We start from the raw sequence: 72,089 nt of genomic DNA, 5'->3' as shown, positions 1-72,089 counted from the left end.
ATACGGTTGGTTTCAAATGGGTTTTATGGCCCCTAGGATTACAATTGTAAAAGTTACTCTGCACATGAAGGACCGTGTAACTGTTCCAAAGGAAAAGGGCCAATATTTGAGTTATGACTTATGAGGTTTTTATCCAGCAGCAGTGAAATATTCTTTTATTTTGTTGCTTCTCTCTCTATGTGGAAGCTTTGTTCAGACTGTGCAAGAGGGTTTACAATGAACTTACAGGTGTAGTAGTGATTTGGTAACAAGTCACTTGGGAGACACAAGTTTTAGATTCCAAATATTCCTATCCAGGTATATTTAACTACATATCAAAAAGATTAATGCATTCCCTGCTGTAGTAATGACAGGATTGATGCCGGATAAATGCAGGCATGATGGAGGACTATGATGGCTAGGTTGCTTGTCCGTTGTTTCCCTCCCTCTCTCCCTGATTCTCTCTCTTTCTCCCTGTAGAGTGATGGGCGGAGGAAAAGACATTCTCCTTTATATGCGTGATATATTTTTAGCTCTCTTCCCACATCACAAGACTGAGAGCGCTGCTCCTCAATCAAAACCAAATAACCTATCCCATATCTTCTCTCTCGCTCTCTTTCTGTCTCTCTCTAGTGATTTCCTGCTGCTAGACTCTTCTGAGTCAGCACAATGGAAGTGGAGGTCTTTAGGTTTCAGCATTGGAAGGAAAAGTCTGTGTTGAACTTGTGGGAAACTGCTGTCATGATTCTTAATAAGGAACATGCAAAGTTCAACATTCTGCTATTGGTAGTGTGTGAAGGGTGTGCATCAGTGTTATTATAGCATCAGTTTAGTAGGTATATTAGTATATTATATGCATTTGTTTTTATTTGTATTAATTTTCAGTATCGGTACTGGGTTTGATAGTTTTATTTTAGTTATTATTTATTTAATTATTTATCTATTTTTGCAAATGTTTAGTTTTACTTTTTATTTAGTCTCAGTTCTACTTTTAGTATTTTTGGTAGGGGTGGTATTTTTAGCGGTATAATGATATAAGTTCAGAACAGGTATTTTGTTTATGTTTGCAACAGGTGTTGTGCAATACAGCAATAAATAAAAAATAAAAAAATAATTTACATGAAATTTTCAATTAGTGTTCAGTAAGAATAGCCAAAAATTTTACTTCAAAAATGCATCTCTTATTTTACCCTGCACATAAACAAAAATACCAAATCTAACAGCATTTAATGTAAGTTATATTTTAGTTATTTTTTCAAGTAGTAGTTTTAGTTTAGTTTTTTCACAAAGTCTCATTATTTATTTTTATGTTGGTTTACAACAATGTTTTTTAACACCTAATTTCCATCTTATTTCACAATAATAACCTTAGTTTGTGTGTGTGTGTGTGTGTGTGTGTGTGTGTGTGTATGTCTTTGCTCATAAGTGCATGTCCACAAGACACATCTTGTGTCATCTTATCTCCTTCCTGTGCAGGATGTAGCTTGGTAGCCAATATGTCCATGTGGCAGAGGAGTGTGCTGACAGATAGCAGGAGATATAAACCAGAGCCACGCAGAGTCGGACAGAGACTGAGGTGTGTTGCACAGCTGCACCATCAGGTGGAGGGAGGCCCCTCTCAGACCAGACCCTGGTCAAATACCAAGACAGGTAACTTGAATGAGTTTGTGTGAATGTGAAAGAGGAGCGGGGGTTTGTGTGGCATTGAGTGTGTGTGTGCATGTGTGTATGCGTACTCTCTTTAGTGTGTGACTGCTGTTCTATAGTCTATGTTTGTGTGAGAGGAAGAGAGACAAAGCAGTGTGTGTGAGAGAGAGAGTGAGAGAGAGAGAGAGAGAGAGAGAAGATTTACTAAAATTAAAGCGGCATTAAGAAATATATGACTTTTATCGACTTCTATTGTTGAATAAGGAATTGCAAAACATCTACATCTGCCACAGCTTACGGTGGCCTGTAGTTGACATAAATAATAAAGTCACATTCTCACAGTAGAGACGAGAAAGCTTGATAAGAACAACAGAAATGTCTAGTGAAGAGGTAATATATCATCAAAATCAACCTTCAGTCAGTTGTTAACTTAAGTTTACTTTGGATGTTGTCTTCCTTATGCTCTGGCAATGTAAATGTGTTTTACCATTTTACCAATAAAGCACCTTTTGAAGTGAACTGAATTGAGAGAGAGAAAGAAAGAGAGAGAAACTGAGACTGCTGTTCTCCTTAAGAATCTCAAGGGCATCAATCAGCAGCAGAGAGGCTCAGTGAGTCTGGATCACAGATCCTGCTCCCACTCATCTAGACTTGACTCCAAAATTAGCCCAGGACACCGCAGCATCCTCCCAGCTGGCTGAAACTGAAAGCCAGCTCACACCAACGTGATATGAAAACTGTAGGTGGTGTTGAAAATGTGTAAATTTGAACTTGTAAATTATCAGAGGATGCCCCATTGACTACAGACTTGTGATTGCATTTTTTATCCTGACCTCATTAAAGTTTCACAGTCGGTGTCGCTATTTCACATAAAAACTCTTATGAGTATTAGAGTTGCATTAGTACCTGACCCTGTTTATGAAGCATGTTACTTTGTGTGAGGACTTGCCCTTGTAACTTAAAATACCAGTTAATGCCTAACCTGTTCCACACCACTTTATCTTAGATTTGTGATAGGCAACAGACCCTGTTTTTGACAGAAGCCCGCTATAGAGCCATTTGAAAACAAAAAACACACGTTATGCATTGTTGTCCCTCATAAACATTTATCCTTCCAGCCTGATCTCAACAGTGACCCCAGGCACGTTTCATCGAGCAACTTAACCAGAGAAACACTGGGGGAAAAAAAAAAAAACCCATCTCACTCAAATTTCAATTGTATGCTGTTTCATCCAAACAATATTTTCCTTGGTGCAGTGGGATGGCCCCTGGAACAACATTAAGACGAGGTAACGCTAAACCTCTCCACTGAAACTAATCAATATTAATGAAATTCCTTTAGGCCGGGAGGCTGCCAGTTTCCCCTGGGCAGGACGGCCCACATTGGCAGCCCAATGTAAGGTGGAAACACTGGTGCACTTTATCACTTCACCCAGAGAGAACTTCTGACTCTGGAACGTTTACCCCAAGATGCCCGAATGTACTGGGCAGACCTGGGTCAAATAGCATGTGCAAATAACTCTTAGTGTTTTGCTTCAGTTTAGAAAATTACAGGAAAGAATTTGAAGTGAATTTAGTACACTTTTCTGAGTTTGACAAATGATGTGACTCTATCTAACCTCTCCTGCAGCAGTAAACGTCACCTATTTTTAATTCCAAGTAGGTTAATCTGAGTTGAACTAACACAAATCATAACGTAATCTGTTGAACTGGCAAATCTTGACTCCTGAATTGACTTTTAATCGACTTTCCCACCTCTCAGTCTGGCGATGAGCTCATGCTTGCAAGTGACATGATGGAGCGGCATTGGTTTCATCCCGGCGGTTTGCAGAAAAACCCTGCACATCTGTGGATGGCTCGAACATTATGTCATATTAACACAACTATAATTATACAACCCCTGTCATTTACACAGGGATGGGTTACTGTAAACTCAGTGCGTGGATGGTTTTGGTGTTCTCATTGCTGGACCGGCTGAATATTTTCTCCTGATGAACTGTTCATATTGTGGTCGGTGACTCAACGACTTTTTGGTGGTTTACCGCACAAGATGGAAGAGTCTGGGAGAGGAATATGCAAGTCAGAGTTAGGAATGAAAAAGACTGGGGTGCAGAGTTAACAACTTTTTAATAACCTTAAAAGATGTAAACAATGTGAACGCATACCAACATTTTTTTGAAGACACGTCATATTATCCCCAACTAGCAAAAAAGATGCCTGGCCTCTCCAGAACAAAAATACTTGCAGCATACCTGGTTGTTAGGTGAGGCCTGTTTGTGCAATTTGTTGTCAGGGTAACATGAAAGGTGAAACGCAGAGGTGGAATTTCTTCTTAGATAATGTAATATTCAAATTTAGCGAGGAGGATCATGCTCTAAAATAATATGAATGCATAAAAATCACAAGTTTGTGTTCTTTTGTGCATTTCATATTTTATTATTAACTATCTCAGTATGAGTAATGTAATGTTCAAGTTTAATGCTTTAAAATTATATACATACATACATATATACATACATACAAGAATACAGGTTTGTTGTTATGGTATTTTATTCTCACAAGTTTGTTCTCATGGTATTTTATGGTTCTTGTGATATTTTATTGTTTCTAGTTTGAAATTGGCTGTTCCAGTTTCCATGAGTCCCTTCTTGGCTGCTGTGGCATTGTGTGCGCGGCGAGCTGAACATACTGTAGTGAGTTCATCTGTACATAGCTCAGCCACTCCCAAAATCTCTTAAAATCATTGCGGGCGAGCTTAATTTCATGCCTTGCTGAAGCATATGTGTTGTAGCACAAAATATGGCCCTATCTATGTTCAGTTTCACAGTTTTTTTAAAAAACATAATTAAGGTTTTTCTGTTTAAATAAGGGAGTAACATACAATATCACCAGTACTTGAAATTAGCTTTTGCCCGTTAAACCACCAGGATGCTCCTGTAGTCTGAACCTCAGTGATTCTCCCACAGAACTTGAATGGACAGAATGTTTTTTCCCATTCAAATCAACTTTCCTGGATGGTCGGAGCGGCGGCCATTTTTATGTGTACTGTTGGACTAGCTTCCGTATAAACGATTATGTCAAGTCTCTGAGGAGAGAGGTATTGCAGCAAGAACCAAAGCAGCTTCTCTCTGTCTTGCTGCCATTGATTGCTTTCTTTCTTTCTTTCTTTATTAGGATCTCCATTAGCACCAGCATAAGCATTGGCTATTCTTCCTGGGGTCTACCCCACATACAGTCATACACACTTATACACACTATAACCACATAAACACAACAAACAAAACAGCTCATCTCATTGAATTAACAATCAAGTACATACGGAAGAGAAACAATACTGTCATCCAAACTTCAAGCCAAACACAAAAATTATAAATCAATCACAATTCCTCAAGAATAATAGCAAACTTGTAAATCCTTGTCTGAATGACCTTCTTAAATTATATATTTATCCATTCTGTGCTTTCACACATGTAATTCCAAGAAAATAGGGTATTAAAATACATTTCTCATTCTCTGCCAAGGGGATTTCTACTTTCACCCAGGTATACATTTTATTTCCTACACGATTTTTTCCTAGTTTACTCGCACACAATTCAATTATGCTTCCTGAGGTAACTAACATGCTAATGTTGACTAGAAGAGCTACAGTAGAGAGAGAAGTACAGTCTGTGATAAAGCTACGTTAGCCTCGTCGCTAACGTTACCTTTCAGTTGAGTTTTGACAGTTGGCTAAACACTTGTGCAACAGGCTCATCTGCACACTTCTCAAGCAAGTGTGACAGACTTTACAGCCTTAATGCCCAGACTTGCATTGTCACCATAGCAACTGAATCTTAAAATTCCATAATCACCATTTTATGCTGTACTAGCCAAATTATCATGACAAACAAAGGACCGTTATTTTCATTCAAATTCTGTGGTCTCTCCTCTTGTGTGAACCTCTCTGTCTCGTCTGGTCAAACTCTGTTTTGGTCTGGGTGGCCTGTGGGTTAGAGAGGCCAGTCCATAACCAAAATGTCTCTTGTCTGCTTCTGGCTGCCCTTGTGTCCTGACCCCTTGGCTGAAGTCCATATTTTTATGTGTGTGTCAGAGGGATACGCAGAGAAACAAACTTCTGTTTAAGATGTTGATCGAAACACCTGAATATGTCAGTTTGCTAGTAAGCACAAACAGTTCAGGAGCAAGGAGGAGTCTTTCGTTTAATTTGAATTTTTACTTTTCAAGTTTGGATACTAATGCATTCTTAGCTGTCAGTGTTGTGTGAACGATACTGTATGGAGAAAGCCAACAACACAAATAACCGCAGAAGACAGGCCGGACCCACCTCCTCCTGTCTCCCTGATAGAATTATGACCCTGCCTGCGCTATACTTAGACGCTCAGACGATTGTATCTCCACTCCGTCTGCTTCATGAAGTCCAGGCTGAGTTGTTTAGGGAGAGAAAGGCTTTTCTCACTCCGCTAAAGATGTCTGGAAAGGATGAAAGAAACACAGGAAGAGAGAGAGAGACAGAGAAAGAGAAAGAGAGAGAAAGGGAGAGTTGGCAGTCCTACCTCCTATGGTTGCCATGTTTGTCCTATGGTGGCCACCGCCGTCGTGCCTTTCATGCAGTCGCTATGGTATCTGCTGAAACACGTAACTACTTCTATTGGGGGTAGAAAGGGGTATGTAAAGAAAAAAAAAAGTTTTTGTGGGAATGTGCATTTCAGATGTGTGTCATTTGGGGAAAAAAAAAAAAACATGAGTTACAAAAAAGTTGAGACACAGGGTGGTCAAGAAGAAAAAGAAAAACAAAGAAAGCTTAAGGGAGAGGATAAGTGAGACAAAGCGAGCATTAGTGAGAGAGAGCGTTCATATAAACAGAGAGAGAGACAGAGAGAGAAAGAGGATTACAATTTAAAGTAAAGTTATTTAGTTTCCTTGGGACCAGAATTATTTTGCTGAGACCAATCAAACATAGAAAAGGGAAGTACAACAGAAACAAACAACAACACACTTGAATTTAAGTTACATTTGTGAATACTGTTCCCTTCGCCTTGCCTATTGATTTGTTTACTTACATAAAATGTATCTCTCTGCCTTGGCCTGAAAGTCCCAAAATAAGAGCGTTGAATAGGACTGGGTTTCCCAAAAGCGCCTTTGTCCCATCGTAGGTGCATGGATAGGGATGATCTTAGTGTTAAAGTGAAATTTTAGGTACTGTAGATAACAGTGGTTCTCAACTCAGGGTCTGGGGACCACCAGGGGTCCTTGAGGGGGTTCCAGGGGTCCCCAGCAAATTGATGAATTGTTAACTTCACCATTATTTCATTTACAAGAAGTTAACACAATTATAGAACGTAGAAGAATGACTGTTTTGATCATAGTTTCACAGTTTTCTCTCTACTTACAATACAGATAGTCATGGAATTCTGGACAAAATCATATCTAACAATAAAAAATATTCTCAGACTTGGGTCAGAGAAGCAAAACACATCAAATGGGGGTCCGTGGCCCTAATGTGGACTAAATTATGGGTCCTTGATATGAAAAAGGTTGAGAATGACTGCTGTAGATAACAGTGGTTCTCAACTCAGGGTCTGGGGACCACCAGGGGTCCTTGAGGGGGTTCCAGGGGGTCCCCAGCAAATTGATGAATTGTTAAACTGCAGCTTTATTTCATTTACAAGAACTTAACACGTAACATCTAGAGCAGGGGTACTCAAATACAAATCTTAAAGGTCCACAAAGAAAATTTTCAATTAGACAAAGGTCCGTTTATTAAGGTCAGTCAAGCTTTTAACTAATTATAATTAAATTAATAATATAAAATTAAATATAAAATATATATAATATAAAATGTAATTATATAAAATATATAAAATAAAATTAAATAAAAGATAAAATTACATGTAAAATTAAATTAAATTAAAGCTACAAATCACCATTTCCCCATTATCCCCATCCCCCAAACCCGGTTCACACACCCAGCCACCAAAGGTGAATCAAACCACCCTAAGAATCAAAGTCCAAATAAGTCCAGAACTATTGTACATTGTGTCAAACACTGTTGCTTAATGAGAGAAGTGGCACCTTTGGTCTGCTGCCAAGACTTTGAACTTTGGCACAAAAGGTGTGATGGCCAGGCAGAGACACTGATGCAAGTGTTCATTGGTGAGTCGGCTGCGGTACTCGTTCTTCACCATGTTCATTGTTGAGAATGCAGACTCACTGCTGTAGGCTGGCCACCTTTGAACACGCCATTTTAGATTGATTCACGTTCCAAATCTAGGCTAGTAGCTAACAGCTGACGACACGAGCTGCGCTGTCAACTTCATTACACCGGTCTTTGTTCTCTTCTCTTGTAAAAAATAAAGTTTGAAAAAAAAAGTGCGGCTCTACAGTATGACGTCGCGTCCGCGACTCACCGCTGTCATGGAGATGACGGGACGCTGAATGTGATTGGACCAAACCAAAGCAGAGTAGACGTCCTCACACAGACAGTGGAGCAGTCAGAGCGCTGCTTGCAGTGGAGAAAGCGGAGAATTTTGACTCGTTGCGTTGCGGCGAAGTCTCGCAGATAATACAAATAATACATATGAAAAGTATAATTTGCTCAGAGTCCGGAGACAGTTGTGGTTCGGTCCGGATCCGGACCGGAGTCCGGACTTTGAGGATGACTGATCTAGAGAGTGTAGAAGAATGACTATTTTGATGATAGTTCAACTGTTATCTCTCTACTTACAATACAGACAGTCCACAGAGTCATGGGATGCTGGACAAAATCATATCTAACAATAAAAATATTCTCAGTTTTGGGTCCAAGAGACAAAATTTCATCAAATGGAGGTCTGTGGCTCTAATGTGGACTAAATTGGGGGTCCTTCATATGAAAAAGGTTGAGAATCACTGCTATAGAACATCCTCAGCATGTCCATAGAAGTTCAGAAGCCGTCAACCATCAATATTTCTGAGATAAATGCATGTGGAGAGGGGGAGGCAGCTGGAAAACCTGTGTGCAGGTAAACACGGTTAATGGAAACACCTCAGACTTTGAAATCCTAGTAAGTGTAAAAAGCTGTTGCAGAGGCTTAATGTTTTGAACTGAATGTAAACTGGAAACTTGAAAATGTTGTCTGTCATCTCCATGTTTACCTTCCCCTCAGGAAACTTCAGGAACAGCTCCGCCTGCCCTCCATACTGTAATTATAATCTGAAAGGTACGAGAAACCCTTCATCAGCACTCCTACAACTCCATTATCCTGGATAAATCAGCAAACCACATCTTACTGAACGCTTTGCATGAATCTTCATTTTTTAGATCTTTATAGCACTGTGGCATGAACTGCAAGATGGGAAACTGAGACCTGGCAAGTAGGGATATAGTCCTTTTTAACTTAATTTCCTTTTTTAAAAACATGTTATTTATATATACAGTATATTCTCATTTAAAACCTAGCATGATCACTTTGCAAAATATGACATCTATTTGATGTTTTCCAGAAGTGACTTGTTGTATTTACAGTTTTTATTGAATTATAGTTTTAGTTTATATTCACAATTTCTGTTTTGAAACCAGGTCTCCCTTCAATTTCAGCAAACATATAAATTATAGAGACAGAGACCATTAGGACTTTAATTAAATTCAGTATGACTGTGTAATCAGAATATTTGATCAAAAATCATGTCAGCTAAACAAACAAAAAATTACCCAAACCCTAACATTTTAACAGAGGAATACTTTTTTTTGTTTTCAGAACACAATTGATGGAGTTTATGTCGGAGTTTATCCATTTCTTTGCCCTGTCATCGTTTTTTTATTCCATTTCCCCCTCATTCAGAGCCAAGATCTGTTGAGAGCAAACATGCCTCTCAAACCTAAGCCATCTGTTTGGTTTTTATATCCACTTTTATTTAAACAGACTTGAGAAGGTAGAGATGTGTTGCATATGTCTGTAAACTCATACATACTGTAGCTACTTCTGCTCTCTGACTGGATCTCAGCCATTGGCTTTGGCGCTTCGCTCTCGGAGTAAACAAAATCCCACTGGGGAGATTCCTCTAGTGCATTTGATTTCCAATATGGTAAAATATGTATCTCAAGCAGCGCCAGACTGAAGCAATATTGAGTGTAAAATAAGAGTAATGGTTTTCTGACAGACCGACCTTGTTGTATGTAACATTCATTGCAATACCAGCTTTTCCTATTCGTTCCCTATTCATGCATCTTTAGCATGGGGGCCCCTGACACAGTCTTATAAAATGCAGATTATATCTTGTGGACACAAATTGGATTATGTGACAATAGCACAAATTGGACACGCCATTTTCGCCCTTGAAAAGCTTACCTAATGGTTAAGGTTAGGCAGATAAAACAACTTGATTACTTGATAACTTGATTGGTTAAGGTTTGGTTTAGGTTTAGGAAACTAAAACTTTGGCTGAAGCTAGGCGTGTTCACTCATCACACATTTTTTTCAAAATTGCCACGTTTTTTTTTACATTTAGATAAATGCGAAGCGACCATAAGGTGCACAAAAGGCAGCTGGTGCTGAAAAAGCGCTGCATCCTGCGTTTTTTGGGCAGAGCGGAGTGCATTCAAAAGTTGAAAAACCTCTTTGTTTTGTTTTGTTTTCCGCTTTTTTGTTTTGTTTTTTTCTCGGAAAAGTGCTGGATGACGTGAACCAATTTTTTCTCAGCCAACCAATCACGATGAAGGAGAGGCTGTTTCCCATAACAACAACAAAGATGAAGAAAGTGCCGGTGGAGAAATTGGTCGTTGTAATAAGTGAATTTCCGTTACCGCAACACCGATCATAAAGAGGCAGCGCGGGTTTATGCTGGATGTGTATTGGGAATATCTGGTAAGCCTTTGGTTTTTGCTCAACACTGTATTGTCTGAAGTGCTAACTAGCTAGTTAGTGAGCTAGCCAGCTGCTCAGCTAATGTCAGATGACGTTAATTGTGATCCGCTTTTTATCTGTGCTCCAGTCAGCACTTTTTCAACACAAAAAAAACGCTATCTATAAACACAGCCTTAGGCAACTAAAAAAATGGGTTAAAGTTAGGTTTTGGTCATGGTTAAAGAAGCACTTTCACTCAAAATAATAAACTTCATTTACAGTTGAAAACTTCTTGGCATCAGTTGGGAATTGAGCCCAGGTTGTTGGAGTTGAAGGCAGATGGATGCCATCCGCCATCGTACATTTCAATGTCAAACAATTACCCGTTTCTACTTTCTACTCATGCCTCCTTTCCGTGATCCTTTCATGATGTGAAAACGTATTTCTCGAAACTTTTCATGCATGGAGCACGTATTTGCATTTTAAGACATCATGCTCATTTCACAAAAAGACGAGGCCCACAGCCCCAGAGGGAAGGGAACGTGAAGTGTTAGTACCATATTCTACCCACCAAACTATACAGCACCACATTATGTTTTTCCTCACAAGTCTTCATTGCTTGTCTGAGGGCTGAGACAGACCGAGGTCAGCCTGTGGGTGTCTCAAGATCGGGGACTGTCTCTTTCTAAATCCCTTTTTAATGAGAATCAAAGCGAAGCTCAATCAAAGCTTCAACCCTTCATAAGGCCAACCAAAACATTATGAGGATCAAGTGGCTTTCAGTGAGGTACACATAAATACTTGCAAACAAACCACATGCATATACACACACAATTGTGCACACACACGGAGATGAAGACACAACACACATGCACACACACACACACACACACACACACACACTGACTGCATTCCTTCACCCTAACCTTAAAAGGGCATTAAGTTATCTATACCTTTATTGATCTCTATTGGCGACCAGTAGGAATTGACACAACATTGATCAAACTTATAACATTTTACACAGGACTCTAACACAGCCTCTAGCACCCCCCCCCCACCCACCCCCCCACCCCAGTCCTTGCATCCCCTTGAACTACAGTAGCCTGTAATAGACACAAACTACAAAGTTATATTTTTTGGAATTGGGAGCGTCTTGAATTCCAGTGGGTTGAGCGTTTTTATTCCAAAACAGAGTACGGGCCAGAAACTGAGTTTTGAAAGCCAGAAATCTCATAATTGTTGAGTCAGCGGTATTGATCAACAATCTTATCAACAGCCACAAATATTTTACACTCATTTTGTGCTATGGGGCAGTAAATAACTAACTTATTACCCGGTCTAACCCTCACCACTATACCCTAACCCTAACCTGCCTAACATTAACCCTAAACCCAAACCCTAACCCTAAACTAACCTTAACCATAACATTAAATCTTACCTTATACTACACCTAAACCTAATCCAAATTCTACTCCTAACCCTAAATCCAAGTCTTAACCCTAAACTAGCCCCTTAAGAAAGTAAAGGCCAGCCAAGTTTACTCACTTTGGAGGATTCTCCTCTTCATCTCTCTATCATTGTTATGACATTTAGTTCTCATAAGTTTAGAAATAACAAGAACACACAGACACACACACACAAACACTTCATGGCGCGTGACATTCACCATTGTTATGAGTTTTACTGTCTTGCCGTGCGTAACATACACAGCAACGCTTGAGTAATGGATGAAGTCATCAAAGATCAGTTACAACAGAGTCATTAGAATGGAACTTGGTTGCAAAACTGTCAGCCCTCTAATATACCAAATTTCCAACTTTATTATAATGCCAAACAGAAAATTATCTCCAGGCTCTTTCATCATCTTCAAACAGAGCTTCATATTAGACCTTGTGAGAACCTTTACTGTAATAAATTACTGTTTTGCGTGTTGGGTACGGTTCCTTTATGGGGTTTTTTTTGTGTCGTGAGTTATGGTACATGTTTTCAATTTATATCTATAGAGGAATGGCTAGAATGCTGCTCTGCTGTACGTATGCACAGTCCCTAACCCGTGGTATCAACCGGCACTCATCCAACAAGACGCCACAAATCACGGCTGTCGCAGGGAAACAGGTTGATACCGTATGGGCCCACAAAACAGGAATGTAGGCTACATGGAGTGGAGAGAAGCAGGGAAGGAGGTGGAGGGGATAAAAGAGAGGAAAGAGAGAGAGATCGGATAACGTCGTCATGAAACGCCCAGCGGGTAAAGCAAGTGTAATTTCTGCAGGAACGTTCGTCAATTTTTTTATTTGCAAACAGGTTTTTCCCACAGAGGATTCGGTCCTTATAAAGTGCGATCGTTGCTACTGGCAAGAAGGATGCAAAGAATGAAAGAGAGGGAGGGAAGAAGGGAGGATGAAGAGATAAAGGAAGTGGGAAAGGGAGAGAAAGTGAGACGGCGCTGGCGAGAAAGATACAAAGAAATATGGAGCATGAGAAATGGCCCAGTTTTGGAGCTTAGCGTGAGCAGCAGATCCCACATGACGGTTTGCTACATCAGCAGAAAACACTGTCACACGTCCAGATCGAGTGCTGGAGCAGCAATCAGCCTCAAAAATCACTGAAGGGGAATGCAGAAAGGGAAAGAGCCTGATATTTCCAGATATCACACTAGCTGTACCTTTTATTTTCATCTTGAGGCTTTTGAAGTGGAGATGGATTGAAATGGAGCTAAAGCCGGCACAATCAACTTAAATCAGATAAATCTGACTTGATTCAATAAAGCATAAGTAAAGTTTTTTGCTCAGGAAGTTTTCAGCTATTTTTGGTACTGTATCAACTCTTGGTAAGATCAGTTGGTAAGACTGTCTGGTCTTACCAGCTGATGTCTGTGTTTTGTCTGCAAACCAAATTTGCCTTGCAGGACATTTAAGACTAGAAATGAATGAATTTGGATTCTTTGGCTGCAGACCTGGGTCAAATAGTATTTACACATACTTTTCAAGATTTGTTTTTTTCCCCAAGTCAATTTAGTCAATTTAGTGTACTTTCCTGTTATTGACAAGTTACCCGATAACACAGGAATGTAAGCAACACAGAGTGGAGCGAAAGAGGGCAGAGGAGCGAAGGGGGGATAAATCAGAGACAGAGCAAGTGATACAGCATTCAGTTCTCCACGCAGATTAAGACAAATGCTAAGATTTATGTGCAAATTGGTTGCTGGGTTGAAGGAGACTGCGCAGCGAGTGTTGAGAGATGTGATGGACAGTGCACTAGTTGTTAAGTGGCGATGCTGCGGGCCGCCGAGCAAAACAAGCTCTGTTACTGAGCAACATGAAGTGTTTACATCTAAAGCGGACCAAATGTTTATGGCGGATATGAGAGAAGCTGCAAAGTTAGAATGGAGAGAATGCTTTCTGTGCAGCTAAGTGTCTCTCTCTGTATCTCTCTTTATCACTATTGTTATCACAGATTTGTGTATGATCACTGTTAAGTGCTGTGTGTAAAGTGCATCCATACCAGGATTTGGGTCAATTCAATTTCACTTCACATAATGTACCATAAACTGAAAATGCAATGCTAGAGGTGCCATTTACAATACTTTACTTCTTTCCATTTCTTGAAATCTGAGGAAAATTGAACTTCCAGAATTGAAAATGAATTTATCAGAACCCTGATAAATCATTTTTAAAAGATTGAGCTGACATTTAAACATCCAGTGAAATGTGAAAAGTGACAGACTGTCAGCTTCAAAATCCCTTCATGGCTTGTCAAACTACTGTAAGCTGAATTTGGGACTGGCAGCACAATACAAGTGTCATGCATGTGGAAAACATTAGCAAATGCGTGTAAAGTTGATTGCTCAAAGCCCTTCAGAGGATTAACTAACTGTTCACCACGCTGACAAACCACATCACTGGTCCAGACACTAATACTTTGTTTACTTCTCTCTCTTTCTCTCTGTCTCTCGACCTCGTTTTCTCACTCCCTCTGTCTCTTTCTCTGATTCTCTCAACCCTTCACTCTCTCTTTCTGCCCCTCTTCTCACTCAATATCTGGACGCATTCACTGCGGTTGTTGAATGAGCTATTATTAAAGGCGCAAAGACATTTAATGAGGTACGAGGTGGCCCCTCGCCTTCTGCTTCTGATTACAACAAACCCCTTGAATCTGTGCCAGGCATCACAACTGCATGGCAATATAAGCCTGACGCTCTCTCCCGGTAATCGCTGCACACTTCCACTATTTCAGAAGAAACACCCGCCGCATTTCACAGCAACAGTTTGAGAGGCCAGAAAACGTGATGAAAATCAACACATTTACGGTGCCATAAAGCATCACTGCAAAGGTCTGAGAACGTTTCAGCACCATGAGTCTCAGTTGAATGAATAGAGACAGACGTTTGCGCATTACCTCATACCCTGCATTTGAGAGTACAACTGTTTCAAGGTTGCTGCAGATCCAAAAACAAAGAGCGTACTTATTCTCATGGGCCATAAAGTGGTATAAGAGAGGCAACGCTATGAAAACATGAGACTGGTTTTGCGGCGCGACAACTTTAAGCTCAGATTTAAGGCCGCTGTGAAGTGGATGTCTGTAGATTTAGGTTGCGAGAGGCACAAACTCCCAGCCTGGTGGCCTGACAGTTTGTTATGGAGAAACTGCCTTGTCAGGACTGGGATGTAAAATTCACAACAAATTTAATCCCTCACTTTTTTTTTCCACAGGAGAACCAGATGAAGTGCAGCTCTATAAATTTTTTAGTGAGAAATACCACAGGGAAGACCAGTGAAGAATAATGAAGGATCCTGTTTCATGTTAATGCACTTCTCATTTTATTTAAATCTTAAAAAACAGCAAATAAGAAGATCCAGAACAAAAAAAAAAATGTGTTGGTAAAACAATAAGTTAAACACAAAGAAGAGGATCCCGGTGAGAGAACATTGAAATCATTAAAAGAACACAGGGTATGCAAAGGCATGTGAGTGACATGTTATATATGTTAAAGCAATCATGATGAAACAAATATGTACAATACTTAAGAAACTAGAAGAACCAATGTGGTAGCAATATAATTTCACATAATTTACAAAGAGGACTAGTGTAGTTGGCATACCAGCAGCTATACATTTACATCACTGCGGATATCTGAGAAAAAAACATGGATATCAGCACTGCAAAATTCAGTTTGGATTCTCATTTCCAAATTAAAAAAGTAGTATCGTAAAAAGAATCTCTAAAATTAAGAATAAGATCACTTTTCTCCACCCATTTCACTTCACTATTCACAACAAACCAAGATAGATGGCCACATATTTCAGTAATAATGATAATTTCCTTTTTTTTTTTTTTTCGCTCGCAGCAAGAACATTTCTGTCATTTCCAAAAGAAAATTAATGCCCTCCCTCATTCCTCTTTCTTTCCCCCCTCCATCCTCCCTCCCTCCCTCTCTGCTCCCCCTGTCTCTCATAGGAAATGCAGAAGTATGTTTCATTTGGTTCGCGGACTTGGCTGTGACCAGATATTTTAACTCATAGTAGAAAGGGAATAAAACTATGCACACTTTCAAACTCTTGTCTTTTTTCCCTGCTCCAAAGAAGAAGTGTAATGTATCTGTGTAATGCGTCCAAAAACACTAAACAAAATGAATATTACTCCCACATGTTGCAGGCTCTAGATTCCCAGTTTACGAGTTTCCAACCGTGGCCTCGTCTCCTGTCCCGAATCCACATGGCCTTTTTTAAAAGCTGCCATGGGAGGCAGAGAGCGTATTGGTGTCAACCCGGGACGTCTGTCAACAGACCCAGTAAACTCTGGCTCTCTTGCCTTTATGAACTGGAAATCTCCACCGCGAGAAGGAGTGCAAGTTGAAATTCCTCTCTCAGTCAGGTGCATGACCCAAAAGTACTGAGGTAAGAACTTTCTGAAAATGAGAGTATCACGCCCGTTCAAACTATGCACCCCAAAAAAAAAACTGCATCCCAGCTGGTAGGAATAACAACACGCAGCAGTTTAATAAGTCACCCGCTTGTTTCTAAAGCACATTTAGGGGAGACGTCCTGTGATGATTGCATGCATTCACTCCATTACGCTAAGTTTCTCATCATTAAAGTCTCATTTCTTGTGTTTCCTTGTGTGTGAAAGGCTGTTGTGGTCACATTGCAGAGAAATCATCGGACTGCTTCTCAGCAAGTGACGGTTACAAAGTTTCGCACACACAACTAACAAGTAGTGTTTTTGTTTGCATTTCAGATGCTTGATTCTTGCATTTTAGTTGCATATTGAAGCACTTATCGTGAAATATAGTTTGGTGAAATTATGCACCCAAACTATCATTCCAGACACTCAAAATTATATCTGTAAGAGGCCGGTTTATAATGAATTATTGCTTATTTATCATCATGACTGAAAAATGAGCTTGTAAGAATGATAATCACACAGAGAGATGTTCCCCAGTTTAGTGAAATATAAAAAAAAATGGCAGTAAGTCGGATATGTGTAAATAAAAGCAAAAGTCCACCAGCAACAGGAATAGCATTATGTGTAATTGCAACACACTTAAAAAATATGACACTGAAACCTCTCAATCCATTGACCAAAACCGATATATATCACAATACCTTAAATGTAAAAGGTAAAACGAAAGACTGACATGTTGCAATGTGCTGTACTGCATGGGAAACTGTGGTTTAATGATAGTCTGAAGGCATCAGTGAATAGGAAGAAAACCATTGACTCCTCTGCATCGTTCATCACACCACCAAAGCGCAAAAAACCATACCATTCACCCCAAAAACGTCTTACAATAATGTATATTACACCCCAGTGTCCTGTAGTTTTTCTAAGGAATATAGTGAATGTTATTTCTACCCATAGTCATATTCCAAAATGATGTGGAACATTCAGTATTCTGTTTAAAATAAACCCATATCCTGATTGTTGGAAAATCAAAACATAGATAGCTGGAATATACTGATATTGCCTGGATACAATGGCATGTAAACATCCCATTTACTGTTGATTTTCATTATCTGTGTATGTTCTGTTTTATGGTAATATTTGGAATATTCTGGTGATATATTTGTCATGGAGATATGCATATGAACACCTATGAACCTGGTTATTTTTGCTAGTATCCAGAATATTCTGTGCATGTAAACACACTGATTGAGAGATTGAGAGAGCGGGTTGGGGGTAAGATGTCAATTTTTTTTTGTTTTAGTTTTTTTTATGGGCTGGAGCTGCTCAGACCAGAGCCATATTCTGTCAACATATTTTAATATACGCTCAAAATACATAACATGTTTATGCTCAGCTGGCCTCATTTATCAAGCTTGTCAGTGTAGAAATACTGACCTGGGATCGCTAAAACCCAAATCTCATATGACCCTCCCAAAAGGCAAAACTGATCCAAGATCGGCATTCCTGCTCTACAGCTCCTGATAAATGTGGACTGGGATATTCAATAACCCCATCCCCCATAATTTTCGCTCTCCCCTGTTAAATTACAGTATGGCCGGCCCCCTCTCTCCATCTCAGACCAGCTCCACCTTGGAGTTGGGGTAAACGGCGACGACGTCGTAGCCCTCCGGCGGCTGGACGCGGGCCTTGGCGTGGGTCTCACAGTACAGGTTGTCCTCGATGAAGAAGTAGCCTCTCTGCTTGAGGTTGACGCCGCAGTCGTCGCACATGAAGCACTCGGGGTGGTAGAGCTTGTCCCTGGCCTTCACAATGGTGCCGCTGGAGGGAGGGAAGGAGGGAGGGAGAGATTATAATAGCTGTAGAGGCTTTGCAGATGTGTCGCAAATCTCCTGGCAAAGGCTAAATATATAAAAACAGGGCAAGAAAAAGAGAGATACTTGAAATGTTGAGATTGAGAATGAGTTTGTTGGGGTTTCAATTCAGTAATATTATAAGTAAAAGTGGATAGTCTGATAAGGTAGATTTGCTTCCAAATGTATTACACACAGTTAACTGTCTTGTCTTAGCCCTTGCCCCTCCTAGTCGGCTAGTGTGCAATCAGATGCGTTACAGGACAGTGGTAGCTACCAGATAACATCATCTAAACACAAAATTGGTCAGATGGTCAGTGGTGAAATGATCATTTCCCAGTCAAAAACAACACAGAAATTAACCATATCTTTCAAATTCTGTTGCGATAGCCAAGTTCTGCGTTTAAAAACACAACCATTTGTTCACAGCTATTTGTTTCCCAAAAGCTGTGAACTTTCACTGTGGCTGCTAGAGAGAGGGTGCGTTACTTGGGTGCTTTATAATTATATTTACATGGTGATCAGATTGGGTAACTACAGATCATAGATTTGTTTAACACTCACTTCTAATTGGCCAACGAATACATTCTGAAGTCTGTTATTTCTGAATGTTTCACATTTAATCCTCACTCCACAGTTAAGATGTCTGACCCATTTTGTTGACTTCTAATCAAATGAACGAGTGACAGCTTGTGCCAGAACTTGATTCACCCTGTCTGTGATAAATGACTCTTACTTAATGCCCAGCCCAATGGGGCGGAACAACACTTCCTCGCATTTAGTGTAATCAGACAGTGCAAGAAAGATAGTGCACAATATCACTCTACATACATACAAAAAAGGTATTCGATCACTAAATGTATTCAGACAGGGTGGCATGCAGGTTGGAGTCCAGCAGCACAATATGTATGTTGTTCTACCATGAGATAGCAGTACTGAGGAGGATGGAAATGCAGGATGAATGACGCAAATGAAATGATGCAGCAAAATGCAAAGTGCAGACTGCCTTAAATGGCTTCAAGGCAAGCCTCAGTGGAGGTGCTGTTCTCGCCGAGGAGAGAAGACTTAAAAAGGAGCTAACTGTTCATTTGCTTATCTGACTAACTAACAGTCTGTCTATCCAGCTAACCATTATCTGTGCATGTCAAACAATTATAGGACTTTATAGCAGCTGTAACCAAACAAGCATCTGAATATAACCTGTCACAGTGTTTCTATCAGGCACTGTTGTCTAAGAACACATCCTTATTTAGAGCAATGGCTTTCGTGAGTAGTGGCAGGTGGAGGGAGGGTTACACACATTTACAGTCTCACACCTGGGAGCTGCATAGTGCAACTACAATATTTGTACTGTTGGCTACTGACCAGCTCCACCGGTGCACTTGGAGGTTCAGTGCTTCAATGGCTGTTTCTTGCTATACACAGACTATGCAGCTGTGTTCGGCCCCATTGTACTGCCGTTTTTGTGTTTGTTTTTCTTTCTTCCTTCCTCAAAATTAAAATGACTACTCTTGGTAACTGTTGGTAACCCAGTGGCCTCATGTTGATCTAAAACACATCCATTTTAAGCTCACAGTAAAATATAATGCATTTATTGTTGGCTAGACAGATCAAGAGCTGCTTTTCTTTAGTGCAATGGATAGGGAAGTAGAAAGCCCTTTGCCTTACAAGCAAACACATTCATCATCAGATTCTCATGTATGCTGATGTACTGACTTTGCCGATTGCTGAACTCAACTGTTGCGGACATTCAGATTGGGGCAATACAACTTTTACATAGGACCCCCAAAAAAGTAGAAACGGCCCTGAGTGCTTCACCCAACAAGATTTTCCTTTCTGGACGGGAGATTCAGACCGGCAGCCTTCCAGTCACAATCCTGCTTCTTTTTTTCCACCACATTCACCGTCTAACCACACTTCTTGCAGGTTAAACTATTGACACAACAGTGCTTCGTATACTTGTGCGAACTCCTGTTTTAAACGCTCCCAGAACATAAGAGCCTTATTGTGCCTTGCGAGCTCCTACAAAGCTCTCTTGTTAACGGGTAAACGAAGCGGATGACATCACTATTTACCTGCAGCTGCTTTTATGGAGTGGGGATTACCGGTGCCTGTGATTTCCTTGGTAAAAAGGTGTGTGTGTGTGCGCGCATGTCTATGTGTCTGTGTGTGTGTGTGTGTGTGTGTGTGTGGGATAGGGTGTGGAAAAGGGCTTAGTTTAATCATTAAAACTGATAAATGGGGATAGCTTTTCCTCAGTTCTGTAGAAAGGCCTGTTGGTGCAGGTCAACCTGTTTCTTAGGGCCAGAGAAGAACCTTGATTCACCTCTTAAGAGTTCAAATTATATACTTCATGGCCAGAGGTGGAGTGGTAAACCATCATCTCCAGATGGCGATTAAAATATTTTTAACAACAACCGACCTGAGTATAAAACACTGGCATTTTCAGAATTTATCTTCATTCTTTTATTCTAAATAGACCCCATTAACTTAATTATGTAGACCATTAAGTTACATGTGGGTGATTTTACTATACCTTGTATTAAGAGTTTAACTTAACAAGTATCAACCTTGGTTTGAATTCATTCAACATGATGTGCTGAATAGAAAAGGAACATTTTTATGTTGTTGATGATCATAAACAGGGACCAATTTAGACAATTTAGGGATGGGATGATATACTTATCTCACGATACGATTCGATACACAATAGGGTTTACAATTCGATACAACCGCAATACGATAAAAGTTAAAAGTCAGGATCTGTACAATACTTACACAATGCCATTACAGCAGCGTGTGCACTGGGGAAGCTTCTGAAGTCCGGACATGGGACTGGGAATGGGGCTGCCCAGTTTGGGGATTGGAGATCTGACTGGTGACTTCAGATTTCTCATTCTCTCCGTTGGGGAAACACCTAGGAATGAGAAAGTATAACCACAGAATAAACACACAGGAGCTATGGAAACTACACCATAAAATAACCATTCAGAGGCCAGACCTGGAAGAAAAACACACATGCATGTATAACGTGTTCATAAATCCCCAGAATTCCTGGTGCTGGTAACCCTAGGAAAGGGTTGTGTGTGTGTGTGTGTCTGTGTGTGTGTGTGTGTATGAAAGGTCAGCTGAGTTCCAGGTAGTGGGTATCTGGTAACTCGGGGAAAAAGCTGTGTGTGTGTGTGTGTGTGTGTGTGTGTGTGTGTGTGTGTGTGCGCGCAGTAAAGGCCCTCTCTGAGTTCCAGGTAGTGAGACTGAGAGGGCAGCGGGCTGTCAGGTCTGTTGTGTGATACGAAGATAGATTAATATTTCCCACACTGCACCGGGGGTCAGTTTCTGTTCCCCACGGAGCCATTTCTCACCCGCTCTCTCGCCCTCTTCACAGGTGTGTGTTACCCTGCTGGCCCTAAGGGCACGGCTGGGGCACAGGTACACCATGGCCAGTGAGGTACACCCACAATACAAGTCTTTCAATATATCTATTCAAATGTGTTTTAATAGTGACTGCATATATTTACATTCTTTTATGTTTCTATCTGTGCGGCTGCACAGATAGAAACATAAAAGCATTTTTAAACATCAATATATCATTATCAAATTAACTGTGATACCTTGGTATAATTAATATAAACAAATGACAGCGTGGTTGAGACAATTTGTAGCCGCCATCTCACACTAGTGGTATTGTTAGTGCTAATGTTTCTTAAAATTAAGGAATTTCCCCTAACCCCTGTTTAGTTTTCTCTTTTGCTTTCGGATTTCACAAAATCTGATACAGTGGCACACAATGTAAAATGCAGTAGTGTTTAAGGATAATAAATACTAAAGTCTGGAAATTAAAATGCAGATGATTTATTGATGTGGAAATGTGACACGGAGCACCTTTAACTGTTGTTTCAGCCACTGAACGCAAGACAAATTACCATGTTAACTCATAAGAAAGTACTCCCTCTCCTCTACATTCGTCTTCGACTTTCACTCTTCCTCTCCATCACTGTCTCTCAACGTCTTTTTCTCTCTCTTCTCTTCCTTCTCACCCCTCCCTTCTTTCCCTCTCTGACCCCTCTGTGTGTCTCTCTCTCCTTCCAGTGTGCTTCATTCAAGAGTCAGAGCAGAGTCTGTTGTGTTCATTTCCTAGTAGAAACTCATCAGTTAGCGAGGCCAGACACCCAGGCCGGGAAAATAGAATCGAATTAGCCATCTCACCGATATGCTACAATCGCATCCTATCTGTGAAACGCACTGTGGCAAACCAGGGGGACGAGTTGAGGGCCGACAACATCCATCCTGCTGGCTAAAACTATCAGATGCATCTTCTTTGTTGCTGTAACTGTAAATGTTTTGGTAAAATGCAAAGGAGAGTAGCAGTTTCATGCCGACTGTCCCACTTGAACAAACAATGAATCCCTTTATGGGCCAAGAGAAACTGCACTACAATAAAACTTTATGTAGCTACATGATAAAAATAATCCCATCTTTTGGAAGACAACAACTCCCAAGAATAGATTGCAACTTGCATCTTGTTTCAGTATATAGTGCTCTTTTCTTTTGCTACCTTTTCACCAAGACTGTTTTTAATTACTAAAAAACACTATACACTGAAACAGGTTATTATGGTTGTCTATTCTCAGGAGTTGCCGCCTTCCCATGGATGCCATTTTTTATTAAGGGCTATCAACTCCTACCGCCAAGCGTTTAGTTATGCCTGACTGGAATGCATGAAAGCGGTCCTGGTTTATTCTGGAGATTTGGAGCCGTTCCAGTGGTTCCTGTGCACCAGGCCGAATCAGCGGAGCGCGGCCGTGAACTGTATGACTTCCCTCCACTGATGATGTGCCAGAGGAGGCTTTTTAGCCCAGCATGCCACCTATCACTGCCGCTAACCGCAAGCCCATTACCTAGCATCTGGCACCTGACTCAAAGCACTTTCCGTCCCTCGCTAACATTTAGCCTCTAATGCTCCGCGGTGAGTTTAAGAGTTGACATGAGCTGGATGAGTTTTTTTTTTCTGGGATTAATGTCTCTATTACCTAATGATGCACTCTAATGGAAAACCTTTTATGTGTGGGGCTCTCGGGACGTTCTCACAAAGGCGGAGGTTGACTAATAAAAGTCTTACAGACCACAGACATGGACGGCTAAGGAGAGCAGAATGAATGAGTGCTTGTTTAGTCTCGCTTCTATATTTTGAAATAGCCAAGCTACTAAGTTCCTGTATATTCTGTGTCCAACTGCTCACAGACACCGTATTTTATTTGACAGACACTGACAAGTTGGCCCATTCCAACACAAATCTTGCACAAGGCAACATTTAATATACAGCGTATGTCCAACACTGTGACTAATATCAACCAGACACACTGTTGAACAGTCGCACAGACTTCTTACCCTCCATCCAAACTCAAAGATGTCAAGTGGAGTGCGAAGCCTCAGCGAATTTAAAGCAAAGTAGATAAGTGTAATAAAAGCAAGTGTAATAAAAGCATTGTCGATATCTGTGGTAGAATACTGTTACATTTTTGAGTTTATCCAATGGGATTTTGAAAGGGTTTCAAAAAGTCGTAGAATTTTCTCAACCCACAGAAGACCATATAATCCTCCATCTGAAGTAAAAACATGAATATCACCAAAGGTTTTCACATGACAATAATGATAAGTAAAGCAAATTTATATATCACTATTAGGCTACATCTTCCTCAGGTCAAAATGATCATCTTAAATGTGTCTGAAAGATGCATGTATAATCTGTGGGGCCACACGTGCAATAAGAAAGGCAAACATTTTATCATGAGTGACGCAGTGAGGAAAAATAGGGTGGAAAGCAGTGTTGCAATCAGTCGAAGGGTTAAATCCCTCCTCTCTGGAATCACATGTTTACCCCCACTGGACTAGAAGCAAATCCAGCTGGAGCTTTTTTGTCCTGTGTTTCTCTGTCTCCCTCTCTACTGTCCCACTGTCTGAATAAAACAAATAAAAGGTGACTGGATTGCCCAATCTCCGTTTTTTTTTTAATTAAAAAAAGAATGATAACCTCATAATTCGTTCCTAGAAACTAACTGTAATCCATCATACAAAACATACAAAACACAGCAATCACATTATGTTGCTTTTCAAAAGGGTTTTCTTGTTGGATTACTCATTCCTCAGAAACATGTTTGAAGGGGAAAATACATCTTGGGTGTTAATTTGTACATATACTATAGGCAGAAATATAATTTTACCTAACTAAGTCGTGGTTAATCATGGCTGTAGACAATTATAGTATTCCTTAACTACTAACTAACCCTAACCCTAAACTACTATTCAAATCAAAGTATATCATTTGGGATAAACTGTCCACTTAAGTTCACATATTTGGATTTTAGAGGCAAAGTAACAGTAAAATTAACAGATTATTTTACAGAGTTTTAGCATTCCAGTGGATTAGGTTCCTCATTACAAACCAGGAGGTAATGAGCAATCTGAAACGGATTACATTTTGAGAGAAACCTTTCCATTTCTGTATACCAGTGCTAGGGGGATGATGTGTACTTTAACATATGATGGATGGAGGTCTTTGTTGAGAAAGGACACAGCCTGCTTCCCTCCTGAGCCGCCGACACGGCTCTTTCTCTGTACTAAAACAGGAGTTTGCAGCCGTCATTCATCAATGTTATGACGACAGCTGTCTGGTGGATAAAATACCCCCAGCCAGCGAAGGGAAGGTCACTTTTCTAGAAATAAACAAAGCAAGGCACAGCCAGTCCGTAAAAAAGTATCATATTTTTCCAAAAATTTTTTTTATAAACAAACAACTTCAGAGTTTGGGGCTCGGAGGGGGAATGTAGGGGATTTCAGAGGTCACTGGCATTGTGTTTATTTCTCTTTCCAACTGAAGAAAAAACCCATAATTCCTCACCATGCTGTCTTCTCTCACTTTCTGTTTATCTAACTTCTTTCCTGTCTGTCTTCGTCCTCTGTTACAATTTGTAAGCTTTGAATTATAAGGTCATCTTGAGATATTGGAGATTTCATTTTGAATTTTTGTTTTTGAGTTCTTTATCATGTTGTCAGGGCAAAAACAAACAGAAAGTGAAAATATTTGCGAAACGAAGTTATGAAAAAAACAACTACTCAGCTTTAGCCATATGTGATGAGCTTTTTGTGCAAAACTATACTATAAAGTTACTATACAAATAGTATACAACTATACAAACTAAAGTTTAATAACTAATTTTGGCCAAAATGTAACCTGAAATCTCTCCAAAGTTACAGTTTTCTTTCATCTCTCCCTCTTGGGTGATGTTGCTTCAAAGACCCAAACTCAACACCAACATGTAACAGTCACTCCACCCCTCTTCCATCCACAGCACTATCCAATCAGGACGGAGCCTGAGGAATTCTGGGTAAACTGACACTCTTGTTTGCTTTACCTTTAAAGCCCCTGAAAGTCAACATGGCCACAACAGGGGCTTTCGCCTTCAAAAGGAGACCAACTTGGCCTGTTCAAGTGATTTAAGGGCTGACAGCAAGGCATACATGAAACAGCCAAATGATTTGACTTTAACTTGTGTGTAACTAATGTGTTCGTTTGTCAATTTGCCTTGTTTATTGAGCTATTAAAAATCAAATCATTACTGAGAATGAAGGTAAAAGGACTTCAGCAACAGATTTTACACAGATCAAATGTCACCGCTAACCACCATCAGAAAGACAGGTAGCTTTAAAAAAGATCCCAGTGTAAACCCCAGGTGTCTCCCCATTTTCATCGGGGGCTTAGCCTGTCAGTCAACCTGTCAATCACCCGGGCTTTTCCCCAGCTCCGAAAAACCACTGACAGCAGACAAATAGAGTTCCCTTTTAATCTCTTAAAGCCATCGACAGTCTCTCTCTCCCTCCCCCCCCCCTTTCTCTGTCATTATCTTCTACAGTATCTCGCCCTCCCTCTTTCTCTCTCTCTCTCTTTAAGTATCTCTCTTTCTCATTCCTTTAAAAAGTGTGCTTAAAGAGTGATAAGTGCTAAATTAAAGGAACAGCGTGGGCTGGCCCTGCTCCAAGCCACACTGTAGTAGCAGTCAGTGTTGCGCCTTGTGCTGTGGATTATCTTGTCTGTTCTCACATCAAAGGCAGACAGCAGAGACGTGATAACACTACCGGAAGTTATGGCTCTCCCCTTGGAAGAGTGACAAAGAAGAAAATTAGTGGCCAATCAGTTGAAAATCAGTGATTGATTTTAAACGATGGCAAACGAGTATCATTATTGAGACTGATTTCATTAACATTGCTTGATTTTTGGCAAAAGAGCATCAACAAAAAAAAAACAGATTATTTTTCCAACATCTTTGGGATTAGACCGATGTCTCAGTTTGCCGATTTATCAATTGGATAATAATCAGTCTGTGTCATCCACCTCCGATATGATGGATATGATGCAGTTTCTTTGATCACATATTTATAGTATTGATTGATCAATACTACTTAAACTTCAATTGATTCTAATTCGAATGATTGATCAGACCACACTCCGCAAGTATGTGTGAATATATCTGCCAAAAATAACATTCGAGGAAAAACACTGACTGCTTGTTTTTGGGGATTTTTTTTTTGGCATGAAAATGTTAAAATTCAAAGAAATTGAATACATATAAATATAATTTTACCTAACTAAGTCGTGGTTAATCATGGCTGTAGACAGTTATAGTATTCCTTAACTACTAACTAACCCTAACCCTAATCTACTATTCAAATCAAAGTATATCATTTGGGATAAACTGTCCACTTAATTTCACATATTTGGATTTTAGAGACAAAGTAACAGTAAAATTAACAGATTATTTTACCGAGTTTTAGCATTCCAGTGGATTAGGTTCCTCATTACAAACCAGGGGGTAATGAGCAATCTGAAATGGATTACATTTTGAGAGAAACCTTTCCATTTCTGTATACCAGTGCTAGGGGGATGATGTGTACTTTAACATATGATAGATGGAGGTCTTTGTTGAGAAAGGACACAGCCTGCTTCCCTCCTGAGCCGCCGACACGGCTCTTTCTCTGTACTAAAACAGGAGTTTGCAGCCGTCATTCATCATATTGAATACCAGCAGCCTCAATCTAAAAATATCAATATCAGTATCAGCCTTCAAAAACCCATATTGCTCAAACCCTAGTGCATAACATAGTCAATTTAGAGAAGCTATCACTAAATCTTGGGAGGGGGTTTCTCTAATTAAGGTGAGAAATAAGGGATCACACAACTGCATGACAATATCTAGGAAAGTATTAATCCTTGACTATGCTAGGAAGAAGTCATAAGTCCACTTCTCTAACCTCTAGCCTTTTGCCGCCCTGACATAACAACACTTCTCTTATAATTATGCCTTTCACAACTTTTCCCCTATTTTAGTGGTAAGCATGAGACCTGAACAGAAGGGTTTTAGTTCCAGGGATTAGTCCTGCTGCCCTGGTCTGCCACTGTCAGCATCACATGACTCCTCCTCTAAAGTTCAGAGAGAGAGAATGACTGCTTCTTGGAATGCTGAGCGGTCAGAAAGAAGGCAGGAAAACCATATTTCTCACTTTATTGTCCTTTGTGGAGTTGTTTTTGCAGTAAATTCTGCTTGCCAAAACTTCCCTCCCTTGTTCATCCTTGCTTGAGCTATTTAAGGCACGTCATCTTTCATTCTCTTCTTCTCCCTGTCTCTTGTTTTTGCTCTCTCTCTCTCTCTCTCTCTCTCTCTCTCTCTCTCTCCCCTCTACCCCTCGCTGTCTCTGTCTTTCTATAAAAGGAAAACTATGCCAGTTAGACAGCGGACTTCAAAACAGTCAGAGAAAGGCTGTGTGAGCAACATGGTCCTGTGGCTGCAGGGAACCACAAGCTTCATTTGTACAGGGGGAAATATTTACCTTGAATATACAATATCTAACATACATATACAAACAACTTCTGTGTAGAATACAAATAGATCATTGACCAGATGCATGCAGGCCTATCTGGGTACTTCCAGGTTATAGCTAACTATCTCTCTTTATGCCTGTTAGCATGCAAAGTTATAAATTCCTGTCATTTTACAGTCTGTTGACAGTGAAGGCAGCCAAGTATGTGAAACTCAACATAGCTGACATCATCACAGGCTAACAAAAACACAAAACAGATGTTTAGATTTGGTTCACCGACTAAACTAAAAATAAATGATTTGCATGGGAATGTAGCATGTTTTTGCTGCTTAGTTCCACCTCTCAATTTGTCAAATATACAGACAAGTGAAACGTCCCCCACGGATGATGCAGGCACCTCTTGGGCCAATCAGGAACGAGACGCATCATCCCTCCAAGTTTCATCAAAATCAGACTGATGGGGCACTACTTGTGGCCTTTCAAAGTAAAAAAATTTGAGCTTTAATTATAGCGCCCCCACCTGGCCAATCAGTGATTTTTTTTTTAAAACACCGGAACACAGGTGAAAATGCATCACCCTCCAAATTTTGTGAAAATCGCACCAGCAGTGTCTGAGATAAAATGTTTGAGTTAAAAATGTTAACCTTAATTTATCGAATATTGCGATATTTCACAAATATCTTGGTAACATTGATACTATAATTGTACATTGCGATATTGTGATATTCAATTTTCGATATCGCCCATGCCTAATAGCGCCCCCATTAGACCAATCAGTGTAATTTTTTAAACACTGGAACATAGTGCAAAGAAGCAACATCCAATATTATAGCCTAATTATAGAGTAAACCTGCCGCACTTCTAGTTACATTATAGTCTTGGCCTCCACAAAATTTCCAGCTCCAATATATCTGCGCTAGACAGGGGAAAAATCCATCTCCCCCTCCTTCACACGCGCACACACACACACACACACATAAAAACCCCTACCTCCATCCTCAGCCTCCAGTATTCCCTGGAGGTATTTGAAGGAGCCAGACTGTTTGGGTTCGGAGACGGGCTCCTCATAGTCCTGCAGCATCTTGTAGACGTCTGACTGTGTGTCGAAACCGTTACCGGTGCCGTTCCGGCCCACAGGGGAGTGCATGGGAGGCTCCGGGCTGAGGGAGACGAGACAGGGAAAATATTAATGCAATGCAACCTGATTAATGTCATATTAACTGGATGATGGGTGATGAAAAAGGCCTGATCTCCTTTAGTATTCTAGAAACGATGAAAAAGCTCTTCATTAAGGATCTCAGGTTCTGGTTTAAGTCATTGCTGCCCCGATTGGAGGAGTCTTAAAATTGATTCTAAAACTTAAAGGGAACCAGTGTAAAGATGCAAAAATTGGGGTGATGTGTTTTTCCTATTTTATCTGTATGTTTTTACTAGGTGGAGAAACCTGATAGGGACTTTTGACCAAGACAGGAATGAAGGGAGTTGCAGTAGTCTAAACAAGAGATAAAAGTGACAACTTTTTTGCCAGATCTCCAAAGGAAATAAAAAAAAAATACTTGAAGGAAAAGAAAAAGTACGTCTGAACTACTCCCTTTTTATTTTGTTTAGAGAGAGAGTGTGCAGTTCACTCCCCATAAAATTTCTTTTCTTTTTTTAAGCACAGCTGAGAAAGACACAGAGAGGGAAACACAGGAATAAAAGGTAGCAGCATTTACCTGCTACTTTCAAACTCTAGTGTGTGTGTGTGTGTGTGTGTGTGTGTGTGTGTGTGTGTGTGTGTGTGTGTGCAAACCCCAGTAGTGGAGGAAAAGCAGTTTTTCATTGTAGTCCAAATATTTCCTACATCTCGGTGAAGCTCAGCAGAGCTACTGACAGATGTGTTCAGATCCTGTCATGCTAAACTGCATGTTGTCTCCTGAGTCTGAAGGAAGTGCTTTACCTCGGTCTGAGTATGCATGTGTTTATGAGAGAGAAAGCACGGGATAATGAGAGAGAGATTGTGTGTGTGTGTGTGTGAGAGAGAGAGAGAGAGAGAGAAAGGGAGAGAGACATAGTTTTTTTTTGCATGCATATGTGTGTGTTTAAGACAGAGAAAGTGTAAGAGGGAGCAGAAGTTTGAGTGTAATCATGTGTCTATACATGTGTGTACGTGCATATGTGTGTGTGTGTGTGTGTGTGTGTGTGTGTGTGTGGGCCTCGCCAGGATTAACAGTGTGGTCCAGGGGAACTGTGGGAGTGCTGCAGAGGTTGCACCCTGGGACACTGCACACACACATTTATCACCCTCCCGAGGCGCCGCACAATAACAAATGGCTTTTCCAGTCCACGTGGCCATCTGTGCAGGTGCCACCAGAGACGATAGTGTGTGTGTGTGTGTGTGTGTGTATGTATGCACATTTACACGTGCATTCCACCCCCTATGTGTCTTGTGTGTCTCCCACATGTGTCTGTGTTTCTGTATGTTTATATGTTTATGTCACAGACTACCAGTGCCGCAGGAGGACAAAGAAAAACGGAAAGATTCACACCTATTCCTGTCATTATGGTAATTCAAAACTGATATATATCTGCGTCTATCAAATCATTCCTGGCCAAGAAAGTTTGTACACACAAGGAAGGTCTCATTAAACATAATGCAACACAAATTTATAAAAGTAAAAAAATAGAAATTCAGGAAATAGATCTCTTTTCTGTACAATATGCACATGGTCTCTATAGCTTTATTTTATTGTCATAAGTTATGTAACAGCTGTAGACTGTATACCCGCACTCTTATCGTCACTCGTGTGTCTGTGTGTGTGTGTGTGTGTGTGTGTGTGTGTGTGTGTGTGTGTGTGTGTGTGTGTGAGTCTACACCTCACCTGTGTGTGGCGCTGAGGCTGAGGCCGCCCATCTTGCTTGGCAGAGATCTGTCTCCGTTGCTGCCGTTCTGGGCATACAGTCCCGCCGGGTTGTTGTACTGAGCGTGCCCGGTGACGTTCCCGTTCCCGTTCCCGTATCCGTAGCTGTGGCCGTTGTTGGGTCTGGAGTTGTTGGAGTGGCCGTTATTCAGGTGGGTGGGCTGGGGAGCCTGCGGGGGCAGCTGGGGCTCGGGGGTGTACGACGGTTTACGGCTGTAACCGCCATATCCGCTGGTGATGGGGCGGAAATTCTGTAAAACAGAGAGAGAAACAGGGACACATTAGAAGAACAGGAAGAAGTAAAAGAGAAAGAGCAGCAGAAATATTAGGAGAATATCCGCTGGTTGAGCTATAAAAATTCTGTAAAAAGAGAGAAAGGATGACACATTGGAAAAAGAATAGGAAGAGAGAGTAGTAGAGACATTTGGAGAAGAATCTCTAACGTTGTTGTTTAGGAAGAAGGAAAAAAGGGTGAGGACCCATTATGGGACGTGCTGGAAATGAGACAGAGAGAAAGGAGAGCGGGGATTAGGAAATAAGCTCCGTGCTGCTCCGGCTCGAAAAGCCACAATTCTTGAGAGGCGACAAGAGAGGTTGTTCCCAAATGAGGCTTTGCAGCACTGAGGTTTGAGGAAAAAAAAAAGTTTTTTTTCCGCTCCATTTCTGCTTTTTTCCCCTTTTATCTGTCAAATAGTACGGCTTGTTAAGAAGAAGCCTGCGTTTGATTTCCTACAGATGTTTCTATCATAGCTAATACAACTGGCTAATTGTAAATATTAAAAAAATATGCTCCTTTCCTGCTGCTTCCTCTATCTATTGAATAGTTTATAGTAGCAGGACACAAGTAGAACTACTGTAAAAGACTGAATTATATATGTGGATGTATTTATTCTGGCTGACTTTTTAGATGCTTGCCACATTGTTTTTCTCCACACCCAAGTGGAATTGTTCAGAAAATCCTTCAGTAGTAATGTAGGACAGATGCACAGACACCTACACTTACCCCACTGTATACTCAGTGACAGTGAGCGACTGTGTTTATGCTGAGGTCAGTGCACTTCTCATGCATTTGCACAAACTCCACAGCGACATAATTGAGCCTTTCAGTGTTTACCGCTGCAGATACAGAGCAATCAGCACATACTTCACTGATAAAGCTCCCTGCCAGCCTGGCTCGTCCGTCTCATCGGCTCAGCTGTACAGATAACGCTGCGTTGCGAGTCTCGCGATGATGTCACCACCTCTGATAGTGTTTTAGTGCCTTGAGTATCGTTCTAGAGATAGCCAGCGGTTTTGAATGGCTACAGCGCGGCTGCACATCATCATAGCTTTGCACTGTAAACATTTCAGCTGAAATGAGGTGACTTGTTTACAAGTTAGGCAACACACCAGGACGGGAATGGAGACACGAGTCATTCCCCAGAGAGTCAGATTGTTGTAACTATGAGCCACTGGTATGAGTGTGTGTGTGTGTGTGTGTGTGTGTGTGCTTTGGGTTAGTTTAAAGTGCCTTGGCCACAGGAGGTGGAGGTTTGCAGTCTCTCCAGACAGGACCCCTGTCATTTCAACAGATGGGACTGCTGGATGTCATCCTGCCCTCGCTCTTCTCCTGGACCACACACACACACACACACACACACACACACACACACACACACACACACACACACACAAACACAAACAAACATATACACACACACACACACACACACACACACACACTCATGTACACACAGGCCATCTCTAATCACCACTTTTCCTAGTACTGGAGACCTCCCCTATACCAACAAGCCCACATCCTGAACTTGGGAAAGAGATCTCCTGTCGCTGCCGTGCCTCCCGCTGTCAAGACAGATGACTTTAAAGAAATTTAAAACCCCCTGTCCTCTAACTCTCCCCAAAACCTCGAACAATAAAGATTGATGAATCCACAAACCCGCTAAACAAAATGCTAGCATCTAGGCATTCATGGTTAAAGCTAGGGAAAGCGGGTAGAGGAGTCAGCACTCGATCCAGCTTCTCCCTCGCAGCCAAACCCCGGTCGGGCAGGATGTCAGAAACACCCGACTGTCCAACAACCCAGACGCTAAAGCCTGGTTTTCACTACAGGGCCAAGCGGGCCAAGCCAGAGCCGACTTGTTACCTTTAGCCCTATTTGCACGGGACTAGTATTATGTGGGGACCGTAAATGTGTTCAAAACCCTCCTCATTTTTCATTTTTCATGACAGGAGGAACTTACAAATTGTGTTTCATGAAGAAAAAAGAAGAAGAAATCACACAACAAAAATAAATTACGGCTGAAATATCCATGAGTTGCATTGACGAGATTAGTATTATCAGGGGACCTCTGTCTTCACCGAAATACAGTTGGAAATTTGGACTGGAATTTTCGCTTTACAAATTACAGACATGATGATTTCCAGTTATTACTACTCCTCCCTCCTTCCTCCAAAAGAACATTTCTGTGATTCTTGATGCATCTTAATTTCAACAGAGATGGTTTGCCAGCTGGTGCTATAGAAAGTAAATGAAAAGCCCTTGTGAGCCAGAGTTTTAGACAGGTTGAGTTGGCCCACTTGGCCCCGCTGTGGAAAACTGGCTTAAAGATCCTCCCCCTCAAACCCTCAAAACCCCTCCTCTATTAGCCTCACTTACCTCTCCCACTCTCTCTCTCTCTCTCTCTCTCTCTCTCTCTCACATTTCTTTTCTTTTCTTCCCCCATTTCATCTTACACCCTGAAACCTGAGAGCATATCCCAGAACCCCTCATTTACAATAATTAGGAAGGGAGGGGTCAAGATCTTTAGACCAACTCACTGCCCTTACCCCCACACACACACTCACACACACACACACACACACACACACACACACACACACACACACAGTCCTTCAGGCCCCTATTGACAAGTGGAGGTCTAGCAGAGTGACACTCATTTCTCTCTCTCACCTCTCATCCTTTCCTGACAGACACCCTGGATCTACATTTTGCTTCGCTGCATGGCTAGGAATTTAAAGTATGCAACATTTTCATATAATTAAATGTCAGTTTTGCTACTCTCTATCACTGATTGATATAACAAAATGATGATTCAGCTGATAGTTCCAGTTCATGAAAGCTTTTACATTTGCTGATCTAAACACTGTCAACCTTCATCAACAGATGATCAAAGGAAAAAACGCCTCACAGTACTGGACACACTGTTTGATTGACAGGTGATCTGTGGGAAGTGCAGTGCAGAAACACCACAGCAATGAGCACTTAGCAACAAAGATGTCGCCAAAAAAAACAAATAACAAAAAAACATGGATCTTGGGGATTACCACTTTAAGGGTGTTTGGTTCCAAGTTTCTCTTTTACTCATCAACTGTTACATTTAATTTCCACCTTCAGTTTCGACTTTGCTGTAAAACTTCACTGAAGAGCGAAGTACTATACAGGAATTTACCTAGCCTTACTGAGAAATCATCATTCATTTCTCATATACAGACACAGTCAAGGTCTGCAGATATCCATCAGTAATTGTATCACCATCAGCCTTTGCTTGTTCATGTCTGGGCACTGAGGATAAAGGAAGCAAGTGGAGGAAAACCCCTGAGAGTGTATTGTGTTACACAGTGTTCCTGCGGAGACATGACAGTAAAGACGTAACATTTATGACTCTTAATCTGTATAAACATGACATGTGGAAGGAGGCCAGACAATCACACGCTAACGCATAAGTTAATGTATTTAAAGAAAGAAAAGGGGGAAAAATCATTCCCAAGTACTTGTATTGAGTGGATGGGAGAGTTCCCCTGAAGGAGACATTAAAGGAAAAATCCTAGTGCCGATTTCTTTGTTTGGTGGTGTATTTTTCTTATTTCCTCAGATAACTGGCCAAATATAGACTACGAGGTGTCATGTCAAGGTATTCCCAGCAGTTTGGTAGCAGAAAAATCTTCAGCTATTTAAAACATCAACAGTAAACATCAGGTTTTGGTGTCAGTCCCTCAGAATTAAAGAGCAAGGACCCACCATGTTGTGCCAGTGTTCAAAAATCACCGTAGAAGAGGCAGAAATATCAATTTCTCCACTGACAGCAGACACATTCTCTGGGAATTTTCTAAAGGTATTCTGGGAAATGTAGGATATCTCTAACTGAAGTAGAGGTAGGCGAGGCAGGTTGAGGGAAAGTGGGTACACAAAAAAGTACAATACACTTCATCACAAAATAACTCCTGGAATACATTGAACATCACAGATTGAACAGTGTAAAGATGGCATTTTCCTTGAAGTACTGCACTTGAATACTTCTAATTCACCGTAGCACTCACGTCTGGTATGGTGTGACTGCTTCTGTTTCAGTTGAGCCGCCCCAGCTTCTCTCTTTGTCTTCCTTTCTCATAACACACTCTTATCTGGCCTCGCATGTCTGTTGCAAACAGATATTTGCTTTGAGTGGATGGCAGATTTATAAGGCAGCACATCTGGTACTCGCCTTATAAAAATGCCAGTTTGGTAACATTCAGAACCCGTAAGTGCTTTCAGGTTGCTCTTAAGGTATGATGGCTAAGCTTCTTTTTATTAGAAAAATCAGCTGTGAGCCAACTGTCTCATTAAAATGATTTATTCTATCTTTTCACGTCTGGACTGCATATAGGTTTAATGGAGACTGCATCTCAAGGTGATGGTCACGTTCTGCGTCTGCTGGGCTAAGTAATATCTTATCACCCGATAAATCACCTGGTAACCTTATCTTGTTTTCCCAACGTAGTCAAAACAGTTTAAAGTTGAAAAAGTCCATCTGTGTGATGATCTATTTCCAAATCTCTCTCTCTCCTGAGAATGGCTACTCTTTCAGTTTCTCTCAGACCTCCAGTCTGTTCTTCCTGGCTCTGAGGACGAGAAGCTTCGAGAGGAAGAAAGACAGAAAAAGAAAGAGAAAAAGAACTCAAAGCAGTAACTATTTATGAGAACCAGCGCTGTCTGCCGCTGTATGCTCGTAAATTCAGAGCGCCATCAGATTTCACTGACCTGTTTTACAGTGGTAGCCAAGCATGGCTCATGGTTCTGGGTGACTGGACATGTATGCGTGTATGGGTTAGTGTGTGTGTGTGTGTGTGTGTGCTTGTGTGAAAGAAAGAAAGAAAGAAACAAAGATAGTGTGCTGATGTGTGTTTGCATGCACGTGTACCCATATGCGTCCATATGTGTAGGCATCCAACCATGTATAAACTGTTATTCATGTCTCTCTGTGTATGTTTAACTAGGGTGCATTTAGCCAAGAGTCATGGGGTTCCTCCATTCATCAACCTGACTAAAAGCGATCCTGATTAATAAAGGCTGGGATGGGGGAGGACTGCAGCTTCACCACTGGTACCTCAACCCACAACCACAGTTTGGTTGGGGAAGGGAAGACGGGAGAAGGGGGGGAGGGGAGGAAGAGGAGAAGAAAAAGGTGGAGAGGGGGCTTAATTGAAATCATATGCCTGTCTTTAACTGACTGAGACCTTAGCCTGCCTCCCTCGCTGGACACACACACAAATCCACCAGACACACACACACACACCACCTTCTTCTTGTCTGCCTCCTGCATGGTAATCCCCCTGGACCTTCGAAATTAAGCTTTTCACATGGCGCTCTGCACCACTAACCAAACACAAACCAGCCTTTTATAGCTCCCTGGGCCTTGCCCCGGGTGCCTCGCTGGGAGGACAGACAGACAGGCTCTGGAGAGGAGACAGGGATAGTTTGGGAGGACAGAAAGACGGGGAAATAGTACAGTATTTAAGACAGTTTGGGACTGGAGTGGCTCTAGCCTTGGGCGCCGGGAAGGTGCAGGTAGCTGTGGCATCCTGCCGAACCCTACTTCTAACCCTACTTTATGAAAATGTTCAAAATGTACAAAATATTAGCACTGCTAGCACTCTTTCCATGAAAAATGATCTGTTGGATGTTGGATACAGGTCAAAACTCTGATCTTCAATCAATTTCACCTATTGAATCAAGCTGTTCAGTGGCCAATTTGACTTCGCATATCCTGATTTTGCCAAGTCATCAGTAGACTTCAACATTTTTGTGTGGAGCCAAAAATAGCATTACAATAACATTATATTTCAGCATTATAGGCAAAGTATCAGGAGAGATAAATTTGTTAAAAAATGTAAGGAATAATGTTAGCTAGCTTGCTCATTACTTTATATAGCTAAAAAAAATACCAAGACAGCAAAGGATAGGCTATGTGTATGCGGTTAGCTTAATATGTTAGCTAGCGCATTAGCTTGTCTAGGAATTCAAAGAAAAGTAGGCGAACAGACTAGCTAACACAGTATAGCAACTAAGCTAACTGAGTCCTAGTTGATTTAGATACTTGGTAGGGAAAATGCCAACTCAGTGATGATGTTAAAACTACAGAAACGCTGACTGTCCGAAGAGGTTTTTGGTTTCAGCACATCAAAAATACTTAGGCCTAGTGGAGGCCACCAGCAATTAGGCAAAATCCGGACATTCCTATCATTCATGAATAGGAGATGTGGAGGTGACAGATTAAAGAAGTATTTTTAATCCTATGTGACTGGAGAACGAAGGTTATTCTAATATTTTGTACTCACAGTGAGACTGGAGGACTGCAGACTTGTTGGACCAAGCCGTCCCAGTACAGAGCGCTCTCAGTGACCCCCTCCACCCCCTCGACACGCTGACAGCCAGGGAGCGAGGGGAGGGGAGCAGGGAGGGCCCCGTTAGGAAAACCCAAATACAGATTTCGACATTTCTGAGGATTACTGCCTGATTAGTGCACACAAACAACCAAATAAGTGGTGGTCACAAGTTTATGATCTAAAGGGCCTGGGGTGTGTGAATGAATGCAGAAGTGTGGAAAAGACTTTCCAACAACGCTCCATGGGTCTGAGATTTCCTGGTAGGGGATTAAATACTAGTGGACCCAGTAAACATATTTTGGCAACCTATACAAGAGTGCACTAAGCCCTGTAATGCCCCCATATTGTTAAAACGTATTGTGGTTCTTTATTGTGTACATTCAAATCCATTATTAAAGCTCTATTGAGTGTTTTTCCACAAAAAAAACTATTACTTAACACATGCTGCGCTACATCTAAGACAAATTAAGTTTATAGCTCTTGAATTCTATCCTTGATGCTATTTGTGCCGCATTTTCAACGCATTACACTTGTTTTTTTTAAAAGGCAGATGATTCCCCCTGACAGATATTGGGAAGCGAGCGCCTTGTTCCATTCATAAAACAGATCCTGTATCATGCACGCGTTTTCTTAAGCAAAACGATTTCCAAGCAGTGAAAGAATTACAGTCTGTAAGTCATGCAAGGACTCTATCTGTCAGCTCCTATTAATGTTAGCTGGGAGAATTCGCCTCCTGCTGCCAGTTCCTGGGCCGAGACTGAAAGGCTTGGGAATGAAGCCTTGGTGACGTGAGATCCAGACCTCTGGGCTTCCGCATTGTGGAGCCTCATTCTTTCCACAGGGCCATAGTGCTTGGCCACAATAGCTATCACTTTAATAATAGGGCAGCAGCAATGAATGGCATTCTGATACTGCTTGCCAAAAAATAATATTTGACTTGAACATTGACCCATAGGCAATTCACATCTACTTGAAGCTGCCACTGTGCACTTTCAGGAAGGAATTTTGAAAGCCTGAAATGTCAATAGTTCATGGTGTTGCTTTACTACTGCATAAGCTGTTCCAAGAGTAAAACTGACAGCTGAATGCCTGAAATGTAGATGCGAAATCAGACCCACGTTTACAAAACAGAGAACCATTTTCTTATCATTGGTTCCCTCTCGAAAAAAGGTAAGGTTTTGGATATGCGATGAGATTTGGAATGCATCAAATAATCTTTTAAAACAATGGGTTTGCACTTACATATGTTGAAACAGTATTTATTCTGAGATGGACAAAATGTTTTTGGCACTTTGGGTCATGAGATACTGAGGGTTTTGTCCGCCTTCCAATGAATATTGCTTAAACACATCCTTACTGTCAAGCACATCCCATTCTTTTAAATGAGATGTGAAAGCTGCTTAAAGCATTTGATCACTATTCAAGTCATTTTCATTCCCAGAACTGCACAGTGCAGCTTCAGACGAAACTCGGTTGTGAAAGCGATGCATGCACTTCATCATAATCTCATCACAGCCATCCATTTGTATCAAATTAGTTCTGTTTCAGTGAGTCACGTATAAATCCGGTAGTCTCTAGACAGACTTCCCAGGACGTGAGCACAGTTCCTTGGAAATACATCACACCTTCCTTCTGAATTCCCCACACTGAACATAAAGAGAACGCTCCAAAAGATGTGGCAAAAGCAGCACCATATAATGAGTCAAACGCTCATATCCAAAAATATAGTCTGTCCTCATCGGGTTTTACGAGAATCTCCCATGTTCCCAAGGTGAAAGGAAACACCTCACAGCTTCCATGTGTCACTTCCTGCTCAGTAGCTCATTCCCACATGTGAGACTGGAATTTCCAAGAGAGCCTGTTGGTAGAGAACAAGGAGTCCAAGGAAATGTCCAATACAGAATGTCACGTATAATGCCCTCATGGAGTTCATGGGGGGAAAAGTGTTCAGGAGTTCTTTATTTAGCGTCGATGTGGTAGGTAGCATCTGTGCAAGGAAAAGTGCTTTCTAGCTGCTCCCTTTACAGTATTCTTGGTAACGGGACTCGATTTGCAGTGTGCACATCAGACCCAGATGAATGCCTGAGTCGGCCGCAACAAGTTGGGTCATTTGCCTCAATAGGTGGACGTTTTATCCACAGGTCGAAGTGCCTTGGTCTGCTTCTGTAAGTTTCAGTTCTCACCCTGATAGCCAAAGACTGATTCAGCGTTTATCTTTGTCCTAATGTTTAACCAAAGCACATTTCAGATAGCGCTAGGTAAGTTGCGGATCACAGAAAACTCAGCTAAATTGATTGTCAAATACTTCCCAATGATTGTGACACCGCAGTGGAATGTTTTACTATTCACTGTATTGAACTTTGCGGCAAACCCCACCCGTCTGGTACACAAAAAAGAAGGCAGAACCAAGACGCTGACAACTACTTAAAAACTGTGACAGTGCATGCCTGCTTTGCAACACACTGCCTCAGATATTGTCATTATTCTTCTTATCATTCCAACCAGCTATTTGCCTCAGATAATTGCTACTTACAAAGTCCCAACTGGCTATTCATTTGGATATGTGCAACTGCGGGCAAACACAGTATCACATAGTTCAGTGTGGATTCAGTTCAGCCAGTGTGAGAGAAGCCCCAGTGTGTTTGTGTGTGTGTTGTTTCCAAAGCGTCTGAAGAACAATTGGTATTGTTACGTGTCGGTGTACCCCTTCAAGCCATATCCGAATACAGCGGGAGAGAAAGAAAGAGAGAGCCTTGGTCTTTTATGCGACCCCAGGGAACGGATGTTTCCTCTTCTCATGCTAAAAAGAATCCACCTGAGCGTGAAGCTAAAGTGGCCCTGACTTGGCAGTTTCCAGCTGTCCAGGTTCAGTTTATTAAAGGAGACACCGGGGAACTTTTAGACTTCAGTGAAGGAGACTGGATAAGATGTTGCAGAGAGGAAGGACTGGATAAGATGTTAGAGAGAGATAGAGAGAGAGAGAGAGAGAGAGAGAGAGAGAGAGGGGCAAATGAGAGAACAGCATGAGCGAGACAGATTGGCTATTCTCATATTACCCACACGCAAAGCCCTCCTATCATGCATCTCTGTGTTTGTATAAACAGTTGAAGCTGATGGTTCCTCTCACTCAGGTTTGGTATTTCCTCATGTTAATCAAAACAAGACCTGGTGCAGAGACAGTGAGATGCAAACAGGGTCTACTGAAGACTGCAGCAGGGGTGTTCTGCCGGACTTTGCTGGACTTGAGAGAAGTCTTTTCAGCTCATGCATCACTGTGTGGATTTATACCTTATATAGTCATATTTACATCATTATTATGTCTAAAGATCATCCATAAACCACTGCAATTGGGATTATGATCATAAATTCAAGTTGGTTCATTTGTCATCTCTGACAGTACATAGACTTCAATAAAATGCTGGCAGCACTTTATCTGAATTCTGGTTTATAATGCATTCATAACACCAAAACAAGGGCTTCATTATCTGAATTCTGGTTTATAATGCATTCATAACACCAAAACAAAGGCTTTGTTATCTGAATTTTGGTTTATAACACATTAATAACACCAAAACAAGAACTTAATAACAGCTGCATGGCACATTCATGAATACCGACTCAATCTTTGTGTCAGCTTTCCTTAGGTCTTCATGTGATCCATTTGTGACATAGCAGTGGCAAAATGTATCAATTTAATGATTGTGAAATTTTCAGAATAAAAGTCCCCCGGGAAGTTGCTATTTTCTTCAGTGCCAGAAAGAGAAAACATCTGGTTAGAATTCTGATCCAAGGACCAAAAACACCACTGATGTATTACACTAAAGCTTCTCTCACAGCGCATCAATTCATTCGAAGCTCTTTTGCTTTTGTGTCTGCCACTGAAAACAATACGTCTCTTTCCTGTATGGTGTCAAACTCCCATTGACGAGCGAACAGATAGGTTTCACTCCAGCCCTTTGTGTGTCCGTCCAGCCCTTTTAGATAAGGATACTCTGCCATAGTGAAGGCACAGAGACACGGAGATCAGGCCTGACTGCACAGCTACCAGCAAACAATACTTGACAAATGGACATCTCTCACATGTCTGAGCCACAATATGCTCATTGTCTGTCTGTTTCAGTCACACAGTCTCACAGCATATGCACACACACATACACACACACCTCCTATTCTGTCCATGTTCAGAAACCTGTGTGCCTGCCAACACTGGGAAACTTGGAAAAGATCATCTGCTGGGGTTCATCTTGCCTTGAATATCCGTTTGGCAGCTCATACAATTGGAGAACAATCAAGACATTATTTCAAAACCGCTCCGGCGAACAGTGGGACGCATTATCTCATTTATAATCATGTGAATGATAGTGTAGTTGCAAATTATGGATCGAATGTTTTGGTCGTTTCCATGGACGCTGTTTATGATATAAACAGAAGAAGCCATGGACCTCACACCTCACAGGGAACTGCAATGCTGAGTCATGTCCCCAAATGTGAAATATTCTCTCTTTTGGCCATTGTAACAACAGATCCTGATCTCAAGCAGAAAGTAGATGGTGCCAGTCTACATCAAGTCTAGCATAAATCATACCAGAGAATCGCATTGCTGAGTCACCTCACCTGTAACATGCTGTAAATCCTTTTTCAGAGGCTTTTCCACCTCAAGAAAGAAATATTTCAATTTTTGGGGAGGATTTGTTTTGCCATGAACATGATCAAATTTAAATATATTTAAATTATATATATATTTATCAAATATTGTTATCGGCCCTCAAAAACCCATATCCGCCAAACCCTAGTCAATGGACATGTAGGCCAATGTCAAACCTGTGACCTTTAAGAAATAGGACCAACCATAGAGATATAACACTAGTGTTATATCTCTATGGGACCAGCAATGTGCCATGGAGGGCCAACAGTCTGCAACCAAACACTACACCAGCTGATTTCAGAGTGAAATCACTTGGTGTAGCCTTTGATTGGAACGAAAACTCTGGACCACAGAACTTGAATGGATAGAACTGTCATTCCATTGTCTGTCATTGTAATCTGGCTAGTACAGAATAAAATGGTGATTATGGAATTTTAAGCGTTAGTTGCTATGGTGACAGTCTGGGCATTAAGGCTGTAAAGTCTGTCACACTTGCTTGAGGACTGTGCAAATGTGTTGTGCTGTGGCTGTAGCCTGAAAGCAGAATAAAATAATTCTGAGCATTTGGATCTGTGTGCCAAGGTCTGTTGCCAAGGTGCTTAGCAAACTGTCAAAACTTAGAAAGCTGCCATTAGCGACAAGGTTAACGTAATATTATCAACTTCAGTATTAGCATATTAGCTCTCCTCTCACCTCAGTGACTTGCTGTAAGTCAGTTTATACAGAAGCTAGCCCAACGATACTCATAAAAATGATTTGAATGGGAATGACCGTTCTACCTATTTAAGTTCTGTGCTCTCCATGGCTCGTGGTTTGACACACCTGTGCTAAGCCATCCCGCTAGTGTATCTGAATCCTCTACGAAGGGTCCTTTACCAAGGAGGAGTTTCCCAGCCAAACACGCAGACAGCTTCGAATTTTTTAAATATTTTTGAATCCAAGCCTGACCCAAATCCGAACATTAAAACTGTATTTTGGCAGGATGAGACATTCAGCCTCACCAGGCCCCGAGCACATCCGGTCCAGTAGCACCCTAGCTGGTTCACGTTCAGGCGTGAATTTAAATCTCGAGAGCGTGTGTCTTCTTGATTTTACAAAGTAAACAACATAATTCAGAGTAAACAGTGGTTACCTGTGAGTCAGGCTCCATGTAGGGACTTGTCTTGCCATCTTCACTAACTGTTGGCGACCACACTCTGTCTCCTGATCCTGACCTGAAAGACAATACCCATGACAGAGATAGAGAGAGAGAGGGAGAGAGAGAGGGAGGGAGAGAGGGTCAAATAAGTCTCTTGTGTCATCGATCACCCAAGCATTAAAGCCCTAAGTAATTTCTGTCGAGCTCTATCACTTTTTGTTTGCGAACAGGTTTCTTTCCACAGAAGGTATTTATCAAGTGTAATTATTGCTGGATTTGAATGTTTGAACATAAAGTAAAAGGAGTTAAAATAAAGACGCTATTTACTTTAATCCTCTTAAAATTACTGTAAGCTTGGAAAGATGACGACTTCAGTTTCACATGAAATCCCACTAACCGCTAGTGGTGTACAATCCTGGAATGAAACTGTCCCACATGCGCCAAAACACTCACATATCTGCAGTTTGCACATCATATACTGTAGTGGCAGCTTTTTAAAAATGTCTCTGAGTGTGTGTGTATGTGTGTGTGTGTGTGTGTGTGTGTGTGTGTGTGTGTTAGTGTGTGTGTGTGTGTGCATGTATGTGTGTGTGACCATGTGGATTTGGACATTTGGCAGGCTTTAACATAAGGAATGGGATAGAGCCACGTTCCACACCCCCATCCCCATATGAAGACAAAGTCATCATCACATCATAAATAACTCTACCGTATGAACTATCCAGTCCTTGGAAAAACTCAAATACAGTTTGGTCTTTTTAAAAAGTAGCGATAAATGAATTACTGGTATCTGAAGCTTTTCCCCCTCCTCTTCAGATTACCAGTAATTGACTCCAGTTGCTTTTGCTTCAAAAAAAACATCATGACCTAATGACCTACGGTAACAATGAAATACAGTACTGCTCAGTTGCCCTTCTGAATGGGCTTACGTATAAAACGGGGTCAGCAGAATTTATTTCCTCCGTTTCAGAGGCAGGGAATTAAATGCTTTGGTGAAAAGGGCCTGCAATGTAATCCTCAGGCTGGTCAGAGATTTTGATTCATTCCCAGTGGCATTAAATGGTGTGTTGAAGTTCACTCTGTATGTCCAAGTAGTGGCAGTTTGCATCTGTCATATAAAACGATCCAGGGTGAATTCTTTGGTGCAGTGAGTTGGTGGCTTCTGGTTGCCATGGCGTTTGCCGTTAAGTGGGAAAGCATCCAACTTCGGAAAGGGCAACACCATGACATCACACTGAGTAACTAAAGGGCAGTGTGTGTGTGTGTGTGTGTGTGTGTGTGCGCTTCCCTCCCCTCTCCTCCACTCATTCATTCGCACCTCCATCCACCAAGACGCAAAAACCATTAACCGCAACGGGGCGGCAACAAAGAACGCAGTGTGTGTGTGTGTCTATCTCTCTGGGCCTTGTGTGTGTGTGTGTGTGTGTGTGTGTGTGTGTGTGTCTGTGTGTGTGTGTCAACTCCACTGGTGGAAAGCTGACGTCTAAAGAGCTGAGGTCATCAGGCTGCAGCTGGCATAGCGTTGGCTGGGCTGAGGCAACGCTTCAGATATGAAACACGGAGGTGTTGCTATCAAGGACGCTCTTATAGGCGCCGAGTGTCTGATGGACGAGCAACAGCTTCTGCGTAGGAAGACCCCCCCCCCCCCCCCCTTTCTAATTCCTCCATGATCTTGGGACAGAAAGCCCTCATGTTTCCAGATTGTTTAGTTTCGATGGTTACCGCACAAACGCCCCATTGAAACGAGTGAAAGTTCAATCCGAAGTGGCCAATTTGAATTTGACATTTTGTAAATGCGAGACAAAAGAAGCACGGAACGTACCGTCCATCCACAACACTGGAGATGAGAAGACTGAGGCGAGAGTGGAAACTGTGATGAACGCAGCAGAGCCTGGGATTTACACTTATTTCACTGCTGCACTCATTTTAAAGTCTGGATGAGATCAGTAAAATGCCTGAAATGTAAAAAATACTGTTCCATTTGAAAAAAATGATTGCTGCCATGACAGTAAAACTCACTGTTGGTTATAATTTCTAAAAATCGGAAGAATGTAGAGGATGTAATCACCTGCTTTCAATATCGAGCGATGAACATCATCTGGCAATTTCTGTTTTTCCAAAATGGAAATAGTGTTTTGGAGTGAAACCTTTCAAATGGAGCGTAACGTAAATGGACGGAGCCGCGGCAGACAGAAACAATCTGCTGCACACCAGTAGATGATGACAATGGGCCGTATTGTTATTTTCTGTTAGCCACTTTAGCGTGTCTTCCAGTATTGAGTCAGTGTGTGAGGGATTAGCCAGGACCGTCTGGGAAGGATCAGGACTCTGCTGTCCAACTCTGACCCGCTGCTGGTACACATCCATCAACCTACTGATCATCTCTGGAACTCTCTGTCTTTTCTTTCTTTCTGTCTGTCTCCGCTTTTCTCTCTTTCTTTCTATCTGTCTCATCTCTCTCTCTCTCTCCTCTTCCTGTCTGTTTCTCTCCCTTGCTTTCTTTCTCCATCTGACCCAAAAATGAATCTAAGCTAAAGCAATAAAACAGCCTGCAAAAATACGTTTCGTAGCCCGGATACACCTTTTCAAGTTAGCCAAATCGTCATGATCTGTGAGGTTATATCAGATGAGATGTTTTCTATTAAAATCTAGTTACAGACTGAGCGGCCTTACCTCATCGTTAAAGTTACCTCCTCTTGTCTAGAGAAGATGAATTGTCAGGGATGATCTGTGCGGTCTGGTTCTACATACGGATTCACAATGATAAATAGGATGGGGGGGTGAATACTCCCAGGCTCATTTCTAATGTGTCGTCTCTGATCTCCATCCACTATCTCTCCCTCCTGCTCTTAAACGTATGAATCAATGTCGAGCAAGATTGAATACAGACGATTGAGAGAGAGAGAGAGAGGGACGGAGGGAAGGGGAGAGAGAAAGAAAATGAAGACAAAGGGTGAAGAGACGACACATGAAGAGCTGATTTCCAAAAGTCTGTATATATTCATTTAGTAAAAAAAATATATCACTATTTCTGAAATACAGAGGATCCATGTGTTATCATTTTGTCAGCCAAGAGGTAAAGTTACTTGATATCCTTTACAAATCACCATAATTTGTTTTAATTTTGTATGATCAGTCATTTTGTAAAAATAGCAGTCAGATCAATGTCAAACAACAATAATGATGATAATAATCTTTATTTATATGGCACTTTTTAAAGCACAGTTCCAAAATAGGAGGAAAACAAAACATAAAACCAACAGCAAAGGCAATGAGAGAAAGGTAAGATATTTAAAAGCAAGGCAAAAGAAGATAAGAGAAAGAGAAAGAAAATGAGAGAAAGGAAGAGAAAGAGAAAGGCAGAAACGACAACACGTACAGAAAGTGGAACAGATCACCAGCAGCAAAGCGTCTCAGGTCATCATGATGACTTTCCGCTTCTTTCCCTCGGTCATATTTTCCCTCGCCTGACCTCTCCCTGCCAGGTTTAATTTCCTGATTTGGGAGATCTGGTTTTCGGTGCGGTGGATGAGTTTACTTTGGCGGCGCAGGATCGCCATGTTCGAGCGAGGCGGGCGAGAGACAAGACGGGACAAACTAAGTGCCCTCAAATTAAGATGCGGCTGATCAGGGAACATTTCAGGGTTCAGAGAGAGTCCTGCCTCAGAGGCGCCTCGCTCCGTCGAAGCCATCTCAACCGGACGGAGCCAGTTTTCAGCCTTATCGCCGTGTCAGTTCCTCTGTGATTTTGTAACATGAGAAGAGATCAAATGTTCTCCTCAGGGAGACAGTCGCCTTTTAAAGAGCAGTTACTAGGGTCTCGTGGTTGGGGGGGTGGGGGTGGGGGGGGGGGGGGGAGTAGGAAAAATGTGTGTCTGGGTGTTGACAAGATCAATGAGAGAGGGAGTGAGGCAGGGAAGGTTGATTATTGTTTATTCACCCTATTAGCTGAGCACAAGGGTGTCATCTATTCTTCCTGGGGTCCCATTAAAACTGAAATATACATCCAAAACAAATGCAACAAAGTTTAAAACCAGGGTACAATAAAATAAAAAAAAATAGGACCACTTTGTCATGGGCCACAGCATGAAAGACGAGTAGAAATATTAATAAGATAAGTCACATTTGTACAGTAGCCTAAACGATGATTCTTACATATCAAAACGGCAAGGGCAAGCTCAAACAAACAAAAGTGAAAGTGAAATAAATATGCATGGATACAGCAGTAAAAAACAAGCATTTGACCATAACTCATAATCAAATGTCTCCTAACAAGATTTTTTTTAAATACATTTGCTATTGGCCTTAGCTACAGTAAAAGTGGGTAAGGAATTCCATGGTGAAATGGCTCGAAATGGCGAAGGTTGTGCCCCCACCCCCACCCCCCTCTCTCTCTCTCTGCCACACAGACTCTCTCCAACTCCCTTGATGTCGCATTTCTAACCACCGCAAAAAAAATGAGACCTTGGGAGAGCGAGAGAGGAGCGGGGAGATGAAGGGATGAAGGAGGAGAAAGGGTGGCGGTGGTGGTAGAGGAGGAGGAGGAGGAAGAGGAGGAGGGGTGAGAGTGTGTGGGTTTTCTTTTTGTCTTTGTCCTAGCTGGAGTCCTGTGTTCCTTTGGTCCCATGCAGCCCCATTCATGATTCCTCAGCTGTGAGTCACAGGTCAGGGAGTCAAAGCGAGACAGCGGGGGCAAATCCTCCACCGGAGCGGCCCGACTCTTCTCACGTCTTTTCTCCGCCTGTCCTCTCTGATTCCATTAACTCTTCCGCCTCGAGTTCGGTTTTTGATTTTACTCTCTTGATCCTGCTCCGCTTTGTTTTCCCTCGCTCCTGGGTAGGTGTCACTTGGTATGCACTTGCGAGGCTACATGCAATACACACACATGCACTCATACTAAGGCATACACACACAAGCACATACAAACACACACATTTGTTTTACTATACTTCCCATTGAATACATTCATTCCCTAAACCCCTTATCTTAGCCTTAACCCTCACCACTACATACCATAACATGCAAACATACATAACATTAACCCTTACCTTCACCTAAACCTAATCCTAGTTCTAACCTCAACCCTAACTCCAAATCCTAATCCATAAATTACCACTTGAAGAAGTGCAGACCGGCAAAATATCCTCACTTTGGGGGATTTTCCTCATCTTTCCATCCTTGTGAGGACGTTTGCGACAAAGTGGGTTGAAGGAATGGCATTTGTCATGGGAATATTCTCACCAGTACATAATAGACTCTACATTTTGCATATATTTTGCGAATTCTTTGGTCATTTAATCCACCGCTACTTTGTAACACTGCTTCGTGGGTCTGTTTGTGTTTAGCGGTATTGTTTTGTTACATTGTTTCCCTTACATAGTTTCTGGTTAACTCACAGTAAAGAAGGACAAACATAAGTATGGCACTACAAGAACACACACACGCACATACACATTTGTTTTACTATACTTGTGAGGGCCGACATTCATTTCCTAACCCCCCAACCTAAACCTTAACCCGCATCACTTTATGCCTAACCTTATTGCTTAGCCTAACCTCTAAACTAGGCTCACGTAGAACTGAGGAGTGGTAAAATGTCCTCACTTCAGAGGATTTTCCTAAGGTTAGAAGTACAAGAACTCACACACACACACACACACACACACACATACACTAACACACACACACACGGCCCAGGCTTCATGACTTATGTCTCAGCGTGTGTAACCTGCCAGCCCAGCAGGACTCTTTCCGAAAGGCCTGAGCAGCGGTGGAAACACACAACCAAACCAAATCATCTGTCTCGCAGGCCTCTGTGACCGCTTTGCTCTCTCCAAGAAGCTCGGGTGGAAGGAGGGAGGGAGGGAAGAAGGGAGAGTGGGAGAAGGGGAAGGAGGGAGGGGAAACGCAGGGTAAAAAAAGGAAGAGAAGGAGATGAAGAGAAGATATAAAAGTGGGTGGATGAGTGGGGTGGATTTAGGGCTGGAGAGGGAGAGGACAGAACGAAAAGTGGTGCTCAGGGACGAGGGGAGGGGAGGTCAAGGGACGAGGATGAAATGAGTAAGAGGACAGAAGACGAACAAGGAGGAGGAAGAGGAGGAGGAGGAAGAGGAAGAGGGGAGGGGGGGATGAGAACACCTCAAGAGCTGGAGAGAGGAGAGGTGAGGGTCTCCTCCACAGCTGGTTTGTGTATTCACAGACTCTGTTTGGGTCTGAGGATACGCAGGCCGACTGAAGCAGACGTGACACAGAGCCCCGTGTGTCTGTCCAGGTCTTCTGACATTACAGTGAACTTGGACACGGGGGTGGGGGGGTGGAGAGGGTTCGGGGGGGGGGGGGGGGGGGGGCTTGCAGTTTAGCCGCGGCCATGTCTCCCTCCCCGGCGAGACGCGGGACGTAGCTCCTTTTGATCAGCGTTGCCAGGAACTAACAGAAACTAGCACGGGCGTTTCACCTCACAGCGGAGCGTTGACAGGCTGCTTCAGGAGGGGGGTGGGGGGGGTGGGGGGGGGGGGGGGGGTGATGGAAACTGGAGTGCTTTGTTGAAACGGTGACCTCAGTGTACTTTATTCTATTCCCATTCGGTCTTTCTTTCTTCCTTTCTTTCTTTCTTCCTCACCGTCTCACTCCCTCTCTAAGCTACATTGTTGCGTCCTTCTTTCTTCACCTACTAAATTGTTGCGTGTACAAAACTATTACAGGAAAAAAAAAACACCCTAAAACTCTTTAACACTGTTCAAAAAAACAGCTACTGGTGATGTACCTTGTATATCTGGGCACATTTTGTTTGTTTGGTGGTGTATTTTTCCTATTCCCACTGATAACTGGCCAAACATAGACAACATGACGTCACATCAAGATATTTTCAGTGCAGCTCCAGTGGAGTTCGATAGGATCAAAATTTTAGGTAAACATCAGGGTTTGGTGTCAGTCCCTCAGAATCAAAGAGCGAGAGCTTCTTTCTAGAGCCGCCATTTTCCACCGACATTCAAGAATCATACTAGGAGAAATCCATCGTAAAAGAGGAGAGAGACCAATTTCTCCATCGACAGTAGCCTCAATAGACCAGAATGCAATGCATGCCACAAGACATGATGCATTTTGAGTAAGGGGCACGACTCTCACTTTTTCTCCACTGGAAAAACTCACTCAGGTATCACAATCGCTCTCTCCACCTGCAATACACGTTCAGTATGACTCATCGCTGAATGCAACAAGTCCAGCCGCGTTCTCTGGAGGTTGTCGAAAGGCATTCTGGGAAATGCAGGAAATCGCTGACTAAAGTAGGACAAGGCAGGTTGAGGGAAAGCGGGTACAACAAAAAGATAAATGACAACGCTTCATCACAAAATAACTCCTGGAATCACAGACTGCTGATATGTATATAACAGTGTAAGAGTATCCGAGGGTGGAATTTTCCTTTTAATATCCCAATTCCCTGATTTGAGGCGAAAGGCTGTGCCATTTTCCCCGCAAGCAGCTGCCCCTCCAGGCTCGGTCTTTCATGAAGTCTCTTTATTTCTGCCTCAACTTTCATGAGGTTCCCCGGTCACCTAACCAGAGAACCCCCCCCCGGTGCGGAACGCTCTTAAAAACGAGCCACAATACAAATTATGAAAAATGGGTTATGGTTATGAAAGCAATAAATGCAGAGACATTACAAGAGAACGGTCTTGTGCTACATGCGGCCTCCAGCTCAGCTGCATCCAATGTAATTTTGGTTCACGGCAGACGTGTAGACTCATATATTTGTCCAACGGCAGCAACAGAAAATTACAGGTCTCCCGTTTCTCCCTCTCTCTAGCTCTGTTACTGTTTTGAGTATTTTATGGCGCAGTCTTTTAATGAGAGCTGAGGCCCGTTGTTCTCTAAAATATTATTTCCTAGTGAGTCAGCATGTGTTCACCGAGTCACTCCCAGATATTTTTTGACCCTGCAATCAATGGTAACGGTTAAGTAATCTTACGTTTCTCCTAGCCCACAATAGGCGGCTATTTCCAATGCACTGACAACCCAATATTTCACCTCCCCTTCAGCAAACAACACCATCTCTCTTCCTTTATACAGAAACATGACATTCCCATTGTCTAGATAATCAATAACATCGGCTTTGGAGCCGTTTCACCAACCAGAAAATCCACTCCCATGGGTTCACTGATGAGAGCTGTGAAGCTAAAACATGAATAAGGACAAAGTTCATTCCTTTTTCAAGAGTGCTTGTTATTTTTCCAATTTTTGCAAGTTTACAAGCCTTTTCCTCCCTCTTCTGTTTTTCTTTTTTATTTGATGAAGTGGTAAATCGTTTTTTTTTGTATTTTGCCGGCATATTTGCTGGTCATTGCTGTGGTGTTTTTGCTCTGCACTTCCAAGAGTTCTCCTGTCAATTTGTGACGTCTTTTTCCTTGGATTTTCTGTTGAAGATGTTTGAGTTTCTGTAGGTTTATTGTTTATTGTTTATTAAGAACCCCATTAGCTGATGACAGAGCCACCGCTAGTCTTCCTGGGGTCTTTTCTCTGTCTGTTCAACCATGGTGGCTGTCGCTGCTCATGCTAACTACCCAGTTCTTCTTCTATTTATTCCAAACAATCTGATGTCGCTGCTACCAGAAACGTCAGAGGATTTTCCCCATAAAACACCTACCAGACACCAGGTGTTTCGCAAACAGCAACTGCAAAAACGTTCCTAAACTGGGTAAAGGTTGAATCACTATTGCGTTAATCGGCGATGGAGAGTAACAAAACAGACATTTATTATACGAAACTTTAAGCGCCCCCCTGCCTTGATTTGTATTTGTCTTGGAGAATGTGTGAAAAAAGTCACGTCCCGTTAGTCTTCTCCTCTCTCCAGAGTGGGGTTACATCCAGTTGGAATATGCAGAGGAGATTATTTTAGGGGGCGGGGGGCCTTGCGGTGCCCTATATCCCCTGGCTGAGGGAGGGAAACCCAACACTGAGCCGCACTGCGTTGTCTGTGTAATTGAATTTCCAGCCATACGCAGCAGCAGAAAGTCTTGGCTGTAAAATAGCATTCTAGGCAGAGAAGGGCCCATGTGGATTTCTCACTTGGTCTCTCTTTCTTCTTTGGCCCTCTACTTAAACTCCATCTCTCCGTCTTTCTCTCCGTCTCTCTCTCCCTGTCTCCTCCATTGTTCTGTCTCTCTCTCATGTTTCCCACTTCCTTCCTTTCCGCCTTCCCCCTCCTCTACTTTCAACACTTCCCTCTGTCTCCTGTCTCATCTCCTCATCACCCAATAAAACCCAAACCTTCTGATCCATTTGTCAATTTCCTCTTTCTTCTGCTGGATCCTCCCTCCCTCCCTCTCTCCCCCGAAACCTCCCCTTCCCATAGCTAGCAGGTCATTTCAGCTCTGGAAGCCGGAGCAAAGGGTACATACCTATCTCTCCGACACACCTTCCCCTCCCTCCGTCCAGCAGCGGGGCAATTGAGACCGTAATTATTCAACCGATACACAGAGGAAAGGTCGCATACCAGCAGATACCAGCAGGCCTCGTTCTGCCGCTGCGGTGTCGTCATGTGACCCTGCATCTAAATATTATCTTGTTAGTTTTAATAGAGCATAAGGGAAGATGGATGGACAGCGTGGCGATTTCTGATGGTTTACTCATGCTTGTAATTTAGAGGTAATAAATCCTGCATTAAAAACGGGTTGCAAGTAATCACAGGCGGGTCGTAAAACATCTTTTTATTGAGTTTTAATCCATGCTCTGAATGTGGAAAAAGTAGGAAAGAAGATTCTCACTCATCATACTGTATGTAGCTACTGTATGATGAAAGTAGAAAAGTAGATTCTCACTTCATCATACTGTTTATACTGTAGTTTTGCAACCAGGGACCGTTCTGTCAAAGCTGCAGACATTGGCCAATCAGAAAAAAATGTCAGCCAGCACCTGAACTTTTGAAACCTGTGGCTAAAACATGTTGGTGTTTTTTAATATCTTTGTTAATGCTTCTATGATGTAATAAAGTCTTTTTCCTTTTGGTACTTTAAAGAGGTGTTCCCTTGGTCTCTACTAGTTTTTTATCCAAGTTGACGTTGTTGAAAACATAAATTTTAGCCCACTTACATACATTTAAATCAGACCTACACAATGTCACTGGATTGGAATTAATCTTGTTTGTAAGAAGAATTTAGTTTGGGATATAACTATATATACATATGAGACAAATGAAGAGCCCTACTTAAACGGGGGCAGGCTGTCCGTGTCCAGAATAATCTGAAGTGTGGGAGTGCCCTCCACGCTGTCCTGCAGCTGTAGAGGAGTTCCCCCGGTCTTTACGCTGAACTCTACTTTATGTATCCTTAAATAAATTTACTATCCCTATGTGGATAAACCACTTAGCGCTCAGCCTGATATATGGACGGTTTCTCAGAGAGGCTGAGGGTGGGGAGGTGGGGCTTGTTGCATGCACAAGAAAAAGTGTATACTATAAAACAAAAATACAGTGAAGAGGAGGAGAAAAAAAAACGTGTCTGCCTGTCTGAACTTGGAGTTTCTGCATGTGCGAAACTTTGCTCGTCTGACGGGTCTGATTACTCCGGGGGCGATTCTGATTTCCACTGTATTTGCAATGCTAAGTCAACACGAATCCTACCCATTACGGGCAGAGGCTGTTTTGTCTGCTGCCCGTAATGGGAGAGAGCTGAAGCACCAGTTGGCAGTTGTCACTTGTAGCTCAGGCTGAAACCGCAGAGCGCGCTTCATCCGAGAGTATATGGGGTTCTGACGTTGCCAGGTTTGCTCTGCAGTTTCCAGTAGTCTAAGTAAACCGTCTAATAGAAATGTGGGAAGAAACTGACATTTCACTTTTCTTTTTCCTTCGTTATCCTCTCTCTCTCTCTCTCTCTGTCTCTCTCTCACTCTGTCTTTCTCTGTCATTAACTGTTTAGACAGATGATTTCCGTTCTGCTATGTTGACAGAACCATGTTGCTCCTGTCCTCCCTTATATGGTTAACTCATCCTTCACTTCATCCTTCACTCTTTTACTAAAATACTAAAAAAAAATGATGCACCGGTATAAATAGTGGAAAGAGACTATTTGTCACATCGTGAGCCGGTAAAACGCACGATATCGACCTGTACAGTCCATTTCAAAAGGTCAGCAAGCGCCTCACTGTATGTGCAAGGCCCATTGGGTTTGATGGTGCTCTATGGGAGCGGAGAATAGATCACTTTAACTGCCGTAAAACTGTCATCTGTCCCTGTGACTCCACTGCGCCAAACTGAACAGACCAACCAGAAATAGAAACAATATGTGTTCCTGGACTACATGCAGTAAATGACCTAAGCCATACAAATCAGCCAGTTTTTCAACTCGCTTAATGAGCCTCATTAGGGCCAGAGCGACCGCTTGCTGAGGGTCAAAGCAGTGACGGCTGATTAGTAAGTGACTAATGTTCGACACGGTGTTCCCCGAAATCCAATTATTCTCAGCGGCATAGTTCCCATCAGCTCTGTGTCTATGGTAAATGTGCAGAATACATTCAGTGCATCACATATTCCGGAAAAGTAGTTCAGTGGATAATCTATTTCAGAAGGCTGTGAGCAATTACGGAAACCACGGGCATGCTGGTGGCTCAGTGGGCTGCGGTATAAACCATGTACCTGTCTCACTCATCTTACCTGTCTCTCTGCTAAAAAACGTGGCGTCTTGGTGGCTCAGTTGTCTAAAGTGTGTAAAAAGTGTGTAAATGTGATGTTCTGGGTTCGAATCCGGTCCAGGAACTTTGTCATGTCATCCCTCAGACTTTCCTGTCACACTCTCTACTTAAAATGATCTAATAAAGGCAAAAAATGCCAAAAAACTATCTTTAAAAAAATGAGGTGGCCATACCTACTGATGGACAGTATGTGTGTGAGAATGCTTGCGTGCAAGAGTGTGAGAAACCTGGCATGTGTCTACTTATGTGGGTGTGTATCTGTGTGCATGTGTGAACTGGCATCCATGTGTGTGTGTGTGTGTGTGTGTGTGTGTGTGTGTGTGTGTGTGTGTGTGTCTCCATACCTGCTGATGTTGAGTGTGAGCTGCTGGGTGCAGGTTTTGATCCGGTTCTGAGCCTCCATGTGTGTCATGTTGTCTGTGCTGTCTCCATTGATAGCCAGGATGGTGTCGCCTGGACACAAGTCACCCAGGGCCGCCTTGCTGCCTGGTGTTACCTGATGATCACGCACACACACACACACACACACACACACACACACACACACCCAAGAAACAAAAAAAAGAGAGAAAACCTGTTAACTGGTGTCAAGCTCTCAGTGAAGAAAGAAAGAAAGCAAGACAGAATGCAAGACAGAAACCAAGAAAGCATGAAAGCAAGAGAGAAAGAAAGCAAGAAAGAAAGAAAGAAAGAAAAAGAGAAGAGAATATTAAGTATCAACGCCCCAGGCCAAATGCAACAATAGCAGCTGTCTCTTGATGGATGTGGTATTGCCTCAGGCTGCACTCTTGGTTTACATTTCCTAAAACCGGCAACAAATGACACAGCGAAGTGAGAGACTTAGGTTCACTACTAAGGCAACGTTTGGAACTATTGGGAAAGCTTTGGAATCTTTTTGTAAACCTGGACTTTTAAAATTGAGTATACAAATAATGATGTGCAACTTTATGATCATTCAGCAAATGTAAAAATCGAAAATCCATCAAACTAAATCTGTGAGGAATGATTTCAAGTCCACAAGTACTATAGCTTTGAACAAAGACTGTACATAGGCTGCGCCAGACCCTTTGACAGCCGTCTGTGAATCACATCAGTTTCATTTTTTAAGCGTCTGCTCAACACCTTCTTATTGCTTTTTTGATTCCAGTGTCATTTTGTGTCCAGCTTGATCTTGTTAAACATGTGTCCGCATCGCTTGTATTTAGCAGATAATCTTTCACGTGTTCGACAGTAACCAGGTTCTCCTCTGTGATCCTTCATTTCGGATACATGCTGGACATTTGAGCCCCGGAGGGAGGCAGAGTTGAGGTGTGTGTGTGTGTGTGTGTGTGTGTGTGTGTATGTCCCTCCTTCTCCCACTAGGTATGTTTCACCTTCACAGACACACTTGGTAACATATGACAACAATTTTCCATAATTACACACACACACTCACACATGTCCCCACTATTTCCAGGCCTGCCTCCCCGGTCATCTGTTTCTAGTGGACTAAATTAAAATGAAACTACCAATCAAATTCTCCCTCATCAATCCAAGACATCTACAGTGTCAACAGTGTCTACAAGAGGATCTATCCATTAAAACCGTCATCGTCATATGGCAGCAAGCTGTAGAGGAAAATATCCTTTACTATCAATGCAAAAAAATGTAGTGAAATGTGAACAAATGTGAGCATGTCTCCAATCTTCTTGGCGCTCCATATGCTCTCAGGCTATGACAGCTATGACTATTAGCTTGACTTGGTTTTTCCAACCATTAAATGTGAGGAAATTTTCTGCGGCTGGAGACAATGACTATAGTCATATTGTTTTGCCGTTTTTTGGAGGAATTTAAAGTAATGATCTATGACATTTTCATGTGAATTAATGTCAGTTTTGCTGCTTTCTATTACCGACTGATATAACACAATAGTGGTTCAACTTATACTCAGTTTATGAAAGATTTTACATTTGCCGCTCTAAACATCTGGCGTTGGATAGGTCTTTCCTGGGAAAAATCCTCCGGCGCGCAGAAAGTGATGCGTTTTTACATTTCCAGTATTTTGTTTGGAATAAACAGAAGAAGAACTGGGTAGTTAGCATGAGCAGCGATAGCCACCCATGGCTGAACAGACAAAGACACAGAACTGGATCAACAGAAAATCCAAGGAAAAACATGTTTGTCCCAGAGATTATTTAATTGTCAACTGATATCTGGGAAGTGCAGTGCAAAAACACTTCAACGCTTATTAGCACCAAAGATGTCACCAAAATCCCCAAAATTAGCATTTTAACAGTACTTCAATCACCATATTACACACAGTGTAGCTAAGAATGTCCAGGAGTGGCGTCCATGAAGCAGGTAGGCGTTCAGCGTCTTGCTCAAGAACAATTTGTAACAGGTTTGAACTTTTAGCCTGCATCTAAAATGACTACCTGGATCTATAAGTACACAGGGAGAAGAAGATTTAGGAAGCCCTTGCAGCTAATGAACCCCCCAGTAAGTTAAGTGTCAGCGATTCATCTCTGTCCTGTCCTACAAGTCTTTTAAGTGGGAAGCTCTCTCTCCAAGCTCATTCATCTCCATACCAGAGCGATCACAGCCTGACCCGTCCTCTAATGCCTGTTACCTTGACAGCCGTCTGCAAGTCACATTAAGATGTATTGTGTTTGGGACCGTGGGCTGGAATATAAACCTTGTGTTGAAATAACCTTGTACTTACTGTAATAGATATTAAGATATATGCAAAATAACCCGATACAATCTCTCGGAAAAACAGCCTATACATAAAATTTAAAACTTGCAAATGACAGCGACTTGGCCAAAATAAACTCAAACTTTCCCTGCATTTATTCTGAAGTTACACAAGTAAAATTAAGATATGACAGGCTAAAAGTTGATCCACCTTGGAGCATCTAACCGGCCCCAAGAAGAAAGAGGAGTTGCTTGTGCGAGGGAAGCAGCAGGCTCGCTAGCTGAGCAGAGCGTTTTAAGAGCAAAGGCACACAAGTTCACGCTCCATGAAGCAGTAATAGCTGAGTCGTGTGGTTCAGATGTGGAATTCCTAATTTACAGCCTCTGACTGCCCCTCTGTCCCTGACTCAGTTCCGGTAAGCTGAGAGGTCATAGGCAGAGTGGGAAGTGTGTGTGTGTGGGTGTGTGTGTGTGTGTGTGTGTGTGTGTGTGTGTGTGAATCAGGAATGTAGTGCAGTAAACCCACCTTAACTCAGTTTACCCACCAGTTTTATTTGCAAAATAGAGTTTATCCACTGTTTAAGGCAGACAGAAATCTTTATCGCATAAATTCATAGTATGCAATATATTAAGTATTGTCTAACTGATGTGAGTTATGAGGAAAGAGTCTTTTAAGGGCAAAGAAAATGTAAATAAACACTTTTTTGTGGAAATATAACCGATTTTTGTTTATATCAGTGGTTGCGATGACGATCACCACCAGTAGTTTACTCACTTTTTCATTTATCACTGCATCCCTGGTGAGAAGGCATATGTTTCAAATGTGTGTGTGTGTGTGTGTGTGTTTGTGTGTGTGTGTGTGTGTTTGTGCCTGTGCTGTGTCATGCCGGACCGGAGGGCTTGTATCCCCACAGAGTGAGAGTCATATCACCTCAGGGTCAGGCCATGAATAGTAGTGAATGAGTCACACACGCACACACACACACACACACACACACACACACACACACACACACACACACACACACACACACACACACACACACACACAGCGGTATGCTAAGTACCACATTGGCATGGCTGAGGTTGTTAATGGAGGACAAACTCTCTCACTCCCTCTCTGAGGAAATGTAAGGAGGGTGTTGGGTTACGCGGTTCAGACATAATCATAATCTGCTATATTTACATTACAGATGTGATGTGATGTAATGATTTAAAAGTACACAGCTTTTAAGCTGAGTGTAATTTTCTAATTAGGTTTTTACTTTATGGTCTAGCGGCTTCACGGGCCATTTATTCCCCTTATCTTATCCTTTGGGTCTGTTTACTTACATGAACCCATTCTGCTGTTGACCTTTTGTTAAACTTTTGGCCCATTTAACTGGCAGGAACAACAGTTAAGAATGATCAAGTCTTACTTGTGTCTATCTCCTTGGCAAAAATACCAAAACATATCAGTGTTTAGAGGCATTAGAGGCTGATTCAGTTATTCAACACAAAAGTGACAACATGATTATTTAAATAACAGATGACTTGCACTGAAAAAACAACTGGAGCAATGAAATATTAAGTTCAAAATCTCAGCCAAAGCAGGGGATAGAACCAATAAGGGATAAATATAAAGCGGTTTCTAGACTACTGGAGCGAGGCAAAACATGACAACTGTCTGAACCATCATTTCAACAAAATCTAACTCCATAACTCTGGTAAAAATAGCAACTTAGTATCATATGGTATGGATTGAAACCCTGATTCAATTCAGTAAACTTAATTAAGGCGATTACAGCAGGAACTCATGGAATTAATTAAAAAAACATTAAAATATAAGCGAGGCTGGCTGACTGCACTCAAAAGGATAATTTCCTCTCACTCTCACAATATGAGAGTTCAAAATGTACAAGGAGCCTGCATGGGTGAGTCTGTTATTTAAAGTGTGTGTGTGCACAAGCAGGGAGGAACATATAATTCATTCCCAGATGCTGTGGTGTTTCTGCACTGATCTTCCCACAGATCACCTGTCAATCAAACAGTGTGGGCGGGACTACGGGACTCTTTCCTTGGATTTTCTGTTGATGAAGTTTGAGTTTCTGTAGGTGTCACTCTTTTCTTTGTCTGTCCGGTCATGGTGGCTATCGCTGCGCATACTAACTACCCAGTTCTTCTTCTACTGATTCCAAACAAACTGCCGAAACAATGCTGAAAACATAAAACGCATCAGATGATTTTTCACAGGAAAGATCTACCTGACACCCGGTGTTTAGAACAGCAAATGTAAAAGCTTTCATAAACTGGCTATAAGTTGAATCATTACTGTGTTATACTAATTGGGAAGTATTAGAATTGGAGAATTGAGAGTAGCAAAATGGACATTTACTTTCAGACCAGAAAGTAGCTCACACTCAACATCAGCAGGTACGGACACATACACACACACACACACGGATGCCAGTTCACACATGCACACAGATACACACCCACACAAGTACACATATGCCAGGTTTCTCACACTCACACTCTCGCACGCAAGCACACATACTGTCCACTATTCAGGGGAAGTTACACTGTAGAGCTGCAACGATTAATCGATTAATCGATTAGTTGTCAACTATTAAATTAATCGCCAACTATTTTGATAATCGATTAATTGGTTTGAGTAATTTTTTAAGAAAAATAAGTCAAAATTCTCTGATTCCAGCTTCTTAAATGTGAATATTTTCTTGTTTCTTTACTCCTCTATGACAGTAAACTGAATATCTTTGGGTTGTGGACAAAACAAGACATTTGAGGACGTCATCTTGGGCTTTGGGAAACACTGATCGACATTTTTCACCATTTTCAGTCTGGAGCAGTTGGGGTTAAGGGCCTTGCTCAAGGGCACCTCAGTGGTGGTAATGAGGGAGGGGCAAGCGCTGCTTTTCACTTTCCCCACCCAGATTTATCCTGCCGGTCCGGGGGATTTACTTCAATAACAACATGCTGACAGAACGTATGGTGTTATCAATTACTACCATTACTAAGTTATGTGTAGAAAATGACATGTTTTTTTAAGTATAAAGGCCTGAGGTGGCCTTCCTTCTGTTGGTCGCACACCAACAGAACGCTTTGATTGCACAAAAAACAGCCATGATGGATTTGAAGTGACAGCGATGGTGCAGGGAGCGACTGCATTGGTTGAGCAATCTAAACAGCCGCAGCGTTTCCATGCGGGGGTTGCTCCATAAACAGTGACATAGTTAATCGCTAACAGATAGAGCGGTTAGCAAATGACAGTCTAATGTCACACAGAGTCACCATGTGGCACGCTGAGGCCCGATGCACTTCCCATGATGTGTGCTGGAGTGTGGTTTCACTGTGCGTATTTGTGTGTGGGTGTGTTTGAGAGAGAGAGAGAGAGAGAGGGAGAGAAAGAGAGAGAGAGAGAGAGAGAGAGAGAGAGAGAGAGAGAGAGAGAGAGAGAGAGAGAGAGAGAGAGAGAGAGAGAAGCAACACCAAAGGAAAAGGATGTATGTGTGTGAATGTTTGTCTAAGTGTGTCTCAGTATGTACTGTATGTGTATTTGGATACAGCCACATCAACACTGTGCACTGGAGTGTGAAATCAGCTTTGGGGTAAAGTATTCTGTCATGTCATCACTGTTTGTGTCTGTCTGTCCCGCTGCCATCCTCCTCTCTAAATAAACTCTTAACTCTGCAGTTTAATGACCTGAAATAGTAGCTGAAAAAGGGAGTGATAGATAGATAGATAGATAGATAGATAGATAGATAGATAGATAGATAGATAGATCATTGTTGTTGGATGACAACCTCATAACTTCAATTTCGCTGTTTTTCATGTTTTCATTTAAACTGAAGGATTACACATTCTGCTACAAGTTCTGCGGCCCTTAGCTTTATGAAAACATTTCAGAATCCATTAGATAAACTGGAAAAATCCATGGCAGTCAAGCTCAAAACAAAGCTGTTTGTCTTAGCTCTTGAGAAGCTGACATTTTGGAGATACAAGGTTTTTCCCCCCGACGACAGCGGTATGCAGAAGTTGTTTTGATCCAGCTTTACTGATTAATCAGTGACAAATGAGTCTAACACTCACAACACTCACATTGAGAATAGCTTATGTGTGCTGCATAGACTTTTCATAGTTCCAGATTGTTCCTATATGTTCAGACAGGAAACTTTCAAATAGGTAGGCATTTCCAGTTTAGATCAAATGTTGAAGAAGCAATGAAGGCAACTGAATAAAATTGAAATTTGACTCCCTCCCAGTTTATCTCTCTTGGATACACACACACACAACTCCCTCCACATGTATATTTATTAAGTGCAATCAGAGTGCATGGTGGCTTGCAGTGCGCTGCCTTGCTCAAAGTGGTAATATTGAGTACTACCAGCCACCCTCCAGGATCTAACCAGCAACCTCACTGGTTATTAGCCAGTTTCATTAATGCCAGATCAACCTGCTGCTTGCTATAAGGAACCCTTTTAAAAATGTTTTTCCTAAGTGGGGATTCCACAGAGACGTTTTCTGCTGGGTGGGAGCGCTCAGTCGCACGTCTCGGCAACAGAGAGAATAATTCCTGGCAGCGTGACAAAACGCCTTTGTTTGCTTGTTGGATTCGTGATAGGAACCATGGTTATGACCTTGACAATGCTTTAGAAAACCATTACGCTGCCAGGGGTTACGAGGCTCCGACTGGTGTTTGATTATCACACTCGAACAAAGACCCAGAATCTGCCAAGACTAATAAGAAAGGCCGCAGCTGTTGATTAAATATGTGAGCTTAGACTTTTAATGAGAATACTGGAAGATGGAGGAGGCCCTTGAACTTAAAGGTAGTTAAACTGTGAGGCCTTTCCCTCCCTGTATAAGTGTAGAATGCCCATGATATTAGTCGTCAATAAGTGTGTAACAGTCCCTGTAAATCTGATTTGTGCAGCGTGACTGTTTCTAGCAGATGGGATCAGCTTCCTCTGAATAGTTTCCTATGCATTTCATTCACCATGTGATACTTCACTTGGTTGTGCGTGATCATACGGTGCGTCACACTTTGTAAGAATGTAGACACTCAGCAGCCTCTGCAGCAAAGATATGAAGACAAAAAGATGCTACAACCTGAATAAGACAACATGAGAAGTGGCAACAGGGGAAAGCACATGCTGAAAACATTAAGATGATCAGTAATTGAGCTGCAGGGTGCTGAGCTGTGTCAAATAAATGTTTGACAAAGCGTATGAATTTGCCGCTTTCAGCATGTGCTTTATACTATTCCATGTGCGACTTTAAAACTGTATTTACCATGCTGTATAGCAATATTTCTCAAACATTTTGGTGTCAGGGACCAGAAAATGTATCTCTTTTGTCTCAAGGACCAGCACACAATGGTATTCTCATCTTAAGGGGACAGTTTACACTAGGAGTTACACTTGTTTATGTTAAAATCAGCGGCACAGAATCCATTCCTATAACAGCTAAACAGACCTGGGAACAGTCAGCAACAACCCGGTGAACAGCACTCTGCTCCACAGATACAGTGACAACAGGAAATTCTTCGAGCGTACCATCTATTATCTTTCTCTCAATTTGTTGTGCAGATGCTGCTCACAGCAGCAGCTATAATTCTAGCCTGGAGAAAAGAGCTGCCACAGGACAGTCGAGGCTGACAATTACAACCAGCAGTGTCAGAGAAGAAACGACCCATGTGGCTTCAGGTCACATGTCCTTCCCCTGGTATGTGGCAGAGGGACGGAGAGACGGACGCTGAGAGCTGAAAGGGCACAGGGGACGCCGAGTTCAGTGGATGTATAACTTGCTTATGCAATCTGAGTTATATTTGTTCTTAATTCCAGTTCTGCGGCTCTAACCTTACACACGCCCTTGGATAATCACCAAATATGGAATGATATGACTTGCATGTGAGAGATTAGAGAAGCTGCCCTACTGTAGTTCAAAGGATTCAACATGGCAATAACGCTGAATAGTTCGGTTTTTTACTGTTATATTAATAGTAGGGATGGGACGACATATCGACATTCAATATATCGCAATACACAAATATGACAATACGTATCGTGGGGCAGTATTAGCTCCACTTTATTCTGCTGCAGTAATCACAAATGAGTTGGCTTTTTTTAAATTGTTGTTTACATTCTAGCAAGCCAATGCCATCGCTAGAAAGATCTGTGGCTCAGAAATAAACATAATTCTGCACAGTCAGAGTTTGTTGTCATTGAACTTTTATTTATAACATTGTATCGTGGTTGTATCGAATCGGGAACCCCATATCGCGTATCGAATCGTATTGTGAGATAAGCAGATCGTCCCATCCCTAATAAACAGATGTACTTTTATGCACCGGTTAATATGGCACATGGGAAATCACCTAAGATAAGGAGAAAGGAAGCGAACAACCTATAATGTTGGAAGGAGCAATACTCTGGATTGGAATTCACCACATCAGGATAACATAAAGGACATACGGGTGACTATGGGTCATAAAAAAAATCAGTAAAATGTTATTTAGGAGGATGTGGGAAAAATGATAACAAGACAAATGAGCAGGGTTCCCACCGTCGCCCAGGACCTTTCCATGAATTTCCGTAACTAAGTCAGAACACTTCCATGACCTCCGAATGTTATTCCTTCCTGGTTTTGTTAATGTTGTTTTTCAGCTCAGAAAAGTTCTTGAGGGGTAAACAGTCTGGTTTTCACTACAGCTGGGTTTGCTGAGGAGAAAAACAGCTGAAAAAAGTTGTAAAATACATTCTGGTATATTCCTGCAAAGTTAACCATTTGTAAAATTCCCTGATATTCCATGACCTCCCCTAAGATTTCACCAAATTCCCTGACTTCTCCTGCCTGGAATACAACCTCTCTAAAATCCATGATATATAAGGAATTCCATAACCAGTGGGAAACCTTGATGAATATACAGGTATATTATGACAGATGAAAAGGAACAGATACTACAGTATATGACCCGAACCAATAAAAGTAGAAATACAATTTTTTGGAGACCTTTGAGCTCTCTCTCTCTCTCTCTCTCTCTCTCTCTCTCTCTCTCAAACGCATAAACAACATTTGGAGTTGCGCATGCAGAGAGAAAGAGGGCAGTTCCAGTTTATCCTACTCTGATTATGTATCTCTCTATCTAGGGTTAGACTTTGGTCACACACAAGCTGAAACAAAAGCCCACACACAGAAAACAGTAAGATAATGGAGGATGACAGTTCACATACAACCAGCTAAAGTCTCAATGAACAACAGTTACTGGATGAATCTTGCTGAAGAAGAAGAAGAGGCCTACAAGTCTGTTTTAAGTTTTCTGATGAGTTGATGTTTGTGAATAAGACTAAAAGACATAATGTAGATGTGGCCAGTTCTGCTCACGTACTCTTTGCTGCTCACATACTCTTTGATTCGGTTTACCAGTTTTTTGGGATTTCAACATCATGCTACACACACATCAACGCAGAAGTATGAAAACTTAAATGTAAACGCCGCCACGTTCTTTACATTCCGTTTACGTTACGTTCGACTATAAAATGCGCTTTAGACAGTAGCGGTTGTTTACAAGATGTCCAATTTGCACTCCAAATGGTTTCAATTTACAATACAACTTCAAGTGCGTGGGCCGTGCAAAAAAAAACAAACCTAAATGGACACTGACAGTAGATGGTTCTTTGCCTGAAAGCTCCAAATAACCTTTCTTGTCTTGCGTCAACGAGACCGACCACACAGCAGGACACACAACACGAAGGTGTCCAAAGGGAAGCCTGGACACTGGATCTGTACACACACTTTTTTTTTATTATTTACACAGCACTCACTTGTGAATTCCTGTCCAGCAGAGGACTATTTGCCAGTTGGCAGGGCCGACAAGCTTCCTGCGTCACCTTCTGCCTGGACGCTGGGCCCACATCGATTTACCGAGGGCTTATACCACAGCTGCCGTATTCAGCGCATCCTCTCTAAATGCTTCTGCAATTGCATCAGTGACTTCATCATTCTTGCTGTGTCTGCTCTTCTCTGTGTCACATACAAACACACACACACACACACACACACACGCTGCCATTTAACTATCAAGGCAAATGTTTCCAGGGTCGAGTGGACGTCTCATTAATCAGCTCAAGTCCTAATGGGCTAGCAGGAGACTAATGGGCTAATCCTTAGGAAATTATCACCTTAAGCAAAGAACCAGCTGCTGCTATTAGGACTCGTCTTCTGGGAGTTACAACTTTCTCCAAGTACAGGTGGTTCATGTCATTCACTCTTAGATAGATGCAGGAAGGCACAGAGAGAGGGGAGGGGATCTGTCAATCATGCAAATTAAAGGTCTGCTGCAACTGAAAAAAAAAGCAACTGCACAGTCTTGCATTTAGGTCTCTTTTCTGCCTCTTTCGTCTTTTCTTCAACCATCTCTTCTCATCTCCTGACTAATTTTCTCTCCAGGAGCTGCACTTAAACTTAAACAACCAAACTGACTGACCATACAAAGCCAGCAGATACTGACTGTAATGTAGAGTCCTCCCTCCCTTCAGATTGTTCTGGCTTACACGAGGCTTACATGATATTTACAGAGGAGCCGAGGTGATAAAGCACAATGCAGAATCATGTGGGAGTTCACTCCCCCCTTAAGAGGCATTTTGGATATTGTAAGACATAAACTATCCCTCGCTCTCTCTCTGAAACACGCACAAACACACACACTCTCTCTCTCTCTCTGTGTGTAACCATTCAACACACTGTAATTGCTGTCTTGAGCATGTACTGTACAGCAAGAATGCAGTGAGAATGTGATGAATGGCGAGTATAGGGGATACTATGTCAGCAGCGGTGAATAACACCAGAGAATACAACCAGACCCCATGAGGTGAAGCTAAAGCCGGGATTCCTTTCCCACCATCTGAGTGTCTTAAGTTTTAAACACTTCTTCTTGAATTAAATGTTAAGTTAAGCTTATTCACTCAATAAAACCAGAATATTGGACACTGAAAGTAGGCTAACACCATTATCAAGTTCTCCAAATAGATGGGATATATATCCTGATATAGGCTAGTACAAAATAAATGTTATTCTCTGTTGTCAGGTTAATGTTTCAAAGTCAATACACACAGAAAAATAAAGCGGAACCAAAAATGGTTTCTTCGGAGTAATGCAATAGAAGAACCATTTCTGGTTCCACATAGAACCTTTCAAGAACCTTTTATACAATTATACAATATATGGTTCTTTGGGATATTAAAAGGTTCTTAATTCTTAGTTACTGGATGGTGGGTGATGGCATAAATGTGCAAAATAACCAAACCCCTCCATAGTATATATTGTGCAAATGCAAATGAGTCTATACAAGGGCAGATAAACAAAAACACAATGCACGTGTCTAAGCAAAGGAGAACAGAAATGGTTCTTCTATGGCATCACTACGAAGAACCATTTGCGGTTCCAGTTCACACCTTTATTTTTCTGTGTGTAGGACATAAAACTGCTCTGCAATGGCTGATATGAGTACAAAATGACTCCAGGAGGCAAACCATGTAGTGCAAGGACTCGCTGCCAAATGTATTTATGCCTTTGACATTAAATAGTTCGAAAACGTTCCTTGCATCTCAGCGGCTGCTTCCTTCTGACATTTTCGGGCTTCAACTTTGAAGAATGAGCCCAAACTGAATGATTTAGTCTTGACACGCAGCCCATCCATGTGAGTTTTTATTACCACCTCTGATATGCAACTGACTGTACAGTGTAGCCTGTAATTAATTTCATTTTACTGAATGTGTGCCCATGACATCATCACAGGGTTACACAATGTTCACTATGCAAGGAATCTTTCTTCCTTGTGCATGCCGTGATTTTCATACTGGCAGTCATGCAGGTACGCACAGATCGAACTGGCAAAATGGAGAAATCAGTTGTTGCCACGACTTCCCTGTTGCAAAAGTCATTGTAGCAGGTATGCAGAGATCACACAACAAGCTGCACTAGGCAAGATTTTTACGTAAAAATCGCCCGTCCTATCAGAGCTACAACAGAGAAGAGAAGATTTGCCCTGTTTCCACAAATTTTGGTGTCAGTGTGGTCACTGCAAGGTAATCTTCTCCGCCCACAGGAGGTGACAAATCGAAACTTAAGAGCAAGACACAAAATGTCTCCTAAACAGCAGCAAGTGAACGCTCCCATGCAGAGAAAGCTGGACTCATCAACAATGGCTGAACCTCACATTTAGATACCAGGTGTGTGCAGTTTACTGATGTCACATTACATGATTTCTGGGTTTTGAAGTCACAAAATTCAAAAGTTACCTTTCGCTTATGATGCCAAGCTGCCTAGTGCATCTTTAATGTTGAAACCACAAACCTGCAGACCAACTACTGTAAAGATCTGACCTTGCACACACTGTGACACACAACGTCACACAGTCAACACCATCCAAATCCACGTCCCTCCTTCCAAAGTATGCCTATACATGCCATTGCATCATGGGACTCTCGGGGGATCTGTGGCAGGTTTAAAAGCAGAGGGTACTTCAGGTGACCTTGGGGTTCTTTCGCTCCTCTCCAAGTCGTTAATCTGCCGCCGTAAATCTAAAAATTACACCTCTGCTTCTCTGCTAGAGCTCGGCCCTGTATTTAAAGGGTCGGTCTGGGGCCGGCGGTACAGCTGAGCACAACACCTGGAATCCCTCAGCGGCACCAATGAGCTCTGATGAAAAACAAATGTCAGCACGCACCCCCCCCACCCCCCACCCCTCCCTCTGCAAGCCCCTGCTGCAGGACCCGGCCATGTTTACTCTGGACCAGATGAACTATTGGCTACTGCCAGATCCACTGCCAGCACACTGACTCTTGACCCACATTCTGAGGATCAATAAGGTTCTTAAGGCTTTCTGAATACTTCTACTACTACTACTGGTACTACTACGACTAATAATAACTCTTTACAGCACTAAGCTTACAAACTGCTTCACAGCTAAAAGCCTTTTTATGAGCCTTTTTCATGTGACACCACTTACTGTAATGTGTACATTATTTAAATATTTTAATACTGACGAAATGTGAGATTTTGTTCGAAATGTTAAATGTTCTTTAAAATATTACAGCATATATTGTGAGTTTGCTTCTGTTGGGTCACTGTTGATATTGATGACAACTGCTAAATTAGCGCTCGACCAATAGGCATGAGTCATGCGGGATGTGGCAGTGGCAACTTCAGCTGCGTGGTGTTAGACGGCACCATCTGGCAGCTTTAGAGTGGAGCTCCTTCTGTTCATTCACTCTGGTTATAATTACTGCTGCATGAGAGAAAAGACCCGAGCGACCTCTTATTTATAAGATATTTGATTGGGCGACAAGTTAAATAGACTGTAAGCTTGTTGTCCAATCAACAATTCCAATCAAGAAGTCCATCCCGTTATGATAAAACGATGGTAATCCTATAATAAAATGTATATAGGAGTACTATACAAATATCAAAGCAAAAACTATAGTGATACTAGCCTATATGAGATTAAAAATAAAATATCATGAAGTACGACAAAGTCACTATGAACTCACATTTCACCACCACAGACACACTATAAGTCCCTATAGGAATATTATAGTAATTTTGCGTGAACCCAACTGTCATCATCAGCGCACCAGTCGGTGAATTCCAGCTTTCATCGCCTCCCTTTCATAATCTATAAGTATTATCAGCAAACAAAACAACGCTGTGAGAATGAGAAACCCATTAGGATAATTATAATCAGGGAAATTATCAGGGGTTTCGTGGCCTATCTGAAAACCCCCTGAAACGGTCTTGCCAAGTTGAGGTGCGTCGTTGCGCGCGGCTCAATGAATGGATCAAAAGCTGCTCATTCACACACACACACACACACACACACACACACACACACACACACACACACAACAGACAGCAAACTTGTTACCTACCCTTGAAATAGTTAACGGTGTGCTGAAGTCCCGTCCTCCCACCAGACGAAACCCCCAAGGTGAGGGTCCCTTCAGTGTCACGGTCTGGGGCATATTTGGTTAAGACAAGTGAGAGAGAGACACAGACAGAGAGAGAGAGAGAGAGAGAGTGAGGGGGAAACGTCCGCGGTTCCTCGACTTGATCTGGAAAAAGGCAACGTGAAATACCCAGAGTCCTCTGCCTAGCTGCTAGGCAACAGTGTCCCGGTCGTGAAAACTTTCCTCCTCACTTGATTCAAGTTTAAATAATGAAGCCGCCTGTGACGTCGAGTGAGGGGTTGCCCCGTCTGAGCGGAGTGGGAGGGACCGACCGGAGCGGTGTGTGTACATGTGTGCGTGTGTGTGTGTGTGTGTGTGTGTGTGTGATCAGCTCTGTGGTGACAAGTTTTTACAGTCAAAGATAAGAGGGAGCCCCGAGTTAGTGGTGGAGAGGAGAAGGAATCCACTTTGCAGACATAAGGATATTATTCAGTCGTTTTTTTAAGGTGTGAGGTTGACTGTCAAATCTCTCTCTCTCTCTCTCTCTCTCTCTCTCTCTCTCTCTCTCTCTCTCGCCCCTCAGTCACTTTAGCATCATTTGTGTATCTGATTTGATATTTGGGTTACTTGGCTGGACAGATGTACAATGTAGGTTACAGTGTGGAATGGTGACAGCTGGTAGAGTGTGTGTGTGCGTGTGTGTGTGTGTGTGTGTGTGGGGGGGGGGGGGTATGTTTTTTTGGGGGGGGTATGTTTTTTGCCTTTGTCTTGTTGTTGTTGTGTTGCTGTTTGTAATGTGTTTTCTGTTGCCTTCTGCAAACTGCCTTATTTTGTCTCCCTGTTATGTATTTATTAATACTAATAATAATAACAATAACACAAAATTAATTGGATTATGTAATATTATAATTCATTGTGTTAAAAATGATGTGGGTCAAAATATGAATGCATCTGTACATCCCTGGCATTTGAACATCTAGTATTCAGTCGCACCTGTTCCACCTCAGACCGGTGTTAAATGCAGACAAAACCAAGGCCATGTTCTTTTCTAACAAAAAGATGGTGCCAGCTGTTCTTCCCTGTATCATGTCTGTACAAGGTTGAGACTGTGACCACCTATAAATATTTAGGCATCACAATTGATGAAAGCCTTTCTTTTAAATCTCATATTGATCATCTTTTAAGGAAATTGAAATTAAGATTGGGCTTCTTTTTTAGGCACAAATCCTGTTTCTCCTTTACGGCTTGTTGCTGCTACTTTCTTGCCTCTCCTGGACTATGGGGATGTTTTGTATATGAATGCCTCAGCTCACTCTCTTCATCTGTTGGACGCTGTCTATCACAGAGCTCTGAGATTCATAACCAATTGTAAACCCCTCACACACCATTGCACTCTGTATTCTTTAGTCAACTGGTCATCATTATCCATGCGCAGAGCTTTGCATTGGTATAACTTCATTTAGAAATCCATTCTTGGACTGCTGCCCATTTATTTATCCACTTATATGTGACATAAACAGTGCTGCTATAGCCTACGCTCCCAGGGCTTCATCACTCTCTCCATCCCCTCAGTCTGTACAGAATTTGGTAAAAAGGCTTTCTCCTGCTCTGTCCCTTTAACCTGGAACACGCCACAGCAGGAACTGAAGCTGTCCCGCTTGATTCCCCTAGGGGATTTTAAACTACTTCTACGAAATATGGAGAGAGCATCTGTGGGGGTTTGCTCTTGTACATAGTGCTAAAAATCTGGTTACCACTTTGGCACTTTTGCACTTATCACTTTTATGATTTGTGATCTATCTTGTCTCTGTATTGAATGTCCTGTCTGTCTGTAACTTTGTGAGAACTATTATCACTATTATTTCTTTGTTTTATTATATTTAATTCCTTTCATTCCTTTCTTTCTTTCTTTCTTTCTTTCTTCCTTTCGGTAACTCTTCATTCTCCCCTTTCGCCCAATTCCCCATCAAGAGGCACTTTGCCTCTTGCCAGGCCGTCATTGCACATAGGAATTTATTCTTAACTGACTAAAAAATGAAAATAATAGCTGGGTGGGGGCCCATAGCACAGAATAGACTAAGGCCCCTAGTGGAACAATCTGGGCATGCACTTAATAAAAGTAGAACACCACAAGACAGTCAACAGCTTTAGCCTGAAACTGAGCCAGGTAGTCTTCAGCAAAGTGCCGTAAGGCTTCACTCTCATCGTCAACAATGAAGATGTTGTGTTGTAATTTGGACACCTCACTGGCAGAAAAAGACCTCTCCCATTTGTCGGTGGATAGTGTAGTATTCTGTCTGCCCCACTTCTTGCTTGGGTCTTTCATTTCCCCAGCCAATTATACAGTGAGTCATTGAGCTGGAGTATGATTTTTCTACTCCAGAAG

At 41.9% G+C, this 72,089-nt stretch overlaps 1 protein-coding gene across 1 annotated transcript; it reads right to left on the bottom strand.

Moving 5' to 3' along the window:
* Positions 1–15,892: 15,892 nt before the first annotated feature.
* On the bottom strand, positions 15,893–69,948 carry pdlim4 (PDZ and LIM domain 4). Its single transcript, XM_071521910.1, has 7 exons — positions 69,686–69,948; positions 55,430–55,581; positions 43,398–43,479; positions 30,940–31,229; positions 29,069–29,238; positions 20,984–21,122; positions 15,893–18,173 (listed from the first exon to the last, which is right to left on the bottom strand). Exons 1-7 carry the CDS (start codon positions 69,776–69,778, stop codon positions 17,969–17,971), a joined length of 1,131 nt encoding a protein of 376 aa, XP_071378011.1. The 5' UTR covers positions 69,779–69,948; the 3' UTR covers positions 15,893–17,968.
* Between the last annotated feature and the right edge of the window lie 2,141 nt (positions 69,949–72,089).

The sequence above is a fragment of the Centroberyx affinis genome, unplaced genomic scaffold (assembly GCF_046629955.1).
Source record: "Centroberyx affinis isolate AG114_WGS23_722 - 3 ecotype Tasmania unplaced genomic scaffold, CSIRO-AGI_Caff_v1 ptg000941l_1, whole genome shotgun sequence".
In the NCBI taxonomy this organism is placed as follows: domain Eukaryota; kingdom Metazoa; phylum Chordata; class Actinopteri; order Beryciformes; family Berycidae; genus Centroberyx; species Centroberyx affinis.
The sequence above is the reverse complement of the archived record's forward strand: the minus strand, read 5'-3'. Positions and strand labels throughout refer to the sequence as shown.

Coding starts and splice junctions, on each gene's coding strand:
- pdlim4 (XM_071521910.1), bottom strand. CDS start 69,778: ATGCCCCAGACCGTGACACTGAAGGGACCCTCACCTTGGGGGTTTCGT. Junction 55,582..69,685: donor CACCGTTAACTATTTCAAGG/GTAGGTAACAAG, acceptor CGTGATCATCAG/GTAACACCAGGCAGCAAGGC. Junction 21,123..29,068: donor ACTGGAGGCTGAGGATGGAG/GTAGGGGTTTTT, acceptor TCTCATTCCTAG/GTGTTTCCCCAACGGAGAGA.